Source organism: Protopterus annectens, chromosome 13.part0 (genome assembly GCF_019279795.1).
Source record: "Protopterus annectens isolate FY-2018-M chromosome 13.part0, PAN1.0, whole genome shotgun sequence".
NCBI lineage: Eukaryota > Metazoa > Chordata > Ceratodontiformes > Protopteridae > Protopterus > Protopterus annectens.
This window is the reverse complement of record NC_056747.1, coordinates 285,678,409-285,750,497: the sequence shown is the minus strand read 5'-3', so window position 1 is coordinate 285,750,497 and position 72,089 is coordinate 285,678,409.

The following is a 72,089-nucleotide window of genomic DNA, read 5'->3' as shown; positions in this document are numbered from 1 at the left end:
AAAGTTAAACATTAATATAAAAGTAACACAGCTGGCTTTGTAAACTGCATAGACTTTTAGTGAAACAGAACAAGTACTCTGACTGACAACCTTCTCTGTCACTTTGGCATCTTTTCAAGCAAAACCTAACAAACATTCAGAACCCAGTTCAGTAGGACTAGTAAAACAAAAAAATGTCACTTCTGTCATAGCTAGAATTAATGAGTCTGAGATTTCCCGGTATACACCCACAGGGCAATCATGACACTCCACAGCATAAAGAAACGCCTATTAATAATTAAAGCAAATAAGATATAATTGAATATACTTTAAATAGCAACAGTGCTTTTTACTTTTTCTGGGTGGCTGCGGTGGTGCAGCGGTTAGTGTTGTTGCCTCACAGCAACAGGTTCTCCGGTTCGATCCTCGGCTAGGGTGCCTTCTGTGCGGAGTCTGCATGTCCTCCCTGTGACCGTATGGGTTTTCTCCGGATGCTCCGTTTTCCTCCCACATCCCAAAGACATGCTGTAGGTGGATTGGACACTCTAAATTGGCCCTAGGTGTGAGTGTGTGCATGTGTGTGCCTTCTGTAGAAGGTTGGGCGCCAGGCTGGCAACTTGACACTGTAAAACTCCACTGCTAATCATGAGCGGACAGGTGATCCGCTGTGGTGACCCCTAACCGGGAAAAGCCGAAAGAAGAAGAAGCAACAGTGCTTTTGAAGATACTTGTTTATCAAACTACATTTTAAAAGTAAACTGTATATAGGTTTTTGGTTTGTCTAAACTATCCCTGTTAGGAAGAGCTATCATTGTTATCTTTAACAATTGTCTGCTTTAATTCTTTGGTTACATGTTCTACCTAGATTTATTGACTAATAAATTAAGTAATGCAGATTTCCCCAGGTCATTTTTGTCTGCTTTCCTTCATCTCTTGTAAGCCTCCTTATCACAGCCTAAGTCTTAATGGTTTTACTGGTTACAACTTAAAATACAGTATAAAGCAAAGGCAATGGTTAAGAACAAAGTCTGCTTTTATGCATCATATTTAAGTTGTCTTGAGTATAAAACACAGAGAAGCAGATTAAACATTGAAGCTATCCACCCATTCACATATTTCATCTTAAGTGCTGTATTTGGCTAGATATGTTTGACATACACACATATATATATATATATATATATATATATATATATATATGTATATATATATATATATATATATATATATATATATATATATATATATATATATATATATATGTATATATATATATATACACACAGATTTATGATACTATAACTAGAAGAAAGTAAACCGAATAAAACCAGCAGGAGCACCACAGCTAAAAGCATCAAGTTTAATAAAAGATAAGTGCTTTCGCATTCTGAGGTGAATGCTTCATCAGATCTAAAACCATAGTACAAACAGCAAGCTTATATACATAAATAATCATATAATAGAGCCAATAAAACAATTAACAAATCAATTTACGTCCCTCTAATGCAGGTTTTAAAGGGAAGGAGCCATTTAGCCCTGGATACCTATTAGCTTGCAGCTTAAGAATCCATAGTAACTCAGCATGTTCAGTACATTTCAGTATATCACCTCTTCTGCTATCAGCAACTAACTTTTGCAAAATTTTAAAAGTAAATATATGACCTGAATGTTCTGCAATATGCCTAGCTAAAGCATTCTTACTATCACCCGTTCTAATGTCATATAGATATCTCCTAACTCTTTTCTTTAGCTTTTTATTAGTTTTTCCTACATAGAAACTTGTGCAGGAATTGCAGGTAGCTAGATAGACAACATTCTCAGTACAACAGTCATAGTACTTGTAGGGTGTAAAGACAACATGTAACTTAGGGTGCTTGAAAGTATGTGCCTTGGAAATAAAGTTACATATGCAACAACTACAACAGGCATAGGTGCCAGCCCTCATATGCAGCATATCTACTTTTTGTTTCATCCTGTAAGTCCCTCCATATAGTTGTCTCTTTAAATTCAAGGCATTCCTATTAAAGAACCTAGGTGTTTCACCTACATAAGATAAGGTTTTCTCATCCACAGTTAAGAATTTCCAGTTTCTACATATAATATCATTATAATATCTCTTACGTGAACACATTGTTCTCATCAAGGTCGATTTATGAATGCCCACCGATCTTAAAAAAGTTAAACATTAATATAAAAGTAACACAGCTGGCTTTGTGAACTGCATAGACTTTTAGTGAAACAGAACAAATACTCTGAATGACAACCTTCTCTGTCACTTTGGCATCTTTTCAAGAAAAAAACTAACAAACATTCAGAACCCAGTTCAGTAGGACTAGTAAAACAAAAAATGTCACTTCTGTCACAGCTAGAATTAATGAGTTTGAGATTTCCAAGAAAACGCCACAGGGTAATCATGACATTCCACAGCATAAAGACACACCTATTAACAATTAAAGCAAACAAGATACAATTGAAATATCAAAGTAATTCATAGACATTTGTGCCCAGAATATAATGAACAAATATGAAAAGGAGATAAAAATGGGTAATAAATTACAATGTTAAGAAGATACAAATATAATTAATCTGTATGTCATCATAAAGGATCAGTAAGCAAATATGTTACATAAATTTCTATTGTTTTTATGTGCTTAAAAAACAAAAGTTAAGGTATTCATTATAACTCTGGATCAGTGACAAGGGTCCTGGCTGCAGGAGCAATTAGGACTGATACCACAGGGGTCAGATTGTTCTGTACACAAAAATCTTCTCAGACTGTTAAAACCTACTCACATTTCCCATAATGCACTATCCAAAAAGAACAGCCCAGCTCCACACCAAGTGAAAGGTGTGATGATGTGAACTATTGCCAGCTATGCCAGGAGAAGTAGGGCAGTGGATGTGTAACATATGTCAGCACAGCTAGATGGAATTTAGTAAAGAATTATATGCTATCTGAATATCAAACTGATTAGTACAGATCCTTGTGTTGAAAACTGTATTTGTAAAGCTGCTTATGCTAAAAATGTACTAACAGTGCACCCTGCTGGACAGAAAAAAATATATACATGTATTGTTGTAACTGTTTAAATGTGCATGTTTAACAGAGGATACAGGAAGACAAAAAGTTAATCTTAATCCACCTGACTTTGGAAAATAGAAATTAAATTACTGGGCCTAGGCCATAAAGATTTTATCCCACAGTTTTGAATGAAGCCGGAGATGCAGTATCTGTAAGAAGTATGGTTTATTAGCTCCTGTAGGAAGAGTAGAAATGTTTTATGACTTCCAGGAGCTGCAGCAGACCTTCGCAAGGCTCTCTCTGTGTGTATTATTGACACCTATGTGCTAAATCCTGACAGCTTCTTGTCAAGGGGGGTTGCATGGAAACCAGAAGTCAGATGACCAGAGGTACGTGATATCATTATGTAATCTCAGAAAAAAATGATATTTTAATACTAGGTGAGAAAATTCAAAGTGAACTGGACAACCAGGAATAAATGAAATTTTATTCGAGCGCTGAAGGAGTCATAGTTAAAAACTGACAAAAGCGCTCAAATAAAATTTCATTTATTCCTGGTCGTCCAGTTTGCTTTGAATTTTCTTAGTATTGCACCTTTTGGTTTACAACAGTAGGTGAGACTGAAGTCTCATGGCACTCTGTTTTTGTAACCTGACAAAGAAGGATCTCTCACCTACTTCATCTTGCCTTGCTCTAGTAAGTAACCAGGGAATAATAATTCTTTAGATTAGTCAGGAAACTATACTGAGATTAGTTAAGTATTGCTTTTCTGTAATTGTGTGAACCTGTACACCTGTGTTATTTTTATTATTTCCTGTGATTGAAACTCCAGTGTTTAATGTAAATAGATATTTAGCATTTTCATATTCTTTTATTATTTATTATTAAATATATTCAAATGTTTCATTCTGGCTGGTCCTTTAGAGAATATTTTAACCTTTGAGAGGACTTTTATCTATTTGTGACACTGTGGCCAGTCCTGAAAGGCTGGCTGTTTGGTCAGCATTAACATTTGTATTAATATTAATTTCACTCAGTATAATTGGGTACTTTTGCAAGACCCTTAGATTATCTGGTAGCAGTGTAACTACCTTATAGTCTGGGCAGAAGGGGGCATAGTTAGTAAATCTGTGCCAGCCTTTCCCAGGTACCTGTGTGTGTGTGAAAATCGAATTTCAAAGTGTGTGTGTGTGTGTGTGTGTGTGTGTGTGTGTGTGTGTGTGTGTGTGTGTGTGTGTGTGTGTGTGTGTGTGTGTGTCAGCTACTTGCAACAGGGACATGAAGCACTGGTTTCACAGAGAGGCTGCTGGATGACCTGGCTTGGACACTTAGCTGAGGTCTGAACTCTATAGCTATGTCAGTTGGGGAGTCTTACTGTGGACCTGCAGGGAGTCAGATAGAGCAACCCAGAACCTGGACCGAGTGTGTTCCCTGTGTGCTCTTAAGGGAAATTGTGCTTGATACAGAGAGCTACATCTGGAAATACTGAGTGAATCCACTTTTGTTCCAAGTGAACGTCCCTCTCCAGTGCCAGTGGTAAGGATTCAGGCTACTTGATTACTGGCCCAGAATGGGGACATCACAAAAGGCAAAGGAGATGAAGTAGGGAACATAACTCTCAACTGCCCAGATTTTTTGCAGAATACCCAGATTTTTGCCATTATATTTTTTGGTTTGTTCCTCATTAAATGTGCAATTTTCTGGCAAATCACTGCGGATTAAAGCCATTAAATAATGACAGACATTTGAGTTTCAGACTTCATATCTTTCATAAATGTCATGCTAACTGTGACGCCCCATCACTGGACCAGTAATCAAGAAGTCTTAATCCTCACCACTGGCACCAGTGGGGGACATAGACTGGGAGGATAACAGGCACACACACAGTATTTCCAGATGCAGTGCTGGGAGGATAACAGGCACACACACAGTATTTCCAGATGCAGTGCTGTGCATCAGGTGCAATTTCCCTTAAGAGCACACAGAGACCACAGTCAGTCTGGGGCTGACTTCTCACTCTTTCTCCAGATCCCCAGTAAGACTCCCCACTGGCACAGCTGTAGAGTTGAGTCCTTAGCCAGGGTTCAAGCCAAGTCCTCCAACACTCTCTCTGTCCAACCAGTGCTTCATGCCTCTGCCAAAGTTGCTGACTCACACACACTTGGAGATTTGTTTCACACACACACACACACACACACACACACACACACACACACACACACACACACACACACACACCTTGGAAAGGCTGGCACAGATTTACTAGCTATGCCCCCTTTTGCCCAGACTATAAGGTTCTTATCATTGCCACCAGAACCCCTTATCAGCTACTTTAAGGCCCTTAACAAAGGGGTGTCCAATCCTACTGTGTAATGTTACTATCAATACAAATGGTAGTTTGACCAAGAGCAAGGCTATCAGGAGTGGCCCACGGTGTTCCCAAATAAATATGCAAGTTATCTCAGAACTTAAATAGTACTACAAAGATTAGCCACAATGAAAGGTTTAAATATATTTAATAATAAATAATAAGAGAACAAGAAAATACTCAGTATATAATTACAGTGACATCAGAGTTCAAAATCATATGAAATATTTAAAACAACATTGCAGGGGGGTCTCAAATTAATAAAGAAAAACATCTAAATTAAGCTTTGCTATATTCTTGACTATATCTATGAGAATTAATATACCCTCGTTAACTTACTTAAGAGCAAGGCAGAGGTGTGATGAATGGTTTTCTTTAATGTTGTCAGGTCCAAGTCAGAATACAGAATACTGGATCTCTCTCAGAGAGTTTTTAAATTAATATCTCAAATATTACTGTTGGGTAGCTTGCAGACTGACATCATTTCTTGTCATCTGACTCTATCCCAGGTAAACCTCCCACTGCTGAAAGCCAGCAGTATTTAGCATCCACCTGTGACTATACATAGACAAGGGCTTTTCCTCAGATCCGTGGCAAATGGTGAAAGTCATAAAACAATAAAACACTTCCATGACAATACAGAAAGCTCCATGGTTTTAGACATTGTGTCTCCTTGCTGCACTGAAACTGCAAGACAAAATCTTTTTTACCGCCTAGCCATAAAGTAATGTAATTTCAACTATTTTTCTAAAGTTTTGCAAGTTAACCTCCTGTATTCCAGTTTCCCATGTTAAAATATATACATTAAAACAGTTACAATAATGTATGTGCATTCCTGTTCTATTCCAGTAGTGTACACTGTGGATACATTTCAAACAGCCTTTTGTAAAATACCTCTTCAGCACACATCTGTACAAACCACCTTAAATGACATGCAGCTCTAACACATTTGTAACACAAATATCTTATATGAATCATGTTCATATTCACAAATGGCATATAATTATTTACAAATTTCCAGATAGCTGGGCTGGCAGTATCTCCTTTTGTGACATTTCTTCCCCCTCAAAGATTCAAGCTAGTTTTTCAAGTGACCCTTGAGAAATGTTGTTTGAGAGGGATGACCCTATCTGGGAATGCATTACCCCATACCTTGTCTTGAGATTCCAGCTGCCTTGATATTGCTGACCCCAGTACAGTGTTGCACTGTCCTGTCATATGCCTGCAGTCCTAGGCTCCACCATAGCAACTTGGAATTTTGCTGGCTGGCTCCCTGTAGCCATAGATCCCCCTCATACTCCTCCTGCCTCCTGCTGCAAATACTTAGCACCAGGGCATCCGTATCATGGTAAGGTTTCATGGTGTTAACATGGTACAGTTTGTGTCCTGGCCTTCTGCCTATCAGTTCTACCATGTAGTTAACAGCAATGACCTTCCTTACCACTTTAAAGGGTCCCTCCCAAGCTGCCTGCAGGTTGTTGTGTCTGACTGGAATAAGAACCATAACCTGTTGTTCCACAGCATACTCTCTAGCTTGAGCATTCCTGTCATACCAGACCTTTTTTCTGTTGTTGGGCTTCTGACAGGTTCTTCTGGGCTAAGCCCATGAGTTCCCTGAACCTTGTCCCGAGATTTAGGACATATACCACAACAGACTCCTTGTGGGATTACCACTCACCACGAATCAAATCTAGAGGTCCTCTAACCCTATGCCCATACAGCAGCTCAAAGGGTAAAAAACCTGTACATTTGTGGAGCACCTCTCTTTAAGCAAACATATAAGGCAAATATTTGTCCCACTTCCTCTTAAACTGGTGTGCAAATGCCCATAGCATGGTCTTTAGTGTAGAGTTTAACCTCTCAACCAGACCATTAGTCTGGGGATGGTAGGGGGTGGTGTTTAGGTGCTTCACCCCACAGTGCTTCCACAGACAAACCAACATGTTTGACATGAAATTGGCATCTCTGTCAGTCAATATTTCTTTTGGGAAATCTACCCTGCTGAAAATCTCTAACAAAGCATTTTCCACCTTTTCTGCATCAATGGAGGACACAGCCACCTCCTCATGGTATATAGTAGCTTAATCTAGAATATACTTCTTCCCTGTGGAACTTGGGGTACTCAGATGCTTAACAATATACATAGCTACCCTCTGAAATGGCTCCTCAATCACAGGCAAAGGCACCAAGGACCTTTGACCTTATCTCCTGCCTTGCGTACCTTTTGGCAGTGCTCACAGGTCCTGCAGTACCCTGTTACATCTCTGGAAATCCCAAACCAATAAAAGTTCTGCATAATATGTGTCTTTGTACATGTCATGCCCATATGACCTGCAAAGGAAATATCATGGGCTATGGCTAGAAGCGCCAGACAGTAGGCTCTGGGTACTACCAACTGTTATATTTTCTCACCCTCTAGCCCTCCCTCAGGGGCCTACTCTGTATACAGTAACCCTTTTCCCAGTATACAGATTCCCCTTTTCCTTGACAATCAGGTGCATCACTGGCTACCTCCCTCAGGCCTTGTAAGGTAGGGTCTGAGAGCTGAGCTTGTCTCAACTCTCTCTCTCTTGGTAACCCTTCCCAGCTCCCCTTCCACAGGAAGTCTGGTATTCTCTGACACTGGTGCCTCACTGTCAGCCTGGGTACTACTACTCACCTCTGCCCTTGCAGTCACTCTGTCCAAGGGAACATCAGTACCCATCAACAGCTGTGGCTCACCTTCAGTCTCACTGCTACAGGGTAGCTCCCTCCCTGAAGTAACCACTTCATCATTCCTAGCTTCAAGTGTGCTGTTTGTCTGGGTCCCCCCCAGGCTACCAGACCCACATGCTTGTCTCCAAGCCTGACTGCATGTCACTGCATGCACACAAGGTACTGCATTATCAAAATCATTCCCTTTCAGGACATCTGCAGGGGTATCCTCAAACACATCTACTTGCTTGCTTCCTTTTTCACCCTCCCAGTCAAGGTGAACCCTAGCCAAAGGTATTTGGAATGGGGTCCCCTCCTAAAGCTCTGACTGGAGTAAACTGCCCAAGCAAGTAGTGCTCCTCTTTAACCATAGCAGTCTTCACAATGGTTAGGTCATAGGCTGTCTTTCTCTTAGCAGTGGCCTGTTTTCCATCTACTAAGATAGGATATAACCTCTTGTAGTAGTTTGGTACCCTTGTTGTCTCCAGAAAACTTACTGCTAGCATTCTGTCATTCCCACTTACTGGCTCTCCCACCTTTTATTCCCCACCTTGCCTCCATGGACATCTATATTCTAGATGGCCCCACTGGTTACATTTAAAACATTTAACCCTTAATTCTGGCCATGTACCAGAACTAGTGGCTTCCCCTGCTACTGGTGGACTTGGTTGGGGTGGTTTAGGCTGCCCACTATGGATTCCCTTAGACCCATGTGCAGCACTGGTTATTCATTTCCTGTGCAGTGATGCCCTGCTTGCTAGGTATAGGTCTCCCTTTTTCCCCATCTCATCTGCAGTATTACATTTCCTACCTGCTAACCAGATTCTCATGTCCTCAGGCAAAGGGCTTGTTCCCTCACCAAAAGGTCTGCCAGCCCTTCAGAAGTGGTGACCTGACTCCCATTCACCCACCTTTGAAAATAAGTGCTTAACTCAGCAGTATATTCACACACACTTTCATCTGCCTTGCATCTATGCTCATGAAACTTTTTCCTATAAGCTTCAGGTATTAACTTAAAACACTCTTAATAAACAACTTTTAACAGTATTGTAATTTAAGCAATCAGTATCAGACAATTTAGAAATGGTGGTTACAGCTTTACCATGGAGTAAGGGGGTCAGGAACTGTACCCAGAGCCCTTGGTCAACATTTATTTATTTCTTTGTCATTTGTTAGCCAGGTTAGTACAACTGAGTCAATGGCCCGTTTTCAGTGGAGACCAGAAGAGAAAAGTTCCAGACATTTATTACAAATTTACAAAAAAGAAAAACATCTGACAATGAAGTTTTATGCAAACATTACAATAATGTACTTTACATGAGAACATTAGAAGTTTACAAAAGACCTTAGAATTAAGTTTACATAAGCATTAAAATAATGTGCATTACATGCAGTACAAAAGTTAGATTTTTTTTTAATCGACAAAAAGAGAAAGAAATCCACATGTGATAGGGCACTTGCAATAGGTGGGTGATAAAAGTATGAGAGGTAGGGAGGTGGTAAGGTGGGGTTTAAGTGGGATCATTGCAGTGACAGGTGTTTGTATTTAGGAGAAAAATTTTAAGTTCGGATTTAAAGAGATTTATGTTAGAAATGATTTGGATGTTAAGGTGGAGTTTGCTCCATGCATGGGAAATACTATATTTGTAAAGTTTATCAATGTTTTTGATATGTTTATAGGTGTCCGGAAGGAGTTGGTCAGAGCTGCAGAGAGTTCTGGGAGAGGTATAATGTGATATTAGTGAGGACAGAGCAGGACAAGAAAGGAGTTTTAAGAGTAGAGTATGTATCATTTGCAGCTGGGAGTGAAGCAGGTGCTGGGGGAAGTCAAGCCACTGAAGTTGTTTTAGTGCATGGCAGTGATAAGATTTGTATGGCTGGTTACTAGCAAATCTAACAACACTATAGTATGATTGACAGTGTTTAGCCAAAAGGGTAGATTGTAGATGTGAAAAGATGGGGGAGGCATAAAGTAGACATGGAAGGAGGACGGCCTGAGTTAGTTTCTGTCTAGAGTCAGGGGCGAGGTATTTTTTGTCTGTAGAGTAGGCCGAGTTTTTGATTGATCTTTTTGATACAATCCTGAATATGGATATCAAGTTTTAATTGTTCATCAATAATAACACCAAGAAGTTTAGTATGTGGGTCAGGTTGTATGATGGTATTGTTGAGAGAAGAAATGGTGAAGGTTGTTTTGAGGTTAGAGAGGGTTTTTGGAAAAAAAAGAGTAGTAGCTTTGTTTTTTTGAGATTTAGAATTAGTTGGTTGTCGGTTAGCCATTTTTTACAGATAGGATGCTATGTTGAATAGTTGAGAGGAGGTTAGAGAAACTATCAGAACAGGTAATAAGGGCAGAGTTGTTCACGTATTGTGTCAGGAAGCATCAATGCTGTGCAGGAAGTTTGCAGCTGGTTTGTGAAAATATTAAAGAGTAGAGGGCCAAGAATTGAGACTTGAGGTACACCAGTTTGGAATGGTAAATAAGGGGAGCAGGTAGCCTGCCATCTTACTGATTGTTATCTATTAGTGAGATAGCTAGTGAACCATTTAATAGTAGAGGAAGATAAGTTGAGCTGTGATAGTTTATCGAAAAGTTTGGAGTGTGATATGGTATCAAATGCTTTAGAAAGGTCAAGAAAGAGGCAAGAAACCAGTAAATTTTTGTCCATGACTTTGGCAACGGTTTGAGTAAAGGACAGTATGGCAGTAGATGTACTATGATGGGGTCTGAAACCATGTTGTGTAGGGGTTAGGATGTTATTATCTAGAAGGTACTTAATAAGCTGTATGTGAATAGATTTTTTAAGGAGTTTAGATAGCGGAGAGAGGATAGCAATAGGTCTGTAGTTGGATGGTTCACTGCTGTCGCCTCCCTCGTGTAATGGAGTGATAAAAATGATTTCCATATATCTGGGATGGTGGATTCTTGAACAGATCTATTGATCAGGATAGAGATGGGGTAGGCTATTGAGTGAGTGGCTAGTTTAAGAAAGAGGGGAGAAGGTTGTCATAAGAGGGGGAGTATGGCTTCAGCTTAAGCAGGAGAGATTTGATGTAAGATGTCTGGATTGGGTCGAGTGTGAAAGAGAGAGTATTGGTGAACTGTGGAGTGGGGGTTGTGTGTTTATTGTTCTGACCATTGTGGGTGAGTTTGTGAATAGATTCAATGAGGTATGAATTTAGAAGATTGGCAATTGTTTCAAGGGGGGGGTTATCGGGGTAGAGTTTGGGGTAGAAGGGTTGCCTGGTTGTAGGATCTTATTAATAGGACTCCAGAATTTCTTTGTGGGGGGGGGGGGGGGTTAGACTTATGAGTGAGTTGGGCATTGGAGTAGAATTTTTGTTATCTGTACTAATGTGTTTTTTAGCCAGATTATGTAGTTGTTTATAGGTTTAGACAAGAGAAAGTGATTTAGTTTTATTCCATTGTTTCCAGGTGCTGTCTCTTGTTTTCATAAGAATGAGTGTATCCTTTGAGAGCCATGGGTGTGGGTTGTTTTGATTCTTATTTTTCTGAGAGGTGCCAGGGAGTCAAGGATGGAGAGAAAAGTGTGAATGAAATGAAGGACAGCATAATTTAGAGGGATGTGTTTCAAAACTTACCGTTCTATAGAGTTTAGCATGTGATTAATGGTCTCACTGTTAAAAGTGGTGAGATTGCAACAATCTTTATAGAGATGGTATTTAGGTATCTGAACGGTGTGCCTAAGAACTCATTAGGAAGGTGGTCGCTAAAGGAGTCTGGTAGGGTAGTAGCTTTTGATACAGGTTAGGGTCAGTTGTTAGGATCCAGTCAAGAATGGAGCTACTATTATTGTTTTTATTGAATCTAGTAGGTGTAGTAAGTAGCTGATGAAAGCCATGTAGGTTGATGGTGAGAAATGGGCTGGTTGTAGATAGTTTTAGCTAGTCAATGTTAACGTCTAATAACAGAATGGTTTCATATCTGATATTGAGTGATAGCCACTAGAGTATGGATTTGAGGATGGGAATGTTATTACCTGGTGGGATATAGATAGCAGCTAAGGAAAATTTATTTTGTAGGTTAAGGTGACTGTTTAGGATAAGTAGTTTGGCGGAGTGGAACTTTGGATGGGTTCTGGGTAGGGGGAATAGATTGAGGTGTTCGGAGTACATAATGGCGACTCTGCCACCTTTCCTCACCATTCTGTCTTGATGGTAGATATTGTAATGGGTGATGATTTCAGAGTTTGAGATGTGTGGTTTTAACCATGTTTCAGAAAGGGTTATGATGTGTGGGGAATGGAACGTAATCTAGGAGTGTATTTCTGTGGTTTTATTTAGGAGTCTCTGTATGTTAATTGAGTATATTCTTATATGTTTTGGATTGGGGGGGACTGTTGAGACTGGTGGTTGTCGGGATGGTGGAGGAAGCTGTAGGAGCATTAGGTCCTGGACTGGGTGTATATCCCCATACGTTAGAAGTGTGTTTGGGAGCAGGGAAGGTTTGAAGTAGAACTGATAGTGGTCATGACATAAGTATTTTAGCTTTAGCTTAGGTGGTAAGGGAGTGTGTGGTATGATTTTGTGTTTGTGAAGTTGGGTAGGGGAGATGTTGAACAGAGATGGTGAGATAGAGCATGTGTAGGATGATTCTTTTTGTTGAATGGAGAATGTAATAGTAGTTGGAGGTTGGAAGTGGTGAAGTTGTGATTGGTAGGAGGTGAGTGAAATGAGGAAGTAAAGTAAAGGGGATAGGAGGTAGATTATAGCCATGGAATAAGTTAGAGTTGTAAGAAATAACAGTAATCTGATTAGATGTAGTGTAAAGAGAAAAGGGTGGGGCTGTGTGAGGTCAGGGAGCAGGGATAGGGTAATTGGATGAGGTAGGTTGGGTTTTGTATTTGGCTAGAGAGTATAAATTAAATGAAAGTGGTGATGGGTAGAAATGGGGGTAGGGTACGGGAGTGGACTGAGCCCGAGCGCAGTGAGGGCAAATGGTGTGGGCTTACACCTTGTTCGAGGATCAAAAGGTTTCACTAAGAAAAACAATCAGTAAGAGTACACCACAGGTAGAAGTTGTATGCTGCTTACTAGTCTGCAATGCTGGCTTTTATTCTATTTCATATTTGTATTCCCCTTTGCTCTTTGTTTGCTGCACACTATGTAGCTTAAAGATAAAAGTAACTTAAGACTTTGCACTTTTGTTTGGTGTTTTATTAGTAAAGAATAAGTATTGCGGGGTAGGGACTGAAGGCTGTGACTCTATTGAGAGAGGCTCAATACCTTAATATAATAATATGTTAAGCAAAATATATCAACAGTGAAATGGACGAAAAGGGTGAGGGGGCTAAGAGGAAGAAGGTTTGCAGTTATCACCCCTGGGGTATGTGCTGTAGCTGATTGTACAGATTTTAACAAGACATAACAGTAGACAGAAAAGCAGGCACCTACACTGCCCTTAAGTGGCAACAGCAGCATTCCCAGAGTTAAAGCTGGTGCTGCCATCTTTAATTTTTGATAATTATTGGTTAGAGTTTCCTTTGCTTTTAACTAGAGTGAGAGGAGTCCTCGCTCGCGCAAGTGGGGGGGGGGGGGGGGGGCTCTGAGGTGACCAGGTGCTTAGAGGTGCTAAAAGTTGTAAAGTAGACAAAAGGAAAGAATATAAGAATAAAATCAACTAAATAAGGACATCAAAATAAGCATAGACATCATAAATATCGTACAGATAGCAGAGCAAGTTAGCACAGCCCATTAAAAGTCACCAAAAACAAATTCATTGCAACTCTACAACATTATACTGTTTACATACCCTTTAAAACTTATGAATAAAATTATCAAAGTTATCACCCTCTGTAAATTGTGGAATAAATTTACTGACCTTTATTGCTTTATTGCTTCTGGAGTTCGGTTATTCCCTTCCCATTACCTCTGTGACCCTGGCGAAGAGTCAGCATCTTCTTTTCATGTTGCTTCTGCCTCTCATTTTCTTCAGCTTCCAGACATCTCAGTCTCTCTGCTGATTGTATTCCCAACCGTTTGGCCTCCAGTTCAAGTCTTGTTAACTCCAGATGGATTTTTAAGTCCTCTGTGGAAAGGCTGAACTGTCCATTTTCTGAGAGTTGTACATTCCTAAGGCCAGTCTGGTTGTCCTCCTATTTGCTGGTTTGTGATGCAGTTATGACTAAGGCTGCAATAATTTCTGCTTTAGTCAGGTTGGCATGCCCCAGTCCTTTGGCTTGGCACATCTCAGCCAACTGCCTCCTTGTCAGCTTGCCATACTCCTCTGCTGACATCCTTTCCTGCTCTACCTGACTAACTAAGCTAACAAAAAAGTAAATAAAACTATTGTGATATGGAACTCTGAATGTTCACTGTGTGGCTGTTTGAGAGTACAAACACATTCTTTAGTGACCACTCTTGACAGGCTACAGGAATTCAATTTCCACACCACTAAATCTCAATATGTGATGTGATGATCCCACCACTGCCAACCAATACATGTGATGCCCCACCACTGGGCCAGTAATCAAGGAGCGTCAATCCTCACCACTGGCACCAGTGGGGGATGCACACTGGGAAGATGACAAGTACACACACACACACAGTATTTCCAGATGCAGCTGTCTGCATCAGGTGCATTTTCCCTTAACAGCTCAAAGAGACCTCAGTCAGTCTGGGGATGGTTACTTACTCTTTCTCCAGATCCCCAATAAGACTCCCCACCTGGCACAGCTATAGAGTCAAATCCTTAGTCAGGGTTCCAAGCCAAGTCCTCCAACACTGTCACTGTCCAACCCCAAGTAGCTGACACACACACACACACTCTTGGAGATTTGTTTTACACACACACACACACACACACACACACACACACACACACACACACACACACACACACCTTAAGGCCCTTAACAAAGGGGTGTTCAGTCTTACTGTGTAATGTTGCTATCAATACAAATGGTAGTTTTACCAAGAGCAAAGCTATCAGGAGTGGCCCACGGTGTCACCAAATAAATATGCAAGTACTCTCAGATCTTAAATAGTTCTACAAAAATAAGCCACAATGAAATGTTTAAATATATTTAATAATAAGAGAACAAGAAAATACCCAGTATATAATTACAGTGACATCAGAGTTCAAAATCACAGGAAATATTTAAAACAACATTGCAGGACAGTCTCAAATAAATAAAGAAAAACATCTAAATTAAGCTTTGCTATATTGCTGACCATATCTAAGAGAATTATTATACCCTAGTTGAGGACTTACTTAAGAGCAAGGCAGATGTGTGGTGAATGGTTTTCCTTGATGTTGTCCGTCCAAGTCAAAATACAGAATGCTGAATCTCTCTCAGAGAGTTCTTAAATTAATATCTCAAATATTACTGCTGGGATAACTTGCAGAATGACATCATTTCTTGTCATATGACTATATCCCAGGTAAACCCCCCACTGCTGAAAGGTAGCAGTATTTAACATCCACCTGTGAAAATACATACACAAGGACTTTTCCTCAGATCATTGGCAAATGGTGGAAGTCATAAAACAGTATAACACTTCCAAGACAATACAGAAAGCTCCTTAGTTTCATACATTGTGTTTCCTTACTGCACTGAAACTAAAAGACAACATCTTTTTTATGGCCTAACCACAAAGTAATTTAATTTCAGCAATTTTTCTGAAGTTTTGCAAGTTAACCTCCTGTATTCCGGTTTCCCCTGTTAAAATGTATACATTTAAACAGTTACAATAGTGTATGCACATTTCTGTTCTATTCCAGTTGGGTACACTGTGGATACATTTCAAACAGCGCTTTGTAAAATATCTCTTTGGCACACGTCTATACAAACCATCTGATATGACATACAACTCTAATACATTTGAAACACAAACATTTTATATGAATCATTGTTGATATTCACAAATGACATATAATTATTTACAAAATTCCAGATAGCTGGGCTGGCAGTACAGTAAACTCTCAGTTACCCAGCACCTATGGGGATTGGTAGATGCTGGATAACTGTAGTTTCTAGTTGCTTGAGAGTTACTATTAAAAATAGGCTTGACTAATACTATACCCTATACTGTTTGTTTGGTTTGACTTGTTCTCAGGTTGGGGAGAGAGGGGAATGTATTCATATCTTCCTTTTTAAAACTCAAAGACTCTAAAAACGTAACTTATGTTTCTGAGGAGAGGGGAACAGAAAGTGCAACACATGAAAAATGTACTGTATTTCTTTGATTTTTTTTTTTTTTTCCGGTTGCTTGAGATTGCTGGTTGCTTGAGTTCTGGTTAACTGATAGTTTACTGTATCTCCTTTTGTAACACTAACACAAAACTTATTATTCTAGCAACTTTCTAAGTTTATCAGAGCAATATTTAAAATCTGTCCCTATTTTTGAACTGTTGTCCTCCCATTATTTTTGGTTTTGCCCAGATTTCTTGAGCTAAGAAGTTTAGAGGTATGATAGGGAAGGATACTTCCTGCAGCCAGAGTGCTTCTCACAGACTCTGCGTTAACATGATTACTTATAATGTTCATTTCTGGTACTGATAAATCACAATTAGTTCAGAGTCTTCTGTTTGATCCTCCTTGTAGGAGCATGCCCTTGATAACTGTGTCTCAAAAAATTACCTTGTCTTGGCAGTCACATCCAACTTACAATGACTGGCAAATGTGTTCAGAAATGATCAAGCAGCAGCTACTCAAAATGTCATTCAAAGATATATTACGGAATAAAGCTTTAGATATAAAGACAGCTCTAGTGCAATGTGCTTTAGGCCATTCGTATGAGAGTTTTTCCATATTAGTCATAAGGGAAGACAATACAGTTAGAAAGCCTTTTGAGTACATACGCATAAGCAAGCTTTTTGACTTCACATGCTGTAGGGAAGGAGCTGATTAGTTTTCTTTATAGTTTCGTTTCTGTCTACATAGCAGCTTAGCTGTCTGTGTACATCTATGTACAAGAGTTACTCTCATTGATTAAAGCACTGTGAGAAAAAAAAACAAGCAAATGAACTGACTGGTTTGATTAATATTTTAACTGTCTTAGCTTTGAAGAAGGAGTTAGCCAGCAGAAATACTCTGAGAAAGATAACATATAAATATTACATGGATAATGCCTCCTCAGAGATTCTTCTAGATGAGGTGACTGCCAAGAGACATAATATCTTTAAAGATAAGAAATTTTACTTTTCTACAGCAGTGAGTTCAAACAGAGGGAAAGTAAGCTCTTTTATCATTAAATAAATAAATACATCAAGGGGATGTGTCACTCTGACCAGTGGCTGCAAAGGTAATGTCTCCATGGATAAAGGCCTTTTTGACTATAAAGATTGCTAAGGGTTTGAATTATTACTTTTATGGAAGCCAGACAGCGCAGCTTAATGAAATATGATGGAGATGTAGCTAAAACCAGCATAAAAGAGCTCTGAACAGTTTTGAAAGGCAGCAGATAGTAGCAAGGAAAAGGGTCCAGCTCTCTGCTAAAAGCCCATTTTGAAAACCTCTACCCTTTGTCTCTATAAATCAGAGCAATAACTAAAGCACGGTGAAGGCAGAAGTTGCCCTGGATGCAGGCTGTTGGAGAGGAATGATCAGCAGTTGCTGCTGGAGTGTGAGTGGAGTACTGGCATTTATTTAATAATATTCTAGTTTCCTAAATGAACGCATATACTACTTTCTCACTTGTAGTTAGGAGCTAGCCATGTTAGCAACTGTAGAAAGATGTTTGTTGTAGTTGCTGAAGATCTTTTTTTTTTTTTTGTCCTCAAGTATGAGTTGAGGGGTGCTAGCCTGGGGGACTTCCAAGACCACCAGATGACCTAACTATGGTACTGAGCATCCAGTCCATCAGCCTTAGGGAGTGGGAATTCAGATGGGATTTTTTAGGGAGTGATAAACAACGCATTTTGTGACAAGAAATTCAAAATGGAGGTGCTAGGTGGAACTACTAAAAGGTGGGAAACCAAATCCGAATGGGTTATAAAATTATCAGGATTACTGAGGCCTTTAACCTTGATTATGAGAATAATTATCATTTTAGCAGAAGGTAACAGAAGGCAAAGGACAAATCTTTAGGCCAAGTTTGTGGTAATGCATTATTCTTTTGGTTTTGGAGGGGAGGAATTGGGGAGGAATACTTCTAACATTTGGTGTTTCAAGGGAACGCAGAAGTGTCACAGTTCTGGTGATCCCCCTTTTTGAATATGGATTTTGCTACTGAGGAACTTGGGAATTATTCAGGAGGCATGATAATGCATTTGATAAATCTATGTGTCTTGAAGGCACACTTCCACATTGTTATAGCCTCCGTGCATACAAGAGAATGATTGTGTGCATTCACAAAGAAACAATGGGAGATATAAGTATGTATCCCAAATATGCAACAAAGTCTAGAAGATTTAAGATTTTTGCTTGGAAGTGTTTACATAGGTAATTTTATACCCCAAGTAGACTCCAATGAATTTTTCCTCAGGTAGACAGCAAATGTTGGAGGTGTGATGGGTAAGAAAGAAGAAACTGGGAACATATTTTCTGGGGGTGTAATGAGTTGGCAGACTTTAAAGATTCCCTGCAGACTGCTCTGTTAGAGATACTGGGTAAGCAAACTGGTGCAACTAAGGAAATTATTTTTTGAGCTAGGGGTGGAAAGTTGGCATAATGGTCAGGGTGCTTACCTTAAAGACATAAGGTGTAGGGTTTGATTCTTACATGGGATAATTGGCTAGGCTTAAAAAAGCCCATAAGGCCAGTTAGCTTAGTACTAGCCTGTGAACCTGTGAACCTATAAACCTATGATACAGAATCGGAATTGCCTAGACATAGTAAAGCCTTGCTGAGTCTATTTATGGTGGCTGCTTAAAAATCAATTACTAGAAAATGGAAATCAAAATCTGAACCAACTTTACTAGAAGTAGTGAATATAGCAACAGAGATAAAACGACTGGAACTGGGTTCTTTAGAAAAGGGTAGGAGTAAATTACATAGGTAAAATGGGAAGTGTGGGAACAAAACATGCAATGGAGGAACGAGGTTTAAACGAAGCCAGGATTTGAACGAGTTGTATAATGTTTGACTAACAATAACGGGATAGATTATAAGTGATGTATAATATTTACAAATAAAATTATGTCATTATGGTTTGTGCTGTATAATGTTTGCAACTAAAATTACATCAGTAGGGTTTGTTTGATAATTTAATAAAGATGTTTTTTTGTCAAAAAAAAAAAAAAAAGAGAGATGTGACTGTGCTTTAATTAGCAGAATCAAATCCTGCAGAGCTTGCACAGAAAGAAATACTACAGCATTCTCCAACACACTAATGTTAAGCTTTGATTCCTAACTGGACAAAAGCATCCTCCTCATCCACTGTAATCACATTTTGGATCTACAAAGAGTTTATTGATTGATTGAGTAATTGATTGATTGATTGCCTTTTGATTATTGGGAAAGTACGACTGGGTAGGAGCTCATTTTCAGTAGATGTCCAGGGAGAAAAGCTCCAGAGTATTAGAAAACATTTTAAGAACAATAATTTTAGTCTTTAAAAATAATAAAAACAAAAAAATCCTTTTTAGAAACTCTACCAAATTAGACATAATATGAAACATTGGTTAAGAATACAATTATATGACAATGATTTAATAGTTAGAGAATTTGTAGAGAGTGTATAGAGAAATTAAAGATAAGTTAGTGTAATACAAACAGGAATTGGAAAATAAAGTGAGAGTAAAGTAGGCTTATGGTATATTTAGACAGAAAGCTGGGGAGATAAATTGATAGAAGCAAGGAAGCGAGTGAAGGAGAGAAAATAAGGAGTTGTAATGTATAAATAGAAATTTGTTCACATTTAGGATATAGTTTACCCTGGTGTTGAGCAAGAACAAAGCCAGCTTTTGGCTCTAAAGTCTTTCAGAGTGGTTTTGGAGGATGGGAAGGAGGGTATTGACCTGATGGATAGAGATAAGGAGTCTCAGGCCTTAGCAACATGGTACAAGTGCGGACAATGTCCAGCAGATTTGATAGGTTTGTGGAAAGACAAGATGTTTCAGTCACTGGATCTTAATGACTGACCAGGAACATAGTTTTATAGAATGTTATTTAGTACTGGACAAGCAGATGGATTCTAGATAGTTTTATAGGTGGTAAGAAGCTGTGTATATATTAGTTGATGGGGTAATCTGCATACCAAAAGATTGGATGAAGTCATTCACCAGTGTTAATACCTCTTGCATGATGATGAAATCTTGGGGAATCTGAGTCCTAACACGATGACCCAGTGTAGTAGTCATATGGAATGTGATATGTGACATCACCACATTTGTAGCTCTCATGAGCCCCAGTGCCCTGAAGTATCGACCAGCCAAATGTAGCTTCATGGAGAGGATGCCTGAGATTCGTTCAAACTGCACAAATATCCAACATGTCCTGTTATCTAGGAACCAACCTGTAGAACTCAAGAGATGAGTTGGAATTAGAAAAGATTTTACTTAATTCACAGTAATCTTTAAGGGGTGAAATGGCTTACTGTGCCAGAGAAGACTGTCTCAGCTGTTGGCCATTAGGACTCGGCAGTCCAAAAACAGAAATAATTTTTTCCTTGTAGAAGCAAGAAAGTGACTACTATCAACATATACTCTTTGAATACCCACTGGAATAGAAATAAGGCCGAATTGGGGAATTTTGATCTGATAATGAACAGTTTCTATTTGAAAATGAGAGAATCTTCCTGACCACTTTCTGATCTATGTGCAGGTACACATCTTGAAGATCTGAACAGCATATCCAGTCTCCTGAGGACAGCACAGGGAAGAGAGATTAAAGAATTACCTCAGGAAAGGAATCTTTGAGGATGAAGGTCATTAGGACATTTAAGTGTCAATCCTGGCATTAGATTCGACATCTTCTTTGGAACTAAAAATTATCTGAAATGATTAACAAGTCCTTCCTTATTGGCCTTGTAGGACCTCCTGCATGAGCATGAAGTGTCTGTAGCCTCCTTGAAAATGCCGAAGACCTCAGCCTCTAGATCAGTGCCTTTGTTGGGGCCAGCTGAGAAGGTGTGCTGACTACTATAAGATTCTTGCTGCTGAGACTGCAGGTGTCATTGTAATTAGGTTTCTGCTGATTTTGCCATGCTCTTATGATGATGTGCTGTGGAGTGCTCAAATTTCACACTTGCATTGCAGAGAGTTTGCTCTTCATGGATTTTAAAGTCTCCTTAGTTTCTAGACCAAAGAGGAAATGATTCACAAAATGTGTGTCCAGAAAGGATGCTCTGATATTCTTCACAAGGGGGGTAAGGCACAGCCATGAGTATGACAATATGATAATGTTGCATCTTGCAATCCTTGATGACCCAGCTACTGTAATGCATGCCTTTCAGACTATAAGATTGTTATCAGAAAAGCAGTGGCTGCATAGATAGTAATACTTTCCTTAGGGTAATTGTCAAGTATTTCCTTGCTAGAATGCTGTAGATAATCCAGCATCTCTACCTGAGAGTAGAGAATACGTTTTGTTGTCCAACGTCTTTACCTAGAAGCACAATCTGAGTTTTATTGTTTGACTTCCTCAAGTACAGAAGAGGATGAAAGCACTTTCCCTAATCTATCCAGAGTGCATGATTTTGGTAGCAGAAAAGGATAGCCAGAGACAAAAGAGTACTGAGACAATGATACCTAGTTTAGGACTGTATACAACATAAGCTTCTTAGAGGGTTAGAAAATTAAGTATGCTGTCTTGGTTACTAGGGAAACTACATTAGGGAATTTCTTACCTGGTCCATAATATCTAAAAAGATGCCTGCCAGTCTCAGGGCTATCTATGGGGACTACTATTCTGTCTGCATGCCTTTCTCTGTTTCTTTGTGGGGATGAAGATATGCTATCTGATTCCCCCCCTCATATCAACTGTAAAATTTCACCAAACTTAGGATCATCTAGTTGAAGAAGGAAGGGATGTCTTAGTCTTGGAGTGGCTCTAAATGATTGGTCTTTTGTAGGCACTTTAATTTTTTTACTAAAGGCAAGTATGTACAGCAAGACCCTAAAGTCCCTTTTGACTTGCCAGGTTCATCTCCCAGAACAGGAGGGGGGAAGACAGACCACCAAATGGGATATGCAAAATTTCAAAGAGGACATGGAGGACGTTAGCTAATGGGGGGCAAGGACCCACCAGAAAGGTGTCAAGCTCTCTAGAATACTGAGACAAGGCAGCCACTCATTGTATTTATGAAAAAGGTGGTCAGAATGCCACAGACTCTGCTAGGGCAGATAGCTGTGGAACAAGTCTTCTTCATCTGATAATGAGTGAGCTGATGTTAGTTAGAGTAGATCAAAATAGGTACAAGATACACCAGTGAGATCAGTGCTGGTTCAGCTGTTATCAGTTGGATCAGTGTCTGTCTGGCAGGTAGGGTCTATATTAGAACATCGAAGTTTCAAAACTTTGAATGTTCTAATATCGACCCCTATTCAACGGACGCTGACAACATCAAACATGCAGAACAGCGAAGCTTTTCCTAGGGAAAAAAATTTGCTGTTCCAAAACACATACACACAACACAAGTACACCAAACAAACAGCAATCCACACACATACACCTAAAATATTCTAACCCTACACTAAACTGTACATATACCACTAACTATCCACTTACCTTAACCCAAACCCTAACCCTAAGATCCGTCACTATCGCACACTCACCTCACCTGCGCCCTAACCCTAACTCACCTACCCCTCTAACCCTCACATCCACACAATTGCACACTTACCTGACCCACAACCTAAGCCTAACTCACCTAACCCACACTAACCCTCACGTCCACACAATCACACACATACCTAACCCATGCCCTAACCCTAACTCACCTAACCCATGCCCAATCGAACACTTACCTGTACCCAACCTGTAACTTTTCACCACAGTGCTGAAAATAGTGAAGCAATAGAAACAGACAGCTGAATTCTTTCCCTGGGAAAAAATTTGGTTTTCTGTAGCTTCACTATTTTCAGCGTTCGCTGAATAGGGGGTCGATATTAGAACATTCGAAGTTGTTAAACTACGATGTTCTAATATAGACCCTGGCAGGTATTGGTGGGATAAACACTTGACCAGAACTGTCAGATAAGAAAAACTAATTTTGTGGTGTCTAATGTCTGATGTGAGCTTTTTGAAGGTTTCTGCCATCTTGGTATAAATGACCCCAAGCAGGGTGGAAGTATGCCAATTCAGAGGAGGAGGAGAAGATAAAATGGGAAAAAAAGTTAAAGTTGTACTCCCAAAAAAGCAGAATAGTTTGAGGAATAAAAAGGCTCACATCTAGGGCAGAAACTCATAAAAAAATCTGACCCGGAGGCTCAGCCACTATAAAGGTCAAGAGATTACCCTTAGAATCAGCTTTCTTTTCCAAATATTTTACAGCTTATCCAACTTTTTTTTAATTCTTTTTTTCTCCCCTTACTATCATTCTAACAGCTGTCCAAGTACCTCACATCCTTTGCTGGGCTTACTGGCACCTCAAATCGCCCTGGTCCAATGTCTAAATTTAGGAAAGTGCCAGTGAAGACCCTAAGGGTATCCTAGAGGGTAGCTTTCCATCTTCTAGCTGTTTTTTTTTTTTTTTTTTTTTTTTTTAATGACCTATTCTCTTTGTTCATTCCCCTCCCCCTCCCCTGTGGTTCTTATAGTGAAGTCCAGGGCAGGCATATGATGGGGATGTGTGAAGTTTCATCCTACCTCTGTACAGCTCAGCTATGTCCCCACCCTACTCTTCCCTTTTTGGACACACCCACTGATAACAACAACTGGAGCCATTAGGAATCACTGTCAGAGATGCTCACAGAACCGACTTTCCTCAAGGGGCTGATAGCACTGTCAGTTGCCTGAGCAGCTAATTGAACCCAGATTGCTGAGCTGTAGTCAGGGTTTTATCCCTCTATGCTGCATGAGTGACAGCATATCAAACCTTACAACACAGTAGCATGTAGACAAGGGAATGGGCACCATTCCTGTGTCAGGGTACAATTAAAAGTTCATGAAATTAGTGTTGTTTCAGTTAACCAAAAGTGCTCTTCTCAGCACCTGCAATGTTCCCAGAATTGACTTCTTTAATTCATATGGAGTTAGATGTATTAGTAACATATCAATGTATGACTGTAAATTATTTTTTATTAGGCCTGTTGCTCCTACTACTGTTGGAACTGTCTGGGTATCTTTCTTCCATATTGCTCTTGTTTCTGCCTGCAAATTCTGGTATTTTATAACTTGTGTCTCTCTCTACATAAAACATTGTATTCACTGGGTGTAGCAATTTCAGTAATCAATGTTATATTTGTCATTTTTTGTCGACTACTATATCTGCATTTCTCACATCTGTTCTTGAACTGTTGGTAATGATTGAGCCCATGTGATATGAACTTCATCAGTCTCTATAATTCCTTGTGGTTCATGTTTCCAGTACTTCTCAGCTACTTCTATATTGTACTGTTCGCACAATTCCCAGTGCAACTGTCTTACCACATTATTGTGCCTTTCAATACACAGACCCTCTCCCATGAGTGTATCACACCCAAATGCAAGATGTATGACTGTTCCCTGTTCCTTTTTCTATATCCTTCATTTCTGTGTTTCTCCAACATGTTCAAAGGACTTTGTAAACCAATGTGTATATAGAACACTATCTTAGCCACCATTATTAGCTTTTCTTCTTTTAGTTTCCATTCATCTGTCCTTAATCATCCCTGCATCAAATCTTGGTCAATGTGAGATTATTCCAGTACATCATTATCCTTGTCTCTATATTTATGGATTTTTCCAGTTTCCTTTCCTTCTCAGCTGACCCTTTTCCTTATATTGTTTCTCTTGTTTTTAGCACAGTCAGTTGCTGTCTGATATTTGCTGCCTTCTAGTTTGATTTTTATTCCTACTTCACACTGAAATGCTTCTACTAAACTACGCAAGGATGTCATATTAGACTTCCCTTTGCCATAGGTTCATAGGTAAGTACTAGGCTAGCCTCCCTTGCAGGACATTTTAAGCCTAGCCAATTTCATTTTTTTTCTACTGAAAATAACCTATCCCATTTGGGTATAGATTTGCCTTACCTATCCTATGGTTGATAATTTTATATTACCCCTAATGAAAATAACTGGGATCATACCATTGATAATTTGAGGGGACCAGTGTCTGGGATAAAGCATTTACAAGGTGCATCTGTACATTAGTAGTACAGGGGGCAGTCCTAGGGTAAATTTTCTGTTTTCCATCCATAGATCTAATTCACACTTGAAAATGGATAGGGATGAACATTGTTTTATGTGGATGGGAAGTCTGTTTCATAGCAGCAGTATAGTCTACGAAATGCACCTGTCTCTCCAAACCATTCTGCTGATGTTACATAAGAAGTTTAAATCCCTAGACTGAGTATTTCTGATGCATTTGACTTCCTGATGTGCAGTCAGTCCATCAGAAATGGGTCAGAGGATGCCTTGCATGGCAGACACAGTTCACCTCTTTGCAGTCTGTAGGATACTGAGTATCATGTTTTAAAACTTTCACTAAGGTTGGCTCCACAGATATGTATTCAATCCCACAATTGCAGAACTATGCATGTAATCAGTTTTGAGGAGGCCCATACCTCCTTCTGAGCGAGGAATATATAATCTTGTTATACACTGATTTCTATATATCATTTGGTAAATGTGAAACATTTTTCTTGTTTTCCTGTCCAGCTGATCAAAGGTGTAAAGTGGAAATTTGTAGAAAAGCACCAAGTAACAAAAAGCACAAAAATGGAGCAGGATACAGGAATAAATAAAATTTATTAAGTGTTTTCGTCAAATATTAGGATTAACTTCTTCAGAATACCCGACAGTCAGAAAGACCATCCTTTTATACATACAACAATTAAGCCATTGATTGAATACAATTGAATAATTGAATAATTAAGCATACAAATGTTTAAAGACATAGACTCCCTTGTTTTCTGAATTGTTTCTTTACCAGTAAATTAAAATAATATAAGCCATTACTAAGTACCACTGTAAAAAATGTATATATGTGATAAATGTGTCCCCTAACACTAAATTACAAAAAAATGCCAGTTTGTAGGTATAACAAAACTATCAACTGTTTTTAGAGAAAATATGAACATCATATGCATAAATCTGTGCAACAAACAATATATACAATAAAATATGTCCAATAAAAACCCAAAATGTCTTGAAACAAACAATAATTAATATCAGTGTTATAAAAACTTACATAGAAATGAAAAACAAGGTCATAGTGTACACCTCATTAAAATAAAAAGTCTGCTTTAAGTTTTAACTAACTGGTGAGGGACACCATATCGTTCAAACCTGGGCTAGTAGTGGCAATAACTGTGAGTTGCCACATAAGTTCTCTAAATTCAAGGAACCAGTTGCTGGGTCCCCCTCTCTCATCCATTACTACCCTTTCCAGAATGATAAACTTGAAATTGTGGTTTGGAAATATATTAATGTGCTTTGCCAGGGAATTTTTGGTGTTGCCTTTAGTTATATCATATGTATGCTGATAAACGCGTGTCCTGAAGGCATTTTTGGTCTTGCCAATATAAAACCCAGGACACATCTGGCATATAGCAGCATACACTACTTGTTTACTCGCACAATTACAATTCTGGTTGACTTTTACCCATCCATAAACTTTAATAAAGATTCTGTCGCACTCTAACATGTGTTTGCATTGAGTGCAGTGCCCACATTTTGTCATTTTCCCAATACCAGGTTTTGTGATCTTACCACTGGACTCCAAAAGGTTCTTAATGCTGGAATCCTTTTTGTATATTATAACAGGGGAGTCACCCACCTTCCCTCCTATGGTCTCGTTGCTCATAAGAATGAACCAGTTTCTCACCAATATGTCTCGTATCAAAGGGAATTGTAAGTTGTATGTAAGAATAAGCCCATGTTGAAATGGGGCAGTTGTCGAAACCCTACTTTCCGAAGGTGCACAGAGTCTAGAAATGTCCAAACCCACCAGAGGGTAGAAATAACCTTCCACTCTCTTTTTGGATACTTCCTCAAGTAAAGGTATCACAAATTCTTCAGGGTACCCCCTGTTGACTAACATACCCAATAAAACATCCCTTTCCTTGTAAAAGTCATCAATTCTGCTGATCATGCAGGCCAATCTCACCCCTTGTCCTTTTATTAAGGATCTTTTTTGATGAAGGGGATGTTTGCTATCAAAATGAAGAAGGGTGTTCAAGTATCTGGGTTTCCTGAAGATGTTAGAATAAAACTGGCTGTTCTCCAGATCCTTGGAAATCTGTATATCCAGGTAACTAATGTAACATATTGGTGAGAAACTGGTTCATTCTTATGAGCGACGAGACCATAGGAGGGGAGGTGGTGACTCCCCTGTTATAATATACTAAAAGGATTCCAGAATTAAGAAACTTTTGGAGTCCAGTGGTAAGATCACAAAACCCGGTATTGGGAAAATGACAAAATGTGGGCACTGCACTCAATGCAAACACATGTTAGAGTGTGACAGAATCTTTATTAAAGGTTATGGATGGGTAAAAGTCAACTAGAACTGCAACTGTGCGAGTAAACAAGTAATGTATGCTGCTATATGCCAGACGTGTCCTGGGTTTTATATTGGCAAGACCAAAAATGCCTTCAGGACACATGTTTATCAGCATACATATGATATAACTAAAGGCAACACCAAAAATGCCCTGGCAAAGTACATTAATACATTTCCAAACCACAATTTCAAGTTTATCATTCTGGAAAGGGTAGTAATGGATGAGAGAGGGGGACCTAGTGACTAGTTCCTTGAATTTAGAGAACTTATGTGGCAACTCAGAGTTAATGCCACTACTAGCCCAGGTTTGAATGATATGGTGTCCCTCACCAGTTATTTAAAACTTAAAGCAGAATTTTTATTTTAATGAAGTGTACACTATGACCTTGTTTTTCATTTCTATGTAAGTTTTTATAGCACTGATATTAATTATTGCTTTTTCCAAGACATTTTGGGTTTTTATTGGACATATTTTATTGTATATATTGCTTGTTGCACAGATTTATACATATGATGTTCATATTTTCTCTAAAAACAGTTGATAGTTTTGTATTATACCTACAAGCTGGCATGTTTTGTAATTTAGTGTTAGGGGACACGTTTACCACATATATACATTTTTTACAGTGATACTAAGTAATGACTTATATTATTTTAATTTACTGGTAAAGAAACAATTCAGAAAACAAGGGAGTCTATGTCTTTAAACATTTGTATGCTTAATTATTCAATTATTCAATTGTATTCAATCAATGGCTTAATTGTATGTATAAAAGGATGGTCTTGCTGACTGAAACATGTAAAGTGGTTTGCTACTCTTTCAATGTCAGTGTAATGTAAATGATCAATGTAGGGCATATCTTATACATCTGTAAACATTCTTTTATCCACAAATATGGAATGCTGTCATTTTTTTTTTTTTGTAATCTATCCATGCCATATTCTTAGATTTGTCCTCTTTTTGTGATCCTCTGCTATTGTTTTTCTTAGCCCCAAATGATCCTTAGTTGCATATGATTTTCTTTTGTTACCCTTTTGTTCTATTTCCATAATCAGTTTTTTCTAAATGACTATAAACTCTGTCTGCATCAGTTCCAGTATATAACCTATGTATTGTCACAAGGTAAATTATTGGTTTATAGTTCTTAGGATTGCATTTAGATTCACTCTTATGGTAGAGTATTATTTTTCCTGTTGTTAGCCATTTTGCTGTCTGTTCAGGAAGTGCAGGTAAGTAATTCTTATTCAGGGCTAAATCTTTATGTAACAATGTTAATACGGTACTTACGTATTATCGCAACCAGATTTTTGTGATAATACCGCTTTCTTTGCCGTGGGTAATTTAAACCAGAAATGTATGCAGAATCACACAGGCAATGTTATCTTTAAAAAAAAACTTTGTTTAGATAGGAATAGCAGTGTAATATTTGAAAAATGAAGATTTGATTGAAGCCGTTCCCAAAATCATGTCACTCGTACTACATTTTCAAGTCTTGTTATGTGTTAGGCACGTTCCAAACAGTTCAGACCAGTTGTTTTACATTAGGAAGGTTTGTGGCAAGCACTGTGGTGGCAGGACAGGTAGCTTTCATCCTTCTAAGTTGGGAACTGCTGACTGAGAGCCCAGTGTCCAAGTGTATTAGTTCTGGTTTAGGCACTTGGGCTTCAGGCCAGTTATTTTACATTAAGAAGGTTTGTGGTCTGCACTCTTGTGGGAGAAGAGGCTGGACTCTGCCCTTCTGAGCTGGGAATTTCTGGTTAAAGGTTTATAGTGCCTGAATATTTGAACTGTATCTTACTGAAATTGGTACACCTTGTTTGCTCTAGCATAGACTAGATCCAGGCCTGCTGAATCTAGCTTTGTTTATATGCTTGTTGTTTGTTTGCTTGTTATTTCCTGGAAGCTAATTCCACCTAATACGCAACTTCTCAGCGCTTCTGTGGATCACTAGTGATATCTGCATTGCTTACTGTACTTATTTCCTTGTTTCACTTGAAAGAAAGTTACTGTTTGTCGTTTTGCATTTAGTTACTTGTAACACATTGCACTCAAGTTACCTGGCACTTGCTCACTAAAGCAATTATATAAGTCAGCACTAAAAATTAAAAGCACTACACCCTCACTCCCCACTGGCCCTTGTTTTCAATTAAGGATTTCCCAATATTATTCTAGCATGTCCAAAGGTCAGTTGTCAATCTCCTCTCCGGTCCAGCTGGTGAATCTGGGAATCTTGAGGCAATGTTATAACTGCCTCATGTACACAGACAACCCTCTCCTCCTCCCACATAACACAAATACTTGCGAGAGATGCAGCTATTTAGCCAAACTGGAGGCTGAGCTCTCTCAATTCAGGACTGGCAAGACCAGACAGGAGGAGAAGGCAACTACACACACCACAAAACCAGCCTCACATAATGCTACCACTCCACTGAATCAAACACATAAACACACAAAGACATACTCGGAGGCTCTGAGTAAAATTTACCTAAACAGCAGAGGCCTCCAAAGCAGACACCCAAACAACTGCTACCTCAAGACACCCCACAAGCAACACATAAACCACAAAAGCAGTGTGCAAAGCAGTCACAGCCCTTAAGGCCAAATACAACACCAAACATACTTGTCATAGGTGAGTCCATAGTCAGACACACTGACGTCCCACTCACCAGGCTGAACAAGGAGAGGGTCACAGTAAGCTGCCTATCGGGCGCTAGAATCCGCCACATAACACAAGCACTCGGGTCACTCCACGGCAAGTACAAATATGACACAGTCATTGTCCATGCTGGTGTGAACGACCTGAGATGTACCTCCCTGGACTACATGAAAAGAGACATAGAGGAGCTCTCTGATTATGTAGCCCAGGCAGGTATGACCCTAACCCTGAGCAGTATCCTTCCTTCACCAAGAATGATGCCACAATATAGAGACAAGATGATCAGCTTTAACAATTGGCTTAATGTCTGGTGTCATTCAAAGGGGATCCAGTGTCTGTCTGCCTGGGATGACATGCTTGACAAGCCACGCTGCTTCAAGGGACGGCTTGCACCTGTCACCCTGGGATTCCGGATATTGGCTAAGGCTCTTGCCACCCCATAGTGCCTTTTTAGGCAAGGCTCAAATTCTAAACCTACCACCCTAGAAAACAAAAATGGGAAGAAACTGAGGGTAATGCTGCTCAATGCCAGAAGTCTAAATCTCAAAATGCACGCACTCGAGGCCCTTCTCAGTATGGAGAACATCGATGTCTGTGCTGTAACTGAAACCTGGTTCAAGGCTCCTGAGAGCACCCGGCACTATTAGGTTTTACCTCATATCATGCTCCGCCCCAAAACCCGGACCACACCACAAAAGGAGGGGTGTATCCATATTCATAAAGGATACCCACACCTCCAGGTTGGTGGCAACGCAAGCTCGGAAACCATCCAGGTGCAACTAACCATAGGCAAAACTGCTCTACAAATTGTAGCATGCTACAGGCCACCCTCTCAAACTCAGGAACCCCACACAGCCTTCCTGAAGACACTGGAGGGTATAAATGTATCTCCAAACACCATCATATTGGGTGACTTCAACTACCCGAATATAGACTGGGAACATTACTCAAGCCCTAACTTTCTAGCCCAACGGTTCCTGGAGTTCATAAATTCAAATGCCATGGAACAGCTAGTCACTGTTCCCACGAGAGGAGAAAATATACTAGATCTCATTGTCACAAACATGGGGACAAAATGCTCCACACTGGAAGTATATCCCTCATTGGTGAGATCTGATCATAAACTAATCTCACTGGAAATCCACATCCCGCCCCCACCCCAATCAAAAAAGACCATAGTGAAGAACTTCTCTAAAGCAAACTTCACACTACTCAAGACTGGTGTGGTATCCTTCAAGGCCCCTGAGCCAGAGGAAACCACAACCCAAGCTGTGGAAGCTCTTACAAATGCCTTCTATGAACACCTCCAGGACTGCATGGATCAGGCAATCCCAAATAAAACCAAGACTCTTTCCACAAAGGGCAAACGTCCAGTCTGGTGGACCCCAGCCATTAACAAACTTTACAATAAGAGGAGAAAGCTATTACATGATAGAACAAAATCCATAAAAGGGAAGTCACCCTGATCATTATTAGTAAAAAATACGAGCACTCATAAAATCAACTAAGGCCAATTTTGAGAGAAAAATTGCCATGGATTCAAAGGACAATCATAAGGCCTTTTTCAGCTATGTTAGGAACCAGGGTGGAAACTCCCAGATATGCTCAGAATTAGTCCAAAATGATACAAAAATCACTGAACCCACAGACATTGCCAATATACTGGCAGACAGGTTCAGTGCAAACTTCACCCCCCTAAAGGAGAGATAACTATCCCAGCCGAGTGTAGCCTCCCGGACATCTCAAATGCACAGGTGAAAGCTGCTCTCTCTAAAGCTAAAAACACAGCATCAATGGGACCGGATGGTGTCCCCAGCTGTGTGCTACATGAGCTAAATGAGGAATTAAACCCGCACATAAGGCAGCTGTTTAATCTCAGCCTTACCACAGGATACGTGCCCAAGGAGTGGCGTACGGCAACTGTGGTCCCACTCCACAAAGGCGGCACCTCTACGGACCCTGGTAATTACCGCCCCATAAGCTTAACAAGTCTAGTCTGCAAAGCTATGGAGAGGATCATAATGGAGCTCATAAACAAAGATATAGGGGACTTGCAGACATTGGACCCGACCCAGTTTGGCTTTGTCAAGGGAAGATCATGCCTTTTGAACTTGGTTGACTTCTTCAAAACAGTCACCAAGGCCATTGATGAGGAAAGGCAGTCCATACAGCCTACCTTGACCTTGCAAAGGCTTTCGACACAATACCCCACTTGGGTATTGTAGAAAAACTTACCAGCTTAAATGTAAACCCATATGTCACAAGATGGGTTGCAAACTGGCTTAAGGACAGAACCCACAGGGTTAGAGTTGCTGGCGCTGTGTCAGACTCCAAGCCGGTCACAAGTGGTGTCCCACAGGGCTCGGTCCTTGGCCCCTATTGTTTGGCATCTACTTCTCAGAAGTACAGGCCAACATGGGAGGACTTTGGCTGACAAAGTTTGCAGACGACTGCAAACTGGGCGCCATAGTGGAAAGTGCATCGGACACGGATATCCTTCAGAAGGGACTCACAGAAACAGATAGCTGGTGCCAGAGCCATGGCCTGAAGTTAAACGCCAAAAATGTATAGTCATACCCTTCGGGAAAAACAAGGTAACCCCAAGCTACCATATAGGTGGCAATCCACTAAGCACAGAAGAGGTTATCAGGGACCTGGGGACCCAGGTTGACAGTGGCCTTTCTTTTGACACTCACATTGCTAAAGTGGTTAGAAAGACCTTCTACATTGCCCACCTGATCATGAAGGGATTCACATCCAGATCTAGTGAGGTCATTGTTCCCCTGTACTCTTCACTTATCAGACCAATGATCGAGTACAATGCCCCATTCGGGATGTATCTCACCCGACATCTGCAGCAATTGGAGAGACCCCAAAAGTTCCTCACCAAAAGGATAAAGGGACTCCAAAATCTGTCATATGCTGCCAGATTGAAGAAACTCCAGCTCTATTCAGTCGCATACCGTCTGCTCAGAGGTGACATGTGCCTGACATACAAGGCCATGTCCAACCCGGAATTAATGGACATGCTCCACCTCAAAATCCAAATCCACCAAAACCACTAGAGCAAGCGACTTAAACCTTAGCACGGATATAAATAGGACGTGCTGGAGGGATAGATTTATCACTCAGAGACTCCCTATGCTGTGGAATAAAATCCCGGTCCATGTGAGGCAGAGCACCTCGCTGACTCTGTTCAAGAGAAATCTAGACCTGTGGATGGGAGATCGTAGGTTTACCCCGGGAATCATCTCTGTGTCACTGCTGGACAGAGGCACAACAAACTAATGGGCACAGTATTTTTTCATATAAGGGGTGGCATAAGCCACAGAAATTTGGGCTAGGCTTATAAATGCCTTAGGGCAGATAGCCTAGTATAAACCTATGAACCTATGAACCTATAAACCGGCGACTGAACAATCCACAAGTATGCTGCCATAAAACATCCACTAAACAGTCCAACAACAGTAAGTAGTATCCACAAGGATAACACCATCTGAATCCAAAAAATAAACCATTATTGTCAACGACTCCAAAGAAATTATTATCGGACTGCCACTTAACAGAACAGCATCATTGTACAAGTACTTTATAAAGTGTGCACATACATATTCGCTTACTTATTCTCCTTAACTTCAGTTCTATTCAACAGTTTGCAACAATAAATCCAACAATTTACCAAAAAAGATTTGCAGGTCTCTGTGCCTTATTCTCTGAAGAAAGTATTGTACACTTATAAGTAATCCATGTTGCAGAACAGCAGAAGTTCAACCAAACATTTCCCAGGTGTCCATCTTTCATTTTCTGCGGCACAACAGCAGTGTGACCAACTTTACAGTACGTAGTTTCACTTCTCCTTCTCCACATTGATTTACCTTACCAAATGTAAGGACAAACTAAGTCATACCCATTGAAAACATCAAATTCCACCTTAACACAACTCCCACTATCTGTTTTTAAGCAAACAAACGTATTACCTCAACCACAAAAATCTGGTTGCGATAATACGTAAGTACCATTAATACTTTTAGCCAAAATGTAGATACTACATCTGGGCTTGTGGGTTTCCATTTAAGAGCTTTTCATAATTTTGTCTCAATTTCTATGGCCATTCCTGTTTCATATTGTCTGTATTAGAACTCCTTACTATTTCTTTTAATACTTCTATCCATTTAGCATCTTTGTTTTGTTCAACAGGGTCTTTGTAAATACTTCTACAAAATGTGTCTATTTTTAGTTCTTTTCTTTTCTTTTTTTTTTTGGTGTTTCTATTCCTTTTGCTTTGTTTCCAAGTTCTCCATAAAATCTTTTCCGGTCATCCATAAATTGCTTATTTTGAACTTTTCCTTTATATTTATCTGCATGCGTTCTAGTTTTTTCTGCCTGTGCTGATATGTTTTAGTTTATTATTCACAGTTGTATATGATAAATCTTGATCTGTTATGATGTAGTGCATTGCTTTAATTATGTCTGTCTTTCTAAATATGTTTGATGATCTGTTCCCTTTTCTATATTCTTTTAACAGGATAGTTCTTGTCTTAATTGCTTTATAGTTTTCTCTATTTGATGCTTCTATGGTGGCATTTACTTGCTCTCTTCCTCTCCTTTGTTACCCTCTGTTTTTGTGATAGCACTTTATCTGTTACTAGTTTAGCTGCGCAATAATATATTCTGTTTATTTCTGTTATATTGTCCTAATTTCTGTGTTCATCTGTTTTATCGGTCTTCTAGCATTTTGGGTCATATTTACTTCCTGTAATCTATTTTTTCATCTGTCTTAATATGTCTATCCATTTCTGTTAAATCAAGTAGGTCGTCCTTTAGATCATTTTCTTCTGGATCGAGAACATCTTCTTTGCTCTCTGTTTCCTGTGAGTAGTGTGCAGAAAGTTTCATAAACTATTTCTGTGACATATTATCTTCAGCTGCACCCTGCTTTCTATGCTCTTCTCTCATATGGGAACCCTTCAGCCTTCTGCAACATTGCCTGTGTCAGAGTCCCCACTGTTTCTTGCTCCTTCCCTTGCCGTGCAAATTCAACTAGACTTTCATATCTGTGTTCTACAGAAGGTTCCAGAGCATCGTTGTGTTGTAAATTTTCTTCACATGCCTCTTGCTTCACTTGTTTCTCATTATTTTCGGGACCTGTAATTCCATCATGCTGCAACATTACCTGTGTCAGAGTCTCCATACTATATCATTGCTTTGCAACTTTAATTTTTATTTATCTGACTTCTGCCTTAATAATCCTATTTTCTACATTCCCCTTTGTTTTCTTATTTTTTGTATTGTGAAATTCCACATCTGGGTGCCTTTGCCTGTAATTCTCTTCAAATATCTTTGGAGCTGTTTTTTTTTTTTTTATTGATTAGCTTGTTTTTGTCCTTTGCATAAATATTACACCATACCAGATATTTCTTTCTTTCCTATGTCCATGTTTCTTTTTCATACCTTTCAGAAATCTCTGAATTTTTTTCTTTATATTTTTGCACATCCTCTTTTGCATCTTTTCCCAGACAGGCCAAAGTTCCTTCATCTATATAATGTTTTTCATAAAGCTATTGTATTACTGTATACAAATTTCCCTTTAAAGCCTTTAACAGTTTTTATTATGCAAGTATTTTTCTTTCTTTTAAATTCTCTATTAATCTTTCCAGTTATCTTCTGTCTGGAAATTCTGTGGGGGGGGGGGGGGCATCTTCTCCCAAGCCTAGCCTAGCCCTGTTGTAGAAATGTTTCTGTTTCCTGGGGATTCTACACTCTTTTTTTTTCCAGTCCTGGCACCAGTGTATACACTAGGATTGGACACTTCTTTAAACTTGGACCTGTGCACCCAGCTGTCTTTTCTTATTTGTAACCTACATTTCTACATGATATATGCTATATAAAATACAGTCTATATATCTGTATTGACTTGATAAGATTTTGTAAGAACAGAGTCCAGCATGTGAAGGTACTCACCAAGACTTGAGGATGAATTTAGTTCCAACAATACTACTCTCCTTTTCTTGCTGATTTTGTCTCTCCATTTGGACTACTTTCTCCATGCGGACCATCTTGCAGGCAAAGGTCACTTGTCACCTACTTTGTAGAATGGCTCATGTTCTTTGTGAAATCATTTGAGTTTTTTGTTGATCAAGATACTTAGACAATAATGTGAAGAGCTCCTGCTCTAAAACCAAGAAATTTTGAAGGGGGTTTGTGTATTTTTGAACCCAGTACAGACAGAAGACCTCTGGATGTCATGAGAGGTGCTCAAACAAATTAAATGCTTTAACTCTGTCTGCATGAGGGATTTGCTTGTCATTGAGGAATTTATTATTTGATGTGACTGAAACAAGGCCAAAGTCTTCATGAGACACTGACATAATATAAACAAAGCTATAACTAGGGAGGGGTGAAAGAATGGCTGCCCCAGGCACAAGATGTTAGGGGATGCAATCAGCAGGGGCTGATGCTGTGGGAGTGCAGTGCAGACTTTGGTTAATAAAGCTGTGAAGATATTGCAACTTCATGAAAGATTTTTTATGTGATTCTATTATCTCTTCATAGCAGGCCATCAGCTTCCACCAAAGCCTCTACTCATTTATTAGGTCCACCAGACACTCCTTTTCCTCACCTGGACTTGCTCCAACCCATGCTCAGAGCCAGTGAGGTGATTGAGGCTCCTGATGCAGCATCATATTGCTGCTAAGGTGTACTTTATTTTTACTTTAAGCCCTCTCCCCCTGCTTATACCTGCATACATCCAGTGGGCAGATGTATAATGGAGACATGCTGATATATTGTTGTGCTTCTGTGGTGACTCAACCAATGTCCCTTGCCTATTATCACGTAGGATAATTCTCCCTATGACTCTTCAGCCCCTACCAGGGTCATTCACAAGGATATTCAAAGTACATGCCCTCCCCATCATAGGTGCGACCATCATTCCCCTGCCAGTGCTTGAGACATTTGAGACACTAAACCAACCCAGATAACCTGGTCATAGTTAGGGCTCTATCCCACTAACCTATGGCTCTGGTTACAGTTTCTTGTGGTCAGAGCTAAAGCACTGAAGCACATAATGTGTGGTGTTACTAGATTATGGGGGGGGGGGGTTCTACAGGTATTTTTGATTTTTTTTTTTTTGCAGGGTTTTCGGTAAAACAAAAAATCTTATAAAATTGTACATGACAATGTATAAAAAAAATCAACCTGACAAAATATTAGTGAGCACATGTAACACAAAAGCTGAAAACAGACATTTAAGACATTTAAAAAAAAACTATCATATATATATTATAGGTGGGAATAACAACTTCTCATCATAATGGTTACACTAGCCATATTATTTTGGAATGTGAATGGCTTCACAGGTATTGACAAAAAAGTAAGAATATTGAATTAAATTATGAAATGCAGATTGCAAATAGCAATACTATAGGTGACACATTTGGAAAGAAATGAGCATGTGAATTTGATAAAGAAAGGATTTCATGATAGATATTCAGCAGAATATCAAGGACGAAGGAAATGGGGAGTACTTAAACTAATTGCTAGAGGAGCTCCTATAGTGACAGAAGAGGAAAAAATATAATAATGGTAAATTTGTGGTAGTAAGGGGCTACTGGCAAGGGAGGAGGATTACGCTGGCATGTATTTATATTCCACCTAAAACTGCTATTATGGAGCTTAAGAAAATTTGGGAGAAATAATTAGCTTTTAGCAGGGAATATTACTTATAGGTGGGGGCTAAAACTTGATTTGCAACAGTGAGGATGTATCTGTGGGACATAGAAGGGGAAATATAACAAAAGACGGTGGATTTCTAAAAAAAGATTTATAAAATATTTCATACAGAAAACATGAATTCAGTAGTAGGAACTCAGAAAGAATTTGCATATTATTCCCCAGGGTACAATAACTGGGTTAGTCTAGACAGAAATTATATTTCACAGGAATATGTGCATTTATTTGAAAGTTTCAACACACATCCAATAACTATTTTAGATCATGTTCCAATAGCAACTAAGATAACAATGCAGGGTAATGAAGTAAAAATGAGACAATGACACTTCCCACCTACCAGTTGAAATAGAGGAATTTAAGGAAAGGGTAGTGAAAATTATTTAAGAGTTATTAGGGAATATAGAGATTTCTTCATAAGTGAGGTAAAATTAAAGTGGAGTTTAAAATTAGGGTAGAAATAAAAGAAAAGAGATATGGTTTAGACATAACAGGAATTGTTTAGAGGGGCTGAGAAAGGTTAAAGAATTGTAGAATAAGGGAATATCAGAGAACAAGTAGGGGAGCAACTTCAGAGTGCTAAACATAAAATAAGGGAGAATCTGGATAATATGCATGAGGTTAGAAAGATTGCTTTTAAGCAACTTTTTTTTTGATAACTCCAGAGCACAAAAAATTTAGCCCAACGACTTAGGGAACAGAAAGTAGAAAGCATGTGGCCAAACTTAGGAAGCCTATAACAAGAAAAATAACCAGAGATCTTGTAGAGAAATTAGAGATATTTCAGAAATGTCATAACAATTTGTATAAAGCAGAGGAATGTGGAAATCAAGAAAGAGCACAATTGGAAATATTTATGGAAGACTTAAGTACGCCAAGGATAGAGGTAGCTGAGACTCAGCAATTAATACTTAAGATAGGAGGAGATGAGGTAAAAACAGTGATGTATAATCAATCTAAGGAAAAGTCTCCAGGAATAGATGGCATTGCTGAGGACGTTTTAAAACTAGGAGAGAAGAAAGTGATAAAAATCTGGAAAGTTTTGTTTAACAGTATTTTAAAAGCAAGGGAAGCACCAACATATTGGATGACAGCTGTGGTGACTGTTATAACTAAAAATGACAAAGACCCATCAGATCCAGTTTCAGATAGGCTGATTTCAATTTTAAATCATGGTTATAAAGGGTTTATGTTTATAATAGCTAAAGAATGACAAAGGTGTTGCCAAAATCAATAGATATGGATCAGTGTAGTTTTGTTGACAGGAGGCAACCATTTGACAATATTAATTGAACAATGATGATCCAGAGATAAGAAGAATGTAAGAAAATACCGCTAATGGTGGATCTTGATGCAGAGAAAGTATTCAACAAAGTAAGCTGAGATTTTACAAAAAAGGCAGTGGAAGCATTTGCATTCCCTGATACAATAATATGGTTAATTAGGAGGATATAAGAGGGTTCATAGGCAAAAATTAAAGGAAGTGGATTCCAGTCTAACAAGCTGAGTCTGAACAGAAAAACCAGGTAGTTGTGTCTTGTTTCCTCTTTGTTATTTGCCCTATATTTAGAGCCATTGGCAAAGAAAATAAGGGACTCAGAAATTCAAGGATATAATTTGTATGGAAATCAAGAAAAGTTGGCTTTATTTACAGATAATATTATTTTGCACCTGATAAAACCAGAAAAGTGCATCTTAGTGCCAAGTCTTTATGGGATATAAAATTAATGAAGATATATCAAAACCTATAGCTGTAAACTATGTACCTACACAAGCATTGGTTCAATAATATCCATATTTATGGAGACACGATAAAATGAAGTATTTAGGTCTATGAATTAAAAAGGATTTTTTATGGCAGCTGAGGATATGTGGGACTAAGCAAAAGATAATGCAAAAACTTAGAAACTGAAAGCCCTTGTTTAAGTATATGGATAGCAAGATACAAGCAGTGAAAATGTTTTAGCCCCTTAAGTTTTATATACAGGTCAGGCATATTTTTATCAACCAAATAAGAAGTTGTGGAAAATAATTAATAAAAAGGTAAAGGAATCTATCTGGAAGGGAGAGAGGACAATAGGACAAGGTGGTTTAGGATTACCTGATTTGAATGGATATTTTAGAGCTACACAGTTAAGTCTCACACACACATTACACAAGCAGAAAGCTATAATTCAAAATGAAAAAGGATTATGAGGAACAGTGGGAATTAAAGGAATAAGGAGAGTATGATTTTGGATGCAGATCCTTAAGGAGATTAACAAAAGCCATATAGAATATTATATTCATAAAGTAGCAGGAAGTATTCTAAGAATGAAGCCAACACAAGAATGGGGAAAGGAGATTTTTTGTTGATAGGCATGATTAGAATTGTGGGTACAGAGAATAGGCAAGAGAGGAGCTGGAATTTACTGGAGAAAACTGGGAAAGGAACCACAGTATTCAGAGCAAATAACTTGGGAAAGTTAATAGAATGGGAAGAGGCCAAGAAGATATTTGGACTGCAGGCTACAGACTACCTTTCCAATCAAGGATTGATATCAGAGTATAGGCAAAGAGAAATGGATAGAGGAATCCTAATTGAAAGCCCTGTTCTGGTAAAGTTTTTAGTTGAATCAAGAACAGAAGCTGCTGTTAAAAAAATAGATAATTAGTAAGGCATATAAAATATTGCATGCTAACTATAGAAATCCATCAGATCAGAGAAGGTTAGAAAAGATTGGAAAGAGGGACTGGATAAGCAATTCACAAGGAAACAATGGGAGGACATATGTATGACTCCCAAATATGCATCAATGTCTGGAAGATTTAGGATTTTTGCTTAGAGGTGTTTGTATTGGTATTTTCATACCCCAAGCAGACTCCAAAGAATTTTTCCTTGGGTAGATGCCAAATGGAGGTGTGACAAGAAAGAAAGAAACAACTGGGAACATATGTTTTGTGATTGCAATGAGTTGGCAGACTTTAAGAATTCCATACAGAGTACTTTCTCAGAAATATTAGGTGAGCAAATGGGTGTAACTAAAGAAACTATTTTTTGAGCTGGGATAAATTATCTGAATTGCCTAGACATAGTAAGGCCTTGTTAAGTTATGGTGGCTGCTAACAAGGCAATTGCTAGAAAATGGAAATCAAAGTCTAAACCAACTGTATTTGAAGTACTGAATATTGTTGTTGTTGTTTTTCTTTCAGCATTTCCTGGTTAGGCGTCGCCACAGTGGAACTCCAGTATGCTAATGATTGGCAGTCGATTTTTATGGTGCCGAGGTGCCAGCCCGACGCCCAAACTTCAACGAAGGCACACCCATTCACGCATGTCTTTTGAACACCACTCGCCTGTGGAGAGGACATGCAGACTCCACACAGAAGGCCCTCTAGCTGAGAATCGAATGGGAGAACCTCTTGCTGTGAGGCGACAACACTACCGCTGCACCACCGCAGCTTCCACGAAGTACTGAATATTGTAATGCAGATAAAAAAACTGGAAGTGGTATCTTTAGAAAAGAGAACAATAAGTGCAGAATAATGTTTTGGAGAATGAGTGAGATTTAAGGGAAGGCAGGGATTCAGCAATTTATGTAGTGCTGTATTGATAGTTATACAAATACTTGTGATACATAATGTTTGTAACTGGGAATATGTTAATATGGTTGCTGTTGTATTGCATTTGTTACTGCACTTGAGCTCAAAAACATTTTGTTTTACATTGGAATGGTTATTTTACACTCTGGTGGGAGCAGAGAGCTAAATTCAACCCATCCAAGGTGGAAACTACTGGTTGATAGCTTTTTGTGTTTTGTCTGATTGGCCTGAGAGTTTAACTTTATCAAAGTATTTCATCTTGCTTGTGCACAAATGCAGTTCCCTGTGCTTGCATAAAAGCAAACCTCTCTGGTTTAACATCCTCTATAGGAAATGCTTTCCATAATCTCATACTGTTCACAGCTACTCAAAGAGCTGCCAGCTTGTGCAGAGGGTAGTACCACTGCAAGTCATCTAATAGTAGACTAATAAACACTCTCACTTTGACCTTTAAGTAACTCTCCCTTAGTCCTACCCATCTAGAAATTGTGTTTCCTTACTTTACATAGCATAGGCTAAATTCAGACCTGCTGACTCTAGACTGGTTGGTATCACTGTGCAATAGACCAACCATCCTGCATTAAGAGGGCCTCCCTGCACCCTTCTGGAAGAAATGTGTAGATCAGGACCTATCTGACTTGGGGATTGCTGGACAAAAGGCTCAGTTTGGGGTTTTCACATTGGTAGTTGTGTTAAACTGTTTAAATTTGCCTGTACAAGCCTCGCATTTGTTCAGGTTTGCTCTCAGTTTACCGGAGCTGCTATACTTTTGGCAACTTTAGCCAAAGGTCTGGAGTGCATTGAAATCCAAGTCATCTTCTAAAAAAAACTGAAAAAATAAGTATATTTTAAGCCAGCACTGCACTTTAACTGTATTTAATTGAATTACTGTTTCATTTTTGCTGTTTTAACTGCTTTTTACTCTGCACTTTGAAATTGTGATTCATTGCTTTATATAGCATAGGCTAGATTCAGACCTGATGAATCTAGGCTGTCTGGTATCACTGTGCTTTTAAACCAGCCATCTTACATTAAGTGGGCCTCCCTGTACCTTTGTGGCAGAATTGTGTAGCTCAGGGCCCATCTGAGTTGGAGATTGCTGGAGAAAGGCTCAGTTTGGGGCTTTCCCATCGCTAGTTGTGTTAAAACTGTTTAAAGTTGCCTGTATATAAGCCTCGTGTTTACAGGGTTTGCAGTCAGTTTACTGGAGCTGCTCAACATTTGGCAACTTGAGCCAGAGGTCTGGAGTGCATCTGCACTGACATCCAAGGCATCCACTGAAAAAAAAACTTAAAAATAAGTATATTTTAAGCCAGCACTGCACTTTGTTAACTGTATATAATTGAATTACTGCTTCATTTTTGCTGTTTGTGACTAAGTCCAGCTAGCCCACTTCCTTCCCAAATACCACATTTAGAAAAATTCTGCCACAATGGATAGGCAGTTTTCTATCATTTCTACTGCCAGCCTGATTGATATGGGCATGTTGAGGCAGTGTAGCAATTGGTTCATGTATACTGACAACCGTTTACACCTAAGGCAAACTAACACCCTATGTGAGAGAAGCAAATGCACTATGGAACTGGAGTCAATTCTCTCATGTAAAAACAAACTAGACATCAAACAGGTTGTCAGCACACACGCTTCACCTCCCATGCAAACCTCACCTCTCACACAAAATAAAGTCACAACGCGTAAACCCACATATGCAGAGGTACTCACTACAAGCCTACCAAAAGAATAGAGACCTCTCAAATGCACACTGCACACACTCACCACTAAGCATATCAACACACACATCTGTGTCTCAACAAATAAGCCACGAAGGCAAAACACATCAGATGTCTTAGTCATAGGTGACTCCATAGTAAGACACACAGATGTCCTCTTCACCAGACTAGACAAGAAGAAAGTCATGGTCAACTGCCTATCAGGTGCCAGGATCTAACAAAAAACGCACGCACTCCATGTTGGTGTGAATGACCTGAGATGCACCTCTCTGGACTATATCAAGAGAGACATGATGGAACTCTCTGATCATGTGTCCCAGATAGGTGTGTCCTTAGCCCTAAGCAGTATCCAACCCTCACCCAGGATGATGCCACAATATAAACAAAAAATTATTGACTTCAACAATTGGCTCAGCTTCTGGTGTCAAGTCCAGGGGGGTGTAGTATCCTTCAGCCTGGAAGGATATGGTAGACAGACGTCACTGCTTTTCTAAAGACGGTCTTCACCTATCCCCCCTATTCTTTCAGATACTGGTAAAGGCCCTTGCCTCCCCCATAGTGCCTTTTTTAGGCAATGTCAAAACAACAAATTTCCAATGTAACAAAATCTAATTGAGATAAAATCAGGGGTGTGCTGCTTAATGCTAGCCATTACGTAAGCTTGAGGTCATCAGCTAAGCTCATGGGCATTTTCCCTACCCATGATGCAACTCTCTTACTACCCCAGATCTCATTTGCCACACAGCAAAGAGGTTCCAAAAGCTTGCTCTGAGCTAACTGCTTTCAATTTTTATTCATCGTTCCCCTTTTTCAATATTTCTAGTTGATAGTTCTCCTTTTTTATAATTGAAATATATTTTACTTTATTAATATATATAGCATGAGTGTTCCCTACCCCTGCTATCACCCGTTTTAGTTAGAGGGTGTATAACTAGTCTTCGCTTAAGTTAGAGGACTTTATTTCCCTTTTTCCTCTATCTCCCTATCATCTGTTTTAGTTAGAGGATGATTTAAGCAAAAAAAAAAAAAACATATTTTTCTCTCTCTATCTCTCTCCCACTGGAGTGTTTGAGGTGTGTGCATGATTTAATTATTGTATTTTCTGTTGTTGTATTTTTGTATTTTTTTTCTTGTTGCTATTCTTTCTTCACTATGTCTCAAAAACAGGAAGGAAAACCTCTAGGATTCAAAAAATGCAAGAAATGCGGAAAGAAGATGCCCCTTAGTGATTCACACACTTTATGTGTGTATTGCTTGGGGCCTCGTCACCTTCAGGAAACATATGCCATTTGTCATGGCTTTAATCAATGACTGCTTATGGAGCGCAAGAACAAATTGATATTGAAAGTTTTACTAAAAACTTCCTTCTCAGAGGCAATTTTTTCCAGAGTCCTCCAAAAGTTGTCAAAAATCCTTGAAATGGTCATCTTTGGATCCAAAATCCACTTTGGAGACAAGTCAAAAACTCCTAGACTGTCTGGTTCATCAGAACCATCAGAGCAGACAGTATCTGCTGGATCCAAGACTGTCATGGAGCCACCTGAACCCTCAGCTCCGATGTCTTCGGCACTGAAAGAAATTCTACATCGGAGCCTTTCACCATCCCTGTAACCATTAACGTCACGGCTCCTTTCTCCTATATTGTCAAAGTCTAGCTCTCCAACATTGTCTACCCAGTCTACCAGGAGCCTTTCTGATGATGATGTGGACAGAGTTGTGCAGAGGTTGCTAAAAACCCCAGCCCTAGCTAAACTTTTACTGGACCTGAGGCCAAAGGAATCAGGCCAGACACAGCCCTCTCCTACAGTACTTGTTCCTCCTCCAATCCATCCTGTGATTTCAGAGCTGGAAGATTCTGATCTCCAGATTGTGTCTGTATCAGCCCAGGGACCCTCGGTTTCCTCGGAGCCAGTTTCTACCCTGAGTGTTTCCCTGCAGTCAGAGCAGGACATCTCTAGGAGCTGACACTCCCCAGTCGGATCCCCGGAGTCAGCTCGGATCTCTCTGTATCCGACCCTGTCTCTAGGGATTCAGCACAGGTGAGCTCAGCTCCTACCTCGGCCTCAGACCTTATCTCCCTGGTGCCATGGATGACTTTGGCTCTGACAACTTCCTTGTCAGATCAGGGGGAGTCCTTGGAGTGGAGGCAGTCAGCTTTTGAGGTTATGAGGAGGGTTTTGACTCCATCCCAGTCAAAGACACAACCTTTATTGGATCTTCCTCCCAGTCCTAGTCATTTGTCTTTATCCTGCCATGTAAACCTGCCACAGGCTTGCAGAGATCCACGGCCTCAGGATGTCCAGCAAGGGGCTCCCTCCTCTTCAGAAAACTCCCCAGAATATCCCACTGAGGAAGTCCCTAGGAAGAGGACCTGCAAGAGGAAGCAGCTTGACTCCCTGGAAGAGCCTATCACTTCAGATACTGACCTTGATGATGGAGAAGGGTCCCCATGGTCACTCCCCTGAAGCTGTCTCCTTTGGAAACATCCTTGAAATTTTAAAAAGAGTCATGATTGGCAGTCCACACCCCCTTTTGCTGAGGAGTTGGTCTACCAGAAGGCTTTTAGAGCTCACCCTTCTGCCACTTGGGTGACCCCCTCCTTCCAACGAGCTTATGGACTTAATCTCTCAGAAGCCCTGGGAGATCCCAGATTCCATACAGCCCACTTCTAGAAGACCAAACAAATATATTACTGCTCCAAAAGGTAAGGCTTTTCTGACTAAGGGTGTTGCAGTTGATGCCATGGTTGTGGCGACGGACACTAAAAAGGAGCTATCTGAGACCAGCTCCTCTATCCATCCTCCTAATAAGGATTCTAGGACTATGGATAGATGTGGAAAGCATGTGATTTCCTCAGTGACTTTTGCCTTTAGGTCTCTGAACTACCTTACCCATTTTATCAGGTTGCAGAGGGACTTGTTAAAGGAACTCACAGACTCCGTCCAAGGAGCTGTAGCTGATGCAGTACCAGATAAAGTTAATGCTCAGCTTGCCACCCTCAATTTGATTGTAAACTCTTCCATGAGGCTCTTATCGTATGCAGCAGATGGAATGAGTGGGGCTGTGGGTTCAGGTATTGCTCTTCAGAGACAGGCCTGGATGTGCCTTTGTGACTTTGTGGAGCCCTTCAAGTCTACCTTCATTAGTGCTCCTTTTGATGGCTCTTCTCTTTTTGGGCCAAAAGTGAAGTAAATGCTCACCAGGTGTGAACAGGAAGGCAAGGCCTTGTCTGCCATTGGAGTACATTTTTTCACACCCACCAGACCATTTCCTAAGGTTCAGAGGGGTAGCAGGAAGATGTGGTTCAGAAAATCCCAAAGGTCTTTCCATGACGCACAAGGTGAAAGTTCCCCCAGGGGCAGAGGGGGGAACAATAATGGTAGACACCATCCTCACAGCAAAGGAGGCCCACATAATCAGGGCACCAGAGAATCTTTCTTTGGGGGGCCATTTCAGCACTCCTGAAGGAGTGCCCGATTGCTCGCCTCTGGAGGCAGTTGGGGGACGATTGTCTTGCACCAAAAAACTGGCAAAACATCACAACAGACAGACGGGTGCAGAACATAAAATGCAGGGGATATGCCATACCATTCTTCTCTCCCACCCCTGTAAATACATCTGTTCTGGACATTCCAACCAGTCAGAAGGAACATGCAACCTTAAAAATTCAAAAGTTGCTAAAAAAGAGAGTCATCCAAGAAGTCCCTGCAGACCAGAGAGGATCAGGAACTTACTCAAGATTCTTTTTAGTGCCAAAGAAAACAGGGGACTGAAGAACCATTCTGGATCTCAGCAATCTGAACAAATACATTCAGAAATCTAAGTTCCATATAGTAAAACTGCTGTCGATACTTCCACTTCCGGAAAAAGACAGTTGGATATGCTCCATAGACCTTCAGGATGCGTACTACCATATTCTAATGGACAGACAATTCAGAAGGTTGTTACACTTCCAGCTAGGAGCCAGTCACTTTCATTTTCAAGCTCTGCCCTTTGGTCTCACAACAGCCTCCAGAGCGTTCACCAAATGTATGGCAGTAGTGGCAGCTCACCTGAGATGCAAAGGATTTTGGGTGTTTCCATATTTGGATAACTGGATCATCACTGCCCTGACCAGGCATCTTCTTCAGCAAACCAGGGACTACACCCTACAACTTTGTTCCTCCCTTGGAATTACCATAAGTTATGACAAATCTGCACTAGAGCCATATCAATCCTTAGTATTCATAGAAGCACAGATAAACATAACAATTATGTCAGCAAAACTTCCCCAAGAAAGGATACATGATCTTTGGCATTATGTAGGGATGCCAGTCAGGAAGAAATGGGCTTCTGCCAAGCTAGTTTTACAGGTGCTAGGCAAAATGGCAACTTCAGTTGTTCCAATGTTCCAATACCACTGGCTCAGTGTCATGTGAGAATCCTCCAGTGGCTACTTTCAACACAATGGTCATTTCGGGATCTTCCAATATCACACAAGATTATAATAACTGACTCATGTGAGACAGACTTTCAATGGTGGCTAAATTCTCCCCTGGTCTCTCATGGCCGCCCCTTTGTCCCTCCTCAGCCCCAAGCTACAGTGACCATGGATGTGTCCCAGATAGGGTGGGGGGCATTATCTGGGAAAGACAGTCCAAGGCACTTGGCAGGAACACAAGGCCCATTTGCACATAAATGTTCTAGAGATGAGGGCAGTGCTCTTGGCATTGCAGGCATTTCAAGATTTCCTCACTCTAGGTACATTAGCAATTGAATCAGACAACATGTCTGTGGTCTCGTACATAAACAAACAAGGGGGTACCAGATCTTACCCCTTATGTGGAGAAGCCCTGAGGATCTGGCAATGGTCAGAGGCCTCCAACCGCTTTCACACAACAATGCACATTCTGGGGAAATCCAACATAATTGCAGACAAACTGAGCAGGGCCATTCTTTGGCCACATGAGTAGTCCCTCAGTCCGAAAGTTGTGGAAGAGATCTTCTGGAAATGGGGCCAGCCTTGCTGCGATCTCTTTGTGCCACCCATCAATGCCAAATGCAGCAACTACTTTGCCCTGATCCCTCCAATGGGGGAGTCACCAAGGGATGCACTTGTTCACGATTAGCCCCTGGGACTTCTTTATACTTTCCCACCAATACTTCTAATCCCCAAAGTCTTATAGAAAGCAAGTTCACTGGAGACTACAATAATTCTAATTGCCCCTATTGGCCTCGACCTTTTATTCGGTCTCACGTGCAGGAAGGACCATGGATCCTGGACCCAGCTCCAGATCTTCTGATTCTTCTGTCAGGAAGGGTTCATCCCAGTCTACACAGTCTCACACTGACAGCTTGGCTGCTCCAATTTCCATGACAGCCAGGTTTCCTCTACTTTCTTCTCCAGTTAAACACATTTTGCTGTCTTACCACAAACATTCTACTCGAAAACTGTACAAAAGCAAATGGCAAAGATTTGTGTCTTGGTCCAATCTAAATCAGATAGATCCATTCACAGTACCCTTACATTCTATCCTGGAATTCTTAGCAAATTATTCAGTGAGGGAGCTGCTGCAGCTACTGTTAATGTTCAGTTAGCAGCTATCTCAAATTTTCACATAGGAGATAATGGTTCTGTTGTAATGTCAAACAGACTTTGTAAAGCATTCCTCAGGGGAACTACCTTGATTCACCCTCCATACAGGATTCCTATTCTGCCTTGGGACTTGAATTTATATTGTCCAAGATCATCTCCCCTCCATTTGAACCTTCTGCTACATGTGATTTGAAATATCTCTCATGGAAAACGCTCCTTTTGATAGCTATTACTTCAGCAAGGAGAGTTGTAGAATTACAGGCCTTATCCTCCAAGGCTTCATACATAATCCTTCATAAGGACAGAGTCTTTTTACGAACTAACCCCTCCTTTTTACCTAAAGTGGTTTCAGAAAATAACCTCAATCAGTCTGTCGACTTACCAGTGTTCTTTCCAAATTTTCAAAACAAGGGCGAGTACACTCTGCACCTTCTGGATGTTCATAGACAGTTACATTTCTATTTACACAGAACATCGCAATTTAGAATGTTAGATCAACTCTTTGTCTCTTATTCAGATGCTAGGAAGGGCCAACCAGTTTCTAAGGTAACACTATCCAATTGGCTTTCATAATGTATGTCTTTCATATACATTTCTAATGACAACACTATCCCTAATCCTATCAAAGCTCATTCTACCAGGTCAGTAGCCACTTGCTTTCCAAGCCAGATTACCCTTAGATAACATTTGTGTTGCAGCAACATGGGCTAAACCACATACTTTTATTACTCATTATAAGTTGGATCCTTTGGTTCTATGTTTCCAAGGAATATTCTCCCATGAGCCACCCAAGAATTAGGTAGCTAGGGACGCGGGCCCATCAGTGAGAATAAAGACGAGATTGACAACATCACATAAAGAAGTTGTGTACTTACCACAATGTTCCATGTGTGCTGTCCATCTCATCCTTTATTCTCACAACCCACCCACCATACCCCCTCCTGGGAGACTGAGTAGCTCTTATTGGATCTTTACAGGATTCCTTAGCCTCTGAATGGAATATGATTTATAGTATCCTTATACAAGATAATTTTGAGATATTTTCTCTTGGTCACTGCTAGAGGACAAACAAGATCTGAGGTAGTAGGAGAGTTCCATTATAGGTAGGGAAAATGTCCATGAGCTTAGCTGAGGACCTTGAGCTTGTGTAATGGCCAAGATGGATACGACGGATCTGATCTGACCCATCAGTGTGAATAAAGGACAAGATGGACAACACACATGGGACGCTATGGTGAGTACATAACTTCTTTTTTTGTCCAGTCAAAAAACATCTAAAAGTTTCACCTAGAATACATTTAATCTAATCATATTTCATAGAAAAATGTATCAGGCTATAGAGAATTAATGCTGGTGAGGTTTAGGGTGCTTGTTTACTAGCAATTACAAGACAAATTAATCTAGTACACCATTTGCAGGTTGCTAATGCCCACTGACCTGTTGTTCCCATGTGTCTACTAGTTTGTGTTCGTGCATCAACAGTGATTCAGTGTGTGCTTTTTCCCCCTCTTTTCTCTACAGTTGTGTGACCTTGAAGTTATTATATTGATGTAGGAGTGTGGGGATACAGTGGGGGACTTGCCTCCTGCAAAAAAAAAACGTTTGGAGGTGTATTTGCTGTATATGAAATTTTAGATGATTAAATGTTTGGCTATTTTGTGATTGGATAAAAGGAGTCATAGATTAACAGTAATACAAGTGTGTATGCGCGTGTGTGTGTGTGTGTGTGTGTGTGTGTGTGTGTGTGCGTGTGTGTGTGCGTCCGGGCATGCGTGCGTGCGTGTGTGTGTGTGTGTGTGTGTGTGTATGTGTGTGTATATGTTTTTGCAGGGGGGCAAGCCCCCTCCTGCACCCCCCACACCCCCTCTACTTAAATATACCAACTCCGAGATCACGCTACAGTGAAGAGAATGGTAATGCTCTTGTTGGTATATTAAAGTAGGGGGGTGTGGGGGTGCAGGGGGTCTTGGGGCTTTTTTTTTTTTGGTTCACTTTTGAATTTTGAGATACCAAAATCTCGATGTTTTGAGTTCGGTATCTCAAACCTCGAGATTTTGGTATTTCAAAATTTAAAAGTGGACCCATATATATATATATATATATATATATATATATATATATATATATATATATATATATATATATATGCACACACACACACACACACACGCACACGCACACGCACACGCACACACACACACACACACACACACACAAACAAACACACACAAACAAACACACACAGAGGGAAAGGGAATTATTTGATATGATTATAGCACTGCTGGATTTTTGTGAAATGATTAAGGTACATTGCAAATGACTGCATGTGTACATTTTTAAAATAAGATCAAAATAAAAATAATTAAAAAAATCACTTGTAGTCTGATGCACAAGGTAAAATTTTGAAATCAACTATCATTTGAAATGTCTCATTTGTCCCCACGCATACGCATTTTATGAAAGAGATAAAGGCTGTTTTCAGGAAAAAAATCTTTCTTGGATAAGGCATAGTGTAAGAGATGGTAAAGAGTGACAAAGGTATCAAAAGGCCCAAGAAATGCATTATTTTTCTTGGGCCCAATGTGCAATGGAAATTGTAGGCAGAGTTTATCAGCCTGGGAAACATTTGTGTGCTGAGGTGTTCTAACACCTGCAGAACCATTCCTAAATATTTCTGCAGCTGGAATTCTAGGAAGTCAGATCATTATCTGTTGGCACCCAGTTTGCACTGCCACTCAGCTTTATGCTATAAAACTGTATCTGTCATGTCTTCTCCCATGCTTTATTTATACATCACCTATAGGCCTCAAAATATGAATTTACATTGTGATCCACATGTCATGGTATGCACATGCATAGTATTCTCATGTTTCCTTTTAATGTCATAACCATGGACAAAAGTCTGTTGCTTTGACTTCTATGTAAAACGCATTTAACACATTGTTGGAAGTATGAATCACAGTGAGCTTGGAATTACCCCTTTACCAATTACACTGTGTTGCATTTGCTGCAGAAAGTAGACATTTTGTTTTATTCTGATGTTAAGGTCAGCCCCCTACAATATTAGAGCTGCAATATGCTCCAGATGACATCATAGGATGAAGTACAGAAACAGAAGGAGCATGTGTCACTGGTACTCCAACACCTCAGCATCTACTGTAGTATAAAGTATTATAGCAATAATCCACGCCTGGGTGTGGGTAATGCTGGATTTACCCACGGTTGGCGTGGTTTGGTCCCGAGGGCGAAGCCCGAGGGACCAAACAAAGCCAACCGTGGTAACAGCATTACCACACCCAGGCGTGTATTATTATTAATGACATTATTTAAGAAAAGAAATAATTACTTTTCTTAAATAATGGCATTGTATAATGCCTCTTTACTGCCCTTCCGCAGCTGTCTGGTATTCTGCGGTAGTTCTGATGTACTGCGCATGCCTATGCAGTACATCAGAGCTGTGCAAAGCACTGTTCGCTATGTTAAATGGGTTTAACATAGCGAGACAGCTTTAAAATAAGCAACGGAGATCTCCGTTGCTTATTGTAAAGCTGTCTCCCTATGTTAAACCCATTTAACATAGCGAAACAGTAAAGCAATGGAGATCTTCGATCTCCGTTGCTTTTAAACTGTCTCGCTATGTTAAATGGTTTTAACATAGCGAGACAGCTTTAAAATAAGCAACGGATATCTCCGTTGCTTATTTTAAAACTGCCTCGCTATGTTAAACCCATTTAATATAGCGAGACAGCTTTAAAAAAAAAAAAGCAACGGAGATCGCAAGATCTCCATTGCTTTTTACACTGTCTCGCTATGTTAAAGGAGTTTAACATAGCGAGACAGCTTTAAAAAAGCAACGGATATCTCCGTTGCTTTTTTTAAACCTGTGTCGCTATGTTAAACTCTTTTAACATAGCGAGACAGTGTTTTATACTAACGGAAAAAGTCTGGGCGACCGGACCTTTTTCCGTTAGTATATTGAGGGATTTACAACGGGCATGCTGGTTGGGCTGGCCAATCAGCGTGCACGTTTTAGGGGAGGAATTGTATAATATATTTCTGTGCTGTTTTCATTCATAGGAGATTTGTACTCCCAGTTGACGTAAGCTGTCAGTTAGATATCTCAAGTTTATCCATCATGCTTATGAGTTGCATCTGCCTCCTATAAAGAACACATGAATAGCCGCCACACCATGAGTTTACTAGGTTTTTAATAAAATATAATGTTAAACAACAGTGTATGGAAAGATTTTAAATGTCCCTTAATGTCTCCTCTAGAGAAATGCAGATATACAGCTAACTTAAATAATGCTGCAAGTAGCACATTCTTCTTCAGCAGGTAGTTTCATAACCCCATCACCATTAGCCAGTCTTAGGGAAATACTCTGTCTGAAATTAACTTTCACTGGTCGCACAAAAATATACAAACATATACAGCAAATATAAACACACTCAAAAGCCTACATTAGTATTATTTCCACACAGATATGATTCTTCTGATATGCTATTTTCAACATATTTATCTCTATGAAAATTGTGCTAAATGAAATGAAAGCTGGTACAGCTCTGGTAGCTTTAGGTACATTTCCATATTGTACTAATTAATTACCTTAAAAGGCATTTTAGAGAAAAGCATAGGAAATGCTTATTTTTAATCCTTATAAATTCAATGCATCAAGCATTTGTACACCTTTCTGATTATTCCTGACTGTACTACTAGCAGTTATGTAGTCTCTGATATCAGCCTTCCTCAGAATTTCTTCTGTGAATTCATATAATCTCTGACCATCCATCCTATATTCAGAAACTCAACATTATTTATTTAGCAGGCTTTCATATGTTTGTAGCCATTCAGGATAATACTTCAATTAAACATATATTTACTAGTGTCTTATAACTCTAAACAAGTGTCCCCAATCTTGTTGTACTAACTTTCAGAAGTACACATTTCTGAAAAGTGAAACTCCCCTGTAGAGAGACTGAGCAGAAATGTGATCCTTCTCCATAAAAAGAGCCTCAGTATGTCTGCAGTCAGGACACTATTTGAGAGATGAGGTTGTTTGGAGTGCAATCTCTTTGCTTCTCTGTCTAACATCAGCATTTCTTGTCCTTTATTCTTCCCATCAGCAGCAAGTCATAATGATGCTGTGACATTGCATTAGACCAAAGAAATAATATTCACCTTTCTTTGCCATCCTAGGTACCACTTAACTGGGCTATTGCTAATGCTGTTAGTTGGAGAAGCTTTAAAAACTGCTTTATTATTATTGATATGGTTGGATCTTACACTGACCTTATAGCCCTAGAAGAAATACCTGAAAACCTAAATCAATAAAATACAATGCCACCACTACTGAAAGTCACCCCCACTCTTAACACCTAAAGATAGAGGAGTTATAGACAAAGGTGTTGTGATGCTACAAGCACAGTATGCCCATGACAGGTACTCTTGAAATTAAAATGTATATTCAGTGTTAAAGTAGTGCCTTCCGTGGAATGTTGGGCACCGGGCTGGCAACTTGACACCATAAAACTCCACTGCCAGTCATGAGTGGACAGGTGATCTGCTATGGCGACCCCTAACCGGGAAAAGCCGAAAGAAGAAGAAGATTCAGTGTTAAAGGAGTGTTGCTGCATCACAGCACCTGTTTTTCTAGTCCTGTGTTTGTGTGTGTGAAGGGGGATTCACCATGTAATCAATTTTAAATACATAGTACACATCAAATGGTGATCCTCCAGACTGCCACTAGGTGTGCACACCATATATGACTGTGTGCTTACAGTAATTTACTGTTCTCATATACTGGACTAACTCCACTGCTTTGTGCCCAGTGAGTGCTGGGATATGCTTGGATTCACACTGTCCCATAACTAGCTAAAGTAAATAATCACAGAATAAATAATATTGTCTCCAGTATGCAAGCATCAATGTGATATATGAAGGACAGCAAATTTGTTGTCCATTAAAAAGACAAAAGAACTGTTAGTGTTTACCATCTTTTCAGATTTAAACATCTTAAATACTACCTTCCTTTAGCTCTTACTATTACTAAAAGGTCATCTATTATTTCTTAATGTCACAACAGCCAGTGCCTTAGTTTTCAAAGATTAGTAATTGAGCTGTCTTTTTCAGCATTTGTCCCCTGGGCTTAGGCTGCTTCCTGTGCTTAGACAGCCAGATGATCTCAAGTACTTTGGATCACTGTTGATTACCCACTTTAAGAATACAGCTGTATGCAAATGCTTTCCTCAGCCTCCAGTTACATAAGCAGTCATCATCTGATGTCTCCTGCCTGCATCCTCTGCTTTAACATGGTGTGTGTGTGTGTGTGTGTGTGTGTGTGTGTGTGTGTGTGTGTGTGTGTAAATGTGAATATGTGTATATATATATATATATATATATATATATATATATATATATACATTTTTTAAGTCATGGTTAACAATGGCCTCAACCAGTCTTCCAGTCTTTTCCAACAGCATGATGTACACATCATTGTCCTACAAATGCACTTTCTCTGCTCTGACTTTAATTATTACTGCAGTTTTGTGGGGATAGGCTACTCAGTTCTTTCCTCACCCAACATACAAAATTTGTGTGTTGACCACATTCTTAATGGTTCTGTATTTTAGCACCTGTAGCACAGTTATGCACTACTTACTGTCCCTTTGAATGTTATTATAAAATCCTTTTTTAGTGCTATAGTGATGGCTATGATAACAGGGTTATGTTTATATGTACTGAACTGTTCAGCTTCATCCCCTTAGTGATCTGTACTTATCTGTATCACTTATCTACTAAAATGTGTACTTTGCATATTTATACCGATCACAATATATATATATACATATATACATATATATATATATATATATATATATATATATATATTTATGTATGTATGTATGTTGTATGTATGTTTTGTTGGCCAGGTTAGTGGAACTGGTCTATGACCTATTTTCCAAGGAGAGCTGATGTACTATTCATACTGACTAAGGGAAATTTGGCCAGAGCACTGCAGAAATTCTCCTACTGTTTTTTTAAAAATCTTTATTGAATTATCACTTCTGACATAGGCAAACATACATTTATTATGTAATCAAACAATACTAACAAGTTCATATTTAGAAACATTATACATTACATGTAATCTTATACATGCCTTCGTTTAAACCTCATTCCTCCTCCAAAAACTTTTTCTGCATGTATTGTTCCTACAACTTCCATTTTTTCTTTGTAATTTACTCTATCCTTTTCTAAAGATATCGCTTCCTGTTCTACTATCTTGGTTACAATTTTCACTACTTCATGTATGAGTTGGTTTAGACTTTATTTATTTATTATTTATTGACATTTCTTTAATAGGAAAGTCTGACGGGGCACAGGAGCCCTTGTTCAGAAGAAACCTGAGAAGAAAAGCTCTAAGGTAACAAATTTAGTGCAATCAATATTTGCAGTAACAAATGTTATAATGCAGTTACAATTAAAACATAGCATAGTAGTCAGTATAATAAAATTTGTATTGCTACTCACAAACATTAATATACAAGGATTGTATTGAGAATTTACAAATAGAAGAGTGGTGTATAAGATAGTTAGGAATAATTTTCATTTTCTAGTAACTGCTTTTTTGGCATTCACTAGAATTAAACTTAACAAGGCCTTACTATATCTAGACAATTCAAATCCTGCATCCAAGTTCAGAAAATCATTTCCTTAGTTCCGTTCATTTGCTCACCCAATACTCACGACAGAGTACTCTGTATGGAATTTTTAAGGTTTGTCAACTGATTACACTCTGAAAACATATGCTCCCAGGTACTGCTTTTCTTCCTTTTATACCTCCAACATTTGCCATCTACCTGAGGAAAAATTATTTGGAGTCTGCTTGGGATTTAAAAATACATATGCAAACTCTTCCAAGCAAAAATCCTAAATCTTCTACACTTGGTTGCATTTTGGGAGGCATACATATGTCTTCCCATTGTTTTTTTATGAATTGCTTATCTAGTCTCTCTTCCCAATCTTTTCTGATCTCCTCTGTTTGATTCCTATAGTTAGCATGCAATATTTTATATCCCTACTAATTATTCTATTTTTTAACAGCAGCTTATGTTCTAGATTCAACTAAAATCTAAATCATTGCAGGTCTTTCACTTAGGATTTCCCTATCCCTTTCTCTTTGCCTACACTCTGATATCAATCCCCGATAGGTATTTCAGTCTCTAGCCTGCAGTTCAAATGTCTTCTTGGCCTCTTCCCATTCTATTACCTTTCCCTCTCTTAAGTATTTATTCCCAGTGCCTTAGTTCCTTTGCCACCCTGCCAGTAAATTCCAGCCTTCTCTTGCCTATTTTCTCTACCAATAATTGCAGTCATCCCTGTCAGCAGAATCTCCATTCCAGTGTTGGTTTAGTTCTTTGTATTCTTTCTGCTACTTTATGAATACAGTATTCTATATGACTATTTGTTATTCTCCTTAAGGATCTGCATCCAAAATCCAACTCTGCCCTTATTTCTTGAATTTCCCCTCTGCTGCATCATCATCCCTTTCCACTTTGAATTGTAGCTTTCTACTTGTTTTATGTATAATTTACTTAATTGTGTAGCTGTAAAATATCCCTTCAAATCAAGTAATCCTAAACCTCTTTGCTCTGTTGGAAGGATCATCTTATTCCACTTGACTCTTGTCTTCTTTCCCTCACAGGTAAAGTCCTTCAACTCTTTATTAATTACTTGTCACAACTTCTCTGCTGGTTGACAGAAATATGCCTGGTCTGTGTTTAAAACTAAATGGACTAAAAACATTTTTGCTGCTTATAATCCATATCCATAGAGAAGTACTTCCAGTTCCTCAGTTTTTGTATTATCTTTTTAGTCTCTTCCTACATATCCTTAGCTGTCATAACATCATTTTCTTTAACCCATACTCCTAAATACATCCTTTTATCATGTCCTCATAAACATGGGTATTGCTGAAACAATTCATGTGTTAGTCCATATTTTATAGCTGTAGCCTTTGCTTTATCTTCATTAATTTTATATCCCGAAAAAATATAACTGTCTCAGAATGTTCCACAACACTGAAAGTCCTTTTCTGGTTCTTTCAGGTACAAAATAATATCATCCGCAAATAAAGCCAATTTTCCTTGAGTACCATGCCAATTATATCCTTGAATTTCTGAGTTTCTTTTTTCTTTGCCAGTGGTTCTAAATATAACACAAATACCAAAGGGGAAAGGCAACACCCCTGCCTGGTTTCTCTTTTCAGATACACCTTATCAGACAGGAACCCTCCTACTTTGATTTCTGCCTCCAATCCCTTATATATCCTCCTAATTAACATTATTATATCAGGAAATACAAATGCTTCCATTGCCCTACTCATAAAATCCCAGCTTAATTTGTCAAATGCTTTCTCTGTGTCAAGACCCACCAAAAACAGATAGAATTTTCTTATATTCTGCTTCCCTCTGGATCATCATTGTTCCATTAGTGTTGTCAAATGTTTCCCTCCCCACTACAAAACCACATTGATCCATAGCCATCAATTTTGGCAATTCCTTTCCCATTCTTTTAGCCATTATAGGCATAAACACTTTATAAACATGGTTTAAAATCGGAATAGGCCTATGTGAAACTGGGTCTGATGGGTCTTTGCTGTCTTTAGGTATTACAGCCACCACAACTTTTCTTCCTGGATGTTGGTGTTTTTCCTCCTTTTAAAATACTGTTAAACAAACAAAACCTTCCAGATCCTTACCACTTTCTTCCCTCCTTGCTTCTAAACTTCCACCAGAATACCATCTATTCACAGAAACTTTCCTGTAGCTTGGTTATGCATTCTGGAGACTTTCCTGTAGCTTGGTTATGCAACACAATTTTTATCTCATCTCCTCATATCTTAAATGTTAATTGTTGAGCCTCATCTACCTCTAACCTTGGTCTTCCATAAATATTTCCATTTGTGTTTTCTCTTGATACCTCCATTTCTCTGCTGTATATGAATGTTCATACATTTTCCAAAATATCTCTAATACCTCTACAGGATATGTGGTTATTTTTCTTGTTATAGGTTGTCTACGTTATTAACAACTCTTTCTACTTTCTGTTGCCAAAAAATGTATCAAAAGTTTTTGTGCTCTGGATTTATTATCAAAAAACAGTTGCTTAACAGCAATCTTTCTAAATTCATGCATATTATCCAGGTACTCCATTATTTTCCCTTAAGCATTATGTAATTGCACCTCATCTTGTTTTGTAAGATTCCCCTTATTCTATCATACTTTAACCTTTGTTAGCCTCTCTAAATAATTCTTGTTACTTGTTAATCATATCTCTTTTCCTTTTATTTCTATCCAAGTTTAAGACTCCACTTTCATTTTATCCCACTCACTAGCTATAACGTCTGGAGTATTTTCTATCTTCCCTAATAACTCCTGAGTAATTTTCACTACACATTCATTAAATTCCTCTCATTTTAATGAGCAGGTGGGGAAGTACCAGCCCCTCAACTTTACTTCATTAAGCTATTTTTTTTATCTTGGTAATTATTGGCACATGATCTGAAATAGTTATTGGATATGTGTCAGACAAAGTTCTCAATTAAATGCACGTTTCTGTGATGTATAATTTCTGTCTAGTGTAGCCCAGTTATTGTACCTTGGGGAATAATATGTAAATTCTCTCAGAGTTCCTACTACTGAATTCACTTCTTCCATACCAAATATTTTCATAACTTTCTTCAGAAATCTACTCTCTTATGTTATATTTTCCCTTCTAGGCCCCCCAGATACATCATTGTTGTAAATCAAATTCCAGTCCCCACCTATAAGTAATATTGTCTACTGAAAGGTGATCATTTCTGTGATGAAAGTAGGTATTGTCAGCACAGTTAGTTAGAATTTTTAAATGATTATATATCATTTGTGAATATCAAACTGATTTATATAAGATGCTAGTGTTACAAATGTATTAGAACTCTATGTCATGTGTATATCAAGCTGATTTGTACGGACATTTATGTTGAAAAGGTATTTGTAAAGTGCTTGTGTTTGAAATGTATCCACAGTGTGCCCTACTGGAGAGAACAGAAATGTACATGCACTACAGTAACTGTTTAAATGTATATGTTTTAACAGAGGAAACTGGAAATCAGGAGGTTAACCTCAGTCCAGCAAACTTTAAAATATACCTGAAATTAAATCAGTTTATAAGATAGGCCATAAAGATACTATCTCACATGTTAAAATGCGACCAGAGACACAAAGTCAGTACTAGGAAGCTTTCTGTATTGTCTTTGGGGTGAACTAATTACTACTCTGGAAGTGTGTGGGTATGTAATTGTTTTATGACATCCAGCACCTGCCACAGATCTGAACAAAAGCCCTTGTGTGTGTATTTTTATGGGTAGGTGCTTAATCCTGCCAGCTTCCAGAAATTGGGGGGAGGGTTGCAATGGGAACTAGAAGTCAGATGACCACAGGTAATGTCATTCTGCAAGCTATCACAGAAGTAATATTTTAGATATTATTTTGAGAAGTCTCTTAGTGAGACTGAGTGTTCTCTATTATGTCTTGGGCCTGACAACAAGAAGAACTATTCACCACATCATCTGCCTTGCTCTATTAAGTAAGTATGGAATAGTATAATTCTCTTGGATTCAGTCAGGAATATAGTGAAGCTTAGTTTAGATATTGTTTTTCTTTATTTGTCTGAACCTGTCCTTCAATGTTATATTAAGTATTTTCTGTGATTTTGAACTCTGATGTCACTCTGAATATATACTTAGTATTTTCTTGTTCTTTTATTATTTATTATTAAGTATATTTAAACCTTTGATTGTAGCTCATCTTTGTAGAGATATTTAAGTTTGGAAGTACTTGCATATTTATTTGGTGACACTGTGTGGGCCACTCCTAACAGCCGTGCTCTTAGCCAAACTACCATTTGTATTAATATTAATTTCACTCAGTATATTGAGTACCCTTAGAAGAGCCTTAAGGTAGCTGACAGGAGTGTCTGGTGGCAGTCATAACTACCTTGTGCCAGTCTTTCCCAGGTGTGTGTGTGTGTGTGTGTGTGTGTGTGTGTAAATCAAACCTCCAAGAGTGTGTGTTACCTGCGTGTGTGTGTGTGTGTGTGTGTGTGTGTGTGTGTGTGTGTGTGTGTGTGTGTGTAAATCAAACTTCCAAGAGTGTGTGTGTCAGCTGCTTGGGCAGGGACACAAAGCACTGGCTGGACAGAAAGAGTGCTGGAGGTCTTGGCTTGGGTACTCAGCTGAGATCTCAACTCTATAGCTGTGCCAGTGGGGAGTCTTATTGGGGATCTGGAGAAAGAGGAAGAAACCAGCCTCAGACTGACTGTGTTCCTTGTGTGCTGTTAAGGGAAATTGTGCTTGATGCAGAGAGCTGCATCTGGAAGTACTGTGTGTGTACCTGTCATCCTCTCAGTGAACATCCCCCACTGGTGCCAGTGGTAAGGATTGAGGCTCCTTGATTACTGACCCAGAGGTGGAGGGTCATCACAATTTCTGCAAAATAAATTTTAAGCTCCATAATAGCAGTTTTAGGTGGAATACATGCCAGTGTAAACATCATCCCTTGCCAGTAGCCCATTACTACCACAAATCTGCCATTATCTTTTTCCTCTTTTATCACTATTGAAACTCCTCTAGAAATTAATATAAGTATTCCACTTTTCCTTTATCCATAATATTCTGCTGATTATCCTTCCTGAAATCCTTTTATTGAATTCACATGCTCAGTTCTTTCCAAATTTGTCTCCTGCAGCATTACTATTTCCACACGGCATTTCTTATTTTTTTTAAACACCTTTATTGAATTATCACTTGTGACATAGACAAATTTACATTTATATAAAAGCAATCAAACTGTATTAACAAGTTTACATTTATAAACATTATACTTTACATATATTGCTATACATCATCATATAACCTAAGCAACTACTTATTCAATTCCTGCCAGTTATTTAAACAAGAAACATATTTATTAAACCATCACTTACAACATAAACAATCATACCTTTATATGAATGAAAACAAACCACACCAGTACAATCCTAGTTCCAAGCATTTTACATCACAAACCATCCTGACACATTCCCAGTTGTGAACATTATACATCACTTATAGTCTACCCAATCATTCTCAGTCAAACATTACATAGCTCATTGAAGTCCTGCCTTCTTTTAAACCTCATGCATCCCCTGCATGTATTGTTCTCGAAATTCCCATTTTTCCTATGTAGTTTGCTGTTACCATTCTCTAAAGATCTCAATTCCAGTTGTTTTATCTCTGTTTTCTAGTAGCACCCTTTTTGGCAGCCACTATAATTAGACACACCAAGGTCTTACCATGTCTAGGCATTTCTGATTCTGTATCACAGCTCAGAAAAATCATCTCCCTTGTCACACCAATCTGCCCACCTAGCATCTCTGACAGTGCACCCCGCAGGAAATCCTTAAAGTCCGCCAACTCATCGCACACCCAGAAAATAGATTTTGTTGCATATTTGAGAGACATACATATATCCTTTACACAGTCATCTTTTCCAGTCTTGGCACCAGTGTGTACCTACCAGGATTGGGCACTTTTTTATCCTGGGTTTTGTGCACCCAGCTTTCTTTTTTAATGATTAACCTACTTATGTCCATGATATAGGCTATATAAATGCAATCTATACATCACTGTTGTCTTGGTGAGATTTTGTGATAAACAGGGTCTACCTTGTGAAGGTACTCACCAAGAATTGAGGATGAATTCATTTTCACCAGTACTACTCTCCCTTGCTTGCTGATGTATCATCTCTCCGTCCTTTGTGAAATGCTTATCTAATCTCTCTTCCCAATTCTTTCTAACCTCCTCTGATTGATTTTTGCAGTTGCAGCTATCATGCAATATTTTATATGCTCTACTAATTATTCTTTTTTAATGGCAGCTTCTGTTCTAGATTCTACTAAAAACTCTACCAGTGTTGGTCTTTCGTTTAGGACACCCATATTTCTTTCTCTTTGCCTATACTCTGATATTAGTCCTTGATAGGGAAAGCTGTCTCTAACCTGCAGTCCAAATAAATTCTTGGTGTCTTCCCATTCTATCATCTTCCCTCTCTAGTTATTTGCTCCTAATACCTTGGTTCCTTTGTCAGTTTTCTCCAATAAATTCCAGCCTCCTCTTACCTATTATATATAACTGTAATTGCAGTCATCCCTACCAGTAGAATCTCCTTCTCCATTCCCATGTTGGCGTAGTTCTTAGAATACTTTCTGCTACTTTATAGACATAATATTCTGTATGATTAGTGTTATTCTCCTTAAAGGCCTGCATCCAAAATCCCAGTCTCTCCTTGTTTCTTGAGCTTCTCTCCTGTTTCATTATCATCCCTTTCCACTTTGAATTATAGTTTACTGCTTGTGCTTTGCATAGGGGCCTTAACTGTGTTGCTCTGAAATACCCCTTCAAACTCGGTAATCCTCATCCTCCCTGTTCTAATGGAAAAATCAGCTTATCCCACTCAACTATTGCAATCTTCCCTTCACAGACAAAGTCATTTAGCTCTTTATTAATTGCTATCCGCTATTTCTCCCCTGGTAGATAAAAATATGTCTGACCTGTGTATAAGACTAATGGGACTAAAAATATTGTAAATGCTTGCATCTTACTATACATGTCCATATAACAAAGCTCCCATTTTCTCAGTTTTTGTATTATCTTTTGTATAGTCTCTTCCCACATATCCTTAGCTGGTACAGCAGAATCATTCTTAATTCATTCTCTCAAATACTTCATTTTATCATGTCATATATGTGTACATAATTTACTGCTATTGTCTTTCTTTTAGCTTCATTAATTTTGTATCCCAAAAAGATTTGAAACTGTCTCAAAATGTTCCATAAGACTATAATGTCTCTTTTTGATTTTGTCAGGTATAAAATAATATCATCTGCAAATACAGCCAGCTTTTCTTGACTACCATACCAATTCTATTCTTGAATTTCTCAGTCCCTTAATTTCTTTGCCAATGGTTCTAAATATAATGCAAACAACAAAGGGGAAAGAGGACACCCCTGCCTAGTTCCTCTCCTCAACAGAAATTATCTGAGAGGACTCCATCCACTTTAATTCTCACCTCTAATCCCTCATATATCCTCCTAATCAACCTTATATTTTTTTCAGGAAATGCAAATGCTTCCATTCTCCTGCTCATAAAATCCCATCTTACTTGTCAAATGTTTTCTCTGCATCAAGACCCACCAACCACAATGGTATTTTCTTACATTCAGCTTTCCTTTTGATCATCAATGTTCTGTTAATGTTATCAAATGTTTGCCTCCCCACCACAAAACCACACTGATCGATATGTGTCAATTTGCCATTACTTTTGTATTCTTTTAGCCATTATAAACATGAATACTTTATAATCATGGTTTAGCATTGAAATGGGCCTGTATGAAGCTGCAGCTGATGGATCTTTACTCTGTTTAGGTATTACAGCCACCACTGCTTTCTTCCAGCATGTTGGCACTTCTCCTCCTCTTAAAATACTGTTAAACAAAATATTTTAGATCTTTATCAGTTTTTATCCTTCCTAACTTCCAAAATTCCACAGGAATAGCATCTATTTATGGGGACTTTCCTGCAGATTGATTATACATCACAGTTTTTATCCCATCTCCTCCTATTCTATATGTTAATAATTGAGCCTCATCTACCTCTAACCTTGGCATATTTAATTCTTCCATAAACATTTCCATTTGCATCTTTTCTTGATTTCCATATTTCTTTGCTTTATACAGACTTCCATGTATAGACTCCCTAAGCTTGGCAAGAGCCCTTTCTACTTTCTGTTGCCTGAATCGTTGTGCTAAAAGTTTTTGTGCTCTAGTTTCCTAATCAAAAAAACAGTTGCTTAACACCAATTTTTCTAAACTTGTGTATATTATTGAGGTAATCCCTTATTTTCTGCCTAGCATTCTGCAGTTGATCTACTTCTTGTTATGTGAGATTTCCACTATTCTGCAATAGTTTAACATTTGTCAGTCCCTCTAAACAATTCTTATAACTTCTTAACCATGGTTCCCTTTCTTTTATTTCCACCCTATTTTTAAATTCCACCTTAACTTTATCCCACTCCCCAGCTATATTTTCAGAAGTAACTCCTATCATCTTGACTATCTCCTGAATAATCTCCACTACCCATTCCTTAAATTCCTCTCTTTTCAACAGACAGGTGGGAAAGTGCCAATGTCTTATATTATTTCGTTACCGTGTTTTTATTTTATTTATTATTGGCACATGATCTGAAATAGTTATTGGGTGCATCTCAGACCTTCAATTAAATTCACATGTTCCTGTGAAATGTAAATTCTGTCCAGCCTAGCCCAGTTTTTATATCTTGGGGAATAATGTGTGAATTAACTCTGAACTCCTATTACTGAATTCACATCTTCCATGCCAAATATTTTCATACATTTCTTCAAACATCTACCATCCTTTGTTATAATTTCCCATCTAGGCCCACCAGACACATCCTCACTGCTGCAAATCAAATTCCAGTCCCCAGCTATATGTAATATTCCTCACTGAAAACTGATTATTTCTTCCAGAATTTTCTTAAGCTCCATTATAGCAGTTTTAGGTGGAATATAAATACATGTCAGTGTAATCCTCCTCCCTTGCCAGTAGCCCCTTAGCACTACAAATCTGCCATTATCTTTTTATCATTATTGGAGCTCCTTTTACAATTAATATAAGTACTCATCTTTTCCTTTGTCCCAGATATTCTGCTAAATGACCATCCTGAAAACTTTTCTTTATCAAATTCACATGTTCAGTTCTTTCTAAGTATGTTTCCTGTAACATAGCTATTCACAGTCTATATTTTAATATAGTTCACTATTCTTTCTGTTTTGTATTTATCTGTGAGACCATAGACATTTAAAGACATTACAGAAAACATCATTGTATTAAAAAGTTATTATTCCCCCCTTTTTGCTAGATGTCTAGTTCTGGCTTTTGTGTTACATGCATAGACTGTTTGGCAGGTTGAACTTTTATATACTTTTTTGTTGTCATATCCATTTAAGCCTAGGTCACATCTTACAAAACTTTTTGTTTTATTGAAAGCCATCAAACAAAAAAAAAACAGTACCCCCTAAAACCTATTAATTTAATACTAATGCACACAACTATGTACATCTTCAAATATTGAAGTTTTACCCTCCTAATAGTAACAAATGTCTCATTATCAGATTGTCTCCATGGAAACATGAAAACCAGACAGTCAACTTCTCTTTATCAGATTGTTTCCATGGAGCCAAGATGGTCAGATACAGAATTGCTACTATGCATACATTCATTTGCTTGAAAAAAAAAGCCTGATAATATTCAGTATTCTATTTCATTTACTTGCTTTCCCTTAAAATGTGTTACTAAATCAATCAAAGGTTCTTAATCCAGTCATTCCCCCAATGCAAGAATGAGAAAAAGCATATTAACTTTCCTTTTGTCATGTTCTTTTAACCAGGTTTTATTTGCAGTGCAATGCCTACATTTCTTAAAACTGAACAAGAAGAAAGAGAGACGGGAGAAAGGGGAAAAATTAGCAGCACCTATTTACAATCCCCACTACACTTAAAAATAACTGAGACAACTTTACTTTATAACATGTAAAGAAAACCATACACCACAAAAATAGTACTATTAAGAAAAAATACTTTCTTTACTTACAGTTAACTTTTTCCCCTCTCTTCCCCTCCCCAAAACATTTTTCCAAACATTAATGACATGAAGTAGGGCATATATTTTAGTGTCCCCCACAAAAGTCCAACAAATTCTCAAAAAAGTCCAATATTTTTAGATTTTCTTGTTGCGTCATATTTCACAAATATAAATATTGCTTTGTAATTCCACATTAAGTTACTTATTTTATTAGTGTTCATCTCCATCTCCCAAATCCTGTCTCTGCTTCAATTCCAATGTACTCTTGATTCTTCTAGTCAACTCTCGTGCTCCCTTCCATCTCTCCAACATTTTCCATTGAAACAGTGGAAAAGGATTCACATGTACAGTCTTTCTATGGTCTTTATTACCAGAAGAACAAGAAGCAGAATCTCCTTCTGTTTCACAGCTCACTTTTTGTTGGACAAACATTTGTATTTCCTCCTTAGCATGTACATCATCAAAAAATTATTTTGACCCTCCAGGGAAGAATACCTTGAAGACAGCTGGGTTCAGCAGTTTCAATCTTACACCTGCATCTCAACATTTCCTGAATAGCTGAATGACTTTACTCTTCTTCTGCCTGATGTACAATGCGTAATCATTTTCTACAAACACTGTGCTGTCTCCCACTTTTATTATTTTGTCCTTCTGCCACAGTTTTGCCAGAAACCATTCCTTCTGCTGGTAGGAATGCATCTTTACTATTAAAGGTCTAGGTTGCTTTCCCATAGCCAGGTTTGGAGCATACACATGATGTGACCTTTCAGCTAACAACTCCTGCTGTAGAATGCTAGTCCAGTTGTTTATTCGTGCTTTTATAAAATGAATGCATTCTGTTCCTACCAGCTTCTCTGGTATCGCTGAAAATCTCAGGTTTTCCTTACGTACTCAGTCCTCTAATTCTATTATTTTTATAAACATCTCTTCCTGAGCAGTCTCATATTCAGCCAGACTTTTCTTCATTTCAACCTCTGATTTTTGCAGCTTAATCATCTCATCTGAATATCTGTTTAAAGCTTCCTCCATTTTTCCAGCCTTTTGTTGTTTGTATTGATATACTCCATCAGATTTTCATATATTTAACCAGTTCTGTGTGCAGTTGTCTAATATCTTCATGTAGGTTACTGGACGTCATGTCTGAAGGTTGAATTGCTTTTTGCTGAACAGCTACAGAACTTTCCCCAGTCAGTGTTTCTTCCTCACTTTTTGTAGCTGATCTTTTCCAGGTGCTCTCTATTTCTTTTTTTTTTCTCCTGGCATCCGGGCAGTGTACTTATTAGCTAGTTACTGAAATGTACCCATAAACACAAAAATCTACTGGCCTTCTCTGTTGAGTTTCTGTTTTCACACTGGGAGAGCTAGAGTTAAGCTGTTACTTTCCACGTTTCTGGAAACACTGGGAAACATAAAGGTCCTACCAAACACCCTAATATTGAGTGATTTCAATTACCCAAACATTAACTGGGAGAACTACTGAAGTACTAACTCCCTTGCCCAACATTTCCTAGAATTTATAAACACAAACGCCCTGATTCAACTGGTCAACACTCCCACCAGAGGTGACAACATATCGCACCTGGTCATCACCAACATATGCGACCAGTGTTCCACACCAGAGGTCAACCCCTCGCTGGTTAGATCTGACCATAAACAAATCACTTTGGATATCGACATTCCGCCCCCACCCCCGGACAAGAAAACCACCATGAAAAACTTTTCAAAAGCAAACTTCACGTTACTTAAGACCGAGGTGGAAAGTTTGAAAGCCCCCATGCTGAAGGATAATGCTGTCCAAGCTGCAAAATCATGTACTAATGCATTCTACTGGCACCTACAAGAATGCATAGATCATGCCATCCCAAGCAAAACCAAGACTCACTCCTCCAAGAAAAGGAAACCAGTCTGGTGGACTCCTGCCATAAACAAGCTATACAATAGAAGAAGGAAACTAGTACAGAAAAGAGTAAAATCCCAAGAAGGGAAGACATCCCTGATCAGTATCAGCAATAAACTACGATCCCTCATAAAATCATCCAAGGCGAGCTTTGAAAGAAAAATTGCCAAGGACTCCAAAAATAAAGGCATTCTTTAGCTATGTCAAGAATCTAAGTGGCAATGCTCAGATCTGCTTGGAGTTAGTGCATGCAGAATGGCACAAAATACACTGAACTGACTGATATCGCCAACATCCTGGCAGACAGGTTCAGCGCAAACTTCACCCCCCTTTCACCCCCAAGAGGGCCCATAACCATACCAGAAGAATGTAGCGTCCCTGAAATCACAGATACTCAGGTTAAAACAGCCCTCTCCAAAGCCACAAACACAGCATCAATGGGACCGGACGGTGTCCCAGGCTGCATCCTACACGAGCTCAAAGATGAACTAACCCCTCACCTAAACACACTGTTCAAACTCAGCCTCTCCACAGGCTATGTACCCATAGAGTGGCACACAGAAGCAGTTATTCCGCTCCACAAAGGTGGAGCCACAACAGACCCCGGGAACTATTGCCCTATAAGCCTGACTAGCTTGGTCTGCAAGACTATAGAGTGCATCATCATGGAACTCATTAACAGAGACATTGGGAACCTCCAAACACTGGACCCTACCCAGTTTGGCTTTGTTAAGGACAGATCATGCCACCTAAATCTGGTGGACTTCTTTGAGACAGTTACCAAGGCTATAGATGAGGGAAAGGTGGTACACACAGCCTACCTAGACTTCGAAAAGGCCTTCAACACTATTTCCCATTCTGGTATTCTAGACAAGCTCACCAGCCTGAGCATAAACCCCTAAGTCACAAGATGGGTTGCCAACTGGCTCACAGACAGAACCCACATGGTGAGAGTTGCGGGAGCTAGGTCCATCTCTAAATCGGTTACAAGTGGAGATCCCCAGGGCTCAGTCCTAGGACCCCTCCTGTTCGGCATATACTTCTCAGAGGTACAGGCAAGCACAGGATGACTATGGCTGACCAAGTTTGCAGACAACTGCAAACTAGGGGCTATAATTGACCCTCCGGCTGACACAGACATCCTTCAAAAGGGTCTCATTGAGACGGATACCTGGTGTCAAAATCATGGCCTGAAGCTAAATGCCAAAAAGTGCATAATCATCCCATTTGGAAAAAACAAAGTACCCACAAACTACTACATAGGTGGTAGTCCCCTAAATGTGGTAGACGTAATAAGGGATCTGGGGACCCAAGTAGATAGTAATCTCACCTTTGATGATCACATTGCAAAAGTGGTTAGAAAATCCTTCTACATGGCCCACCTAATCACAAAAGGGTATCATGCATCCAGATCAAAAGAGGTCATTGTGCTCCTCTACTCATCACTCATCAGACCCATCATAGAGTACAATGCCCCATTTGGGATGTACCTTACAAGACACCTGCAACAGCTGGAAAGACCACAGAAGTACCTCACCAAGAAGATCACTGACCTCAAACAGATGCCCTATGCAGCTTGACTGAAGAAATTACAGCTGTACTTGGTTGCATACCGCCTACTCAGTGGTGATCTCTGCCTGACATATAAGGCCATGTCCAACCCAGAATTGATGGACATGCTCCACCTAAAGAAAACCTTGTCCCCATGAGCCACATGCTCTAGGGATCTAAACATCATCACAACAATAAATAGGATGTGCTGGAGGGATAGATTTCTGTCCCAGAGACTTCCCATGCTTTGGAACAAGATCCCAATCTACATTAGGCAGAGCTCCTCGCTAACGCTCTTCAAAAGAAATCTTGACAAGTGGATGGGAAACAGAAAGTTTACCTCAGGGATCACTTCAGTGGCTCTGCTGGACAGAGGCACAGGGAACTAATCTAAGGAGGCGGCAAAAGGCAACACATTCTGGCTAGGCTTATAAATGCCTACGGGAAGATAGCCTAGTACCTACCTATGAACCTATGAACTTCATGTGCAGCCATCTTGGAAGTCTCTGCACTCCACATTTTTTAATATAATTAAATATTCTTTAATTTTTGTCTGTACCAATGACCATTCACATTCCAAGATAATATGGAAAGTGTCACCATTAAACAGTCATTATTCCCACCTATTATATATGACAGCTTTTATAAATGTCTATTGCCAGCTATTGTGATACATGAACCCACTAACATTTTGCAGGCTGATCCTTTATCCAGTCCACTATCAAACTATATATATATATATATATATATATATATATATATATATATATTTATAGATGTGTGTGTGTGTGTGTGTGTGTGTGTGTGTGTCTATATATATATATATATATATATATATATATATATATATATATATATATATATGGTTCCCCTTCAGAAGGTTAAACAGCTGGAATCTCGAAATGCATATGATCGAGACCATATGCTCGAAATTTCAGAAGCTTGACCTTCTGAATGGGGATCGGCATACAGCACAGAGCGGGAGATTTCCCTTTCTGCGCTGTAGTGTGATCTTGGAGTTGGAATAAATAAGTAGCGGGGGTGTGCAGCGGGCTTGCCCCACTGCAGAAACATTGTTTTGTGTTTTGTTTTTTGTTTTTTTTTACTTTCCTTTCAGAAGGTTGAGCTTCTGAAATTCGAGCATATGGCTTCGGCCATATGCATTTTGAGATTTCAGCCATTCGACCTTCTGAATGGATATATATATATATATATATATATATATATATATATATATATATATATATATTATATATAATTATTACATTTGCATCAGTGTCTTATTTGATGTTATTTAACACTTTGTAGATTTTCTCCCTGGGCCTCCACTGAAAATTGGTATTTCTTATCCAGTCAGACTTTACTGATAAACAAATGTCAATAAATAAATAAAATAAATAAATTATACAGTGTTTTGTTATCATCAACATTGGAACCTATGCCACATTTACAAGACTTTTTGTTTTAATGAAAACCATGAAACAAAAAGTAAACACACTCCAGAACACCCATATAACCTGTTTATTTAATATAAACACACAAATCTATGTTGTTGTTGTGTCTTTCGGCTTTTCCTGGTTAGGGGTCACCACGGCGGAACTCCGGTCTGCTAATGATTGGCAGTAGATTTTTACATGCCGAGTTGCCGGCCCTGATGCACAACCTTCAACGAAGGTACGCCCATTCACGCATATCTCCACACAGTAGACGCTCTAGCTGAGAATTGAACAGGACAACATCTTCCTGTGAGGCGACAACTAATAATTAAGTTTACCCCTCCTAAAAAGAACAGTTGTCCCAAACAGAGAGCTGCAAACACAGGCCTTAGCTAACCTAAAGCTGAGGTCACCCATGCTAAGACTCGCGTTACTGCATGAACTTCTGCTTACTCTAATTGGTGTCTGTTCTTCCTTTATCTGTATTGCCCTCCCAGATATAAAATACAACTTGCATTGTTTCAAAACACATTAACTTTTAGCCTTTTTCCCTATAATCAGTTTGTCTCCATTGTA